Genomic DNA, 72089 nt, shown 5'->3' on the forward strand with positions numbered 1-72089 from the left:
AACCCAAAACCCAAACCCAACTCAGTTCTGCAGACAGTATCTATGAGCAAGGGTCACACATCAGCAGCTGTAAATATTCTGGTAACAGATTCTGGCAACAGACATATAACATTTCACTGTGCTCATGTCTTTTACACCGTCTTGAATTCAGGCTCTGGGGGTTGTCCTGCCTTGTTCTGTTTCACTAACACATCTTCTACCACATTGTAGCTGAAATGCAGCTGTCAGGTGTTCTCACAGTTTACATTTATTCTGTCAGCTCTCTAAAAAGGATCTGTGCACCTGATCCAACATCAAGAAATTTTCAGGTAAAGCTGGCTTGGAGGAAAAAAAAAAAGACATGAGTGAATCACTTTTCATCACAAAGCTTTGCTAATAAACATGGATTTTTCAAATCAGTGTTAATTTCAGAAAAAGTTTCTTTTAAAATACAAGCAGGTGACATTTAAACACATTAGAGTGAACCATTTCAAACTCCCAAAAGTGAAATATTTCAATTTTTGTTCTGAATTTGTTTCTGAGTGTTAGGATTATAGTATGAAAAGGGATACTTAACAGTGATTTCTACCTGCCCCTACCGTAATGTTTCAATCAATACCAAATAATTTCCATTTTTTCTCTGGAAAAAAAGACTCTCATAAAGACTTCATGTTGGTGGATTACTTCTAATGGGAATGCATACAAGCTTCCAAACACTAAAGTCTGTCACAGCATTGTAAAACTTTCTGCATTCACAGAAAGTGAGAAAACGAAACCTTTGCTGATATCTATGCCAGCAAAAGCCTATTCCTTGAGTACATTTGTCATTTCATGACTAAAACATGATTTAGGAATTATTGGTGCTAAATATCCATCAAGAAAACTCTGTTCTTTATGTGATATATGTCCTAAAGTTAATTCATGCTAAATGTTATAATATGTAATTCATTCTCTGTAAAATGTAAGTTTTATTTCTAATCGAGTATACAACGGGTTAACTGGGACTGAAACAGCACGGAAGGGGGCAAAAGGAATTCTTTTGCTAGAGATTGCACGGGAGGGACATGAGAAAACTATGCCAAGAATTACACGAAAAGGGACACGAGAAAACTTCTGCCGGGAATCGTTAGAGGAGAACACAAAAGGGTGGAAAAGGGAGATGGAGAACCCGGAGGACTGAATGATTACATCAGATCGATATCTTATCCGTCCCCGCCCGACATTAACATCTCTACACTGTCCCCGGACACAGCAATCACGACATTGTTCTCCAGCGCAAATCCATTCAACCCACCAGAACCTGAACATGAATATCTAATGAAGCTGCCTCGGAAGAGGGAGTCTTAGGGTCCTGATTTTCTCTCAGTGAACCAGTGTATAAAAATCGGCAGCCCCAGACCAAAATGTGAACAGAGGGGGTGACAGAATGACAGAGTGTGTTACCGTGTTCACCCGGCGCCGAAACCCTGAGGTTTGATGCTGTCCCTTTTAATTGTGGCTATCAGAGACTGTTATTTTGTCTCACAATAAAATTCTAAATTTTGATTTACTGAATTTGGTCTATCGTATTTATTACATTTAGAACCTCTCACTACTGCCATGCCCATGCATATACATTCAAGTATCCCTCTTATATAGCCCTTATTTTTTAATTTATTTTTTACACAGTTTTCAGAGGCAGCTTTCATTCCCTTTCTCCTCTCTTAGGTCAGTCATTGTACTATTTTTGCTCGATTCTCACTCCAATCACTTCTGCTCTGAGTGTTCATGTCCCATCTTGTCTCTTTAGATTTCACACTTCTGAGTGCATGGTCTATACCTCACTTTATATCAGATTTTAAGAGATTAAGATGCTGGTCTTCTCTAGGTAGCAATAACTTGGTCTGTGCTTTTGTGAAACATAAATTGCATATTCAAGATGTTTCAGCCAGATGACATAAAATCCAAACAAGGTGAATTAACTCAGGCTATGAGGTTAAGGCAATTATGAGAACTGTAAATAACAAAAGGAACATTCTATTAATAGCACCATCCAGAGGGAAAGACACAGTACCTGAAAAAAAGATTGCAGTTTTAGCAGCCAAATAGACACAGCAGCAAAACATCAGCCAAATAAGCAACAAGCAACTAATTTGTTAGACATGCTTAGCCCACCTAAAGGATGACTGATGACAAGAAGTAATGCCAACTGCTTACCCTGAATAGCAGGAAGAGGAAACCCTTGGAGCTCAACATTCTTAGGTTTTTCATTTTGCATTTATGGTTGTTAAAGTGACGCTTCAGACACAGACTTGAATGCAATAATAAACTTTTCTACTTGCTGTGCAGTGCATCAGATAAATTCTTCAAATATGTTGCTGCTCTATTGGTATCATCTTTGTTTTTCTTTTACTTTTTTAAGAGCTGAGGCTGAACCTCAAGCACTCAAGTTCCAGGTAGGGTGGACAAACACTGCTACAATGCTGTGGTTTGTCTTTGCACCAACCATTCTTTTTTAAACTGTCCCTCATTGGAGATAGGAAGCATTTTACAAGAAGAAGGGCTATTAAGAACTATTTAATAACAAAGTTCACTTTCAAAATGAAAACGTACATTTAAACTCTAATATTTCTAATAACTTCAGTTCATTCTAGGGAATTCATGCTTTCCTTCCTAGTCTCATAATTTCAGTATGTGGAAGTAAACAAAGTTAGCATAAACCTCTTTGAGCCTTTTCTATCCAGTGAACATTATAAATTAATTTTGCACTGATCAGAATGACAACCTGGAGCTTTATTATATCCCAGACAGTTTAGTTTCCCACCTGGAAGATAATTCACTTAGTAAGGTATAAAAGGACTTGTAGGAAAAAATAATAAAGTAATGCAGGCTAATCAATAAGAAAGTTTGAAGCACAAGGCTTCAGGATGTTAAATTTAACAGTCTAGCAATGATTTTCCCCAGTTTTAAAAACCTGGCACTAATTCAGTTTTAATCTCAAATTACCATGTCAGACTGGAAAATCAAATCACCCAAAGCAGCACTGCATCACAAATGCCCAAGTCAGACCTCATAACCAAAATTACAGCTTTTTTCCCCCCCATTTTGTATAATAGCAAAGATCCTAAATCAGGCAGGAACACACAGGTTAGCCCTTGTGACATCCAACAATTCGTAGGGTTACACTAATAAATCCGAAATTATAATTTAAGGCACTATTAAAGAAGAACAGGAATAGCAGCTGCCCATGATTCTGAATTGGTCAGTGGGATCAATTAAAAAAAAAAAAATAAAAAGAACCGCAAACAAATCAAAACAAACAAAGAAAAAAATACCAGAAACCAACTAATCCCCAACAAACCCAAGCAAACCAATTCAAATCAAACCAAACCAACAAAAAAAACCCCAACTGACCAACCAACAACAAAACAAACAAAACCCAAAAAACCAAAAAACACAAAAAACCCCACCCCCAAAACAACAAAATACCCAACAAAACCACCAAAATTTAAAACAAACAAAAACCCACCCCCACAAAACCAAACAACCAAAAGAACGACAAAACAAACTCCCAAACCCCTCAAACAGACAGCAAAAGAACCCCAAGCAGTTTTGTTTTCCCTTCCGCATGCTCTTACCCGTTCCCACCACTGCTCCGCGGCCCGCCCTGCTCCAGCACAGCAGCTCCGCACCCCTCACCCGGCCCGGCTTGGTCCCCTGAGGCTGCGGCCCTTCAGGGACACCTCTTTGGGCCACATCTGTCCCCAGGGGAAGGCCCCAGTGTCAGTGTCCCTCAGATGTCCCCGGTGTCAGCCAGCATCCCTCAGATGTCCCCATCCGCAGGTGGCACCTGTGGGTCACAGCCCCCGCTGAGGGCCAGAGGTCCCTCCTCGGACCTGCTGCAGCCTCCGCACAGCAACCACCCCAAATCAGGACTTTTCCCACATCTCCTCCCTGTGCCAGCTCCGGCTCCTCCTTGCATAGCCCTGGGCAGCTGCAGCATGCAGTCCTGGAAAGGTTTGGAGGGAGAGGGCGTGTTCCATGCTTTTCCAGGAGGACTGGAGAGGGCTGTAGCGACGCGGGGCAGCACATGGCCTCCCCGCCTCAGGGCCTGCCCTCCTTGCAGCAGGCCAGATACAGCCGTTCATACCTCAGACACTTCCACAGGATGAGGGTGATGTTGTCACATCCCTGACATCCCTATGGAACATCCCGGCAAGTGTTCAGGACCAGGCTGGATGGGGCTCTGAGTGAGCTGATCTAGGGGAAAATGTCACTGCCCATGGTAGGGGGTTGGAACCTGGTGCTCCTTAAGGTCCCTTCCAAACCATCCTATGATTCTATGATTTGAAACACTCAATAAAGTTATTGAATACATATAATTTACTATCAGACAGGGAACAAGAGAGTGAGGTTGCACTTGGGAGAGAAAAGGTAGTAGCTTTTTTTTTTTTTTTCCTCACTACCCAAATCTAGTTTAATTTGCAACAAATTAGAATCACAGAATCCTTTGGGTTGGAAAAGACTTTTAAGATCTTATGTCCAAGGTTAACCTATCAGGGCCTAGCCCATCACTATACAATGCTCACAAGTGCCATATTTACACATCTTTGAATGCCTCCAGGGACAATGACTGAGCCACTTCCCAGGGCAGAGCACTCAAATGCTGATAACTTTCTCAAAGTTGAGCTGTGTTTTGGCAATGACTGTAAGTAAAGTGATGCACCTCTGTTTATCTCAATTCCTGAGCTTTCTCATCTTGTTTTCTCCCCTATCCTGATGATTAGCTTCTGTATGAGAAGCTGGGTGGGAATTGGTCCTTAATCATGGTTAACTTATCACAAGTGTTTGTGATGTCTGCAACAAGAAATCCACAAAAAGAGAGAAAGATAAAAACAAAAAGAAATTAAATTAGTATTTTAAGGACACAAAGCACAGCTCTAGGCTGATGATTTGTTGCCCACTAAACAGAAAGAGAAAATGTTCCTTGTCTGAGTGAAGCAGCCAGCACATCTATTTTGTGCGATACTAAATATAACATTACAGATAATCTGTTCAATTTATAGCACCAAGATAGCTTTTCTTTCTTCTGTTGTCTGCACTATTAAAACGTATCACCATAATAAAATAATATCTGTAGGGGTGTTATGGTCTAACCTCAGCGGCAAGAAAGCCCCACGCAGCCACTCAATCACTCTCCCATGGTGGGATCGGGGACAGAATCAGAAAAGTGAGAAAACTCATGGGTTGAGATGAAGGCAGTTTAATAGATAAGCAAAAGTCATGCACACAAGCAAAGCAAAGCAAGGAATTCATTCCTTAATGGGCAGGCAGGTGTTCAGCTATCACTCTTAATGTGCCTCTTTTCCTTCTTTTTGCCCTGGCTTTATATGCTGAGCATGAGTCCCTGTGGTTTGGGATGTCACCTGTCCTGGCTGTGTCCCCTCCCAATGTCTTGTGTTTAGGAGTCTGTGCCCACCAAAAAGCCTTAACTAAGAGGACTCGTGTCCCCTCCTGCTTTGCAGATCCCTAGCAAGGAGTCACAAGTTGGCTGCTGGTATCCTGAGATCAAATACTGCCCAAAAGACATGTAGCGCTGAAGAAATATTTTTCTTGTCATCCAAATTATTGACACCCTATCAGCACTTGTCCTTAGCCAAGGAAGAACCTCACTCAATTATTTGTCCAGGTTTGGTATTGTCTAGGAATAAGGGCTGTCTGCCTAAGGACTGAGGCAGCTGGCTTGGTGGAAGCAAAAAGGACACTGATAATGAGCATATTCCTTAGCTATTTGTCCCTGGACCCCGTGCTTTTCTAACAATTGTCTCTGAGACACATGCTCTGGGCTGTGTCAGACCTTGATCTCTGCCGGAGCTGGCTTTGGAGAATGGCCAAAGCTGGTTTGGAAAAGTCTTTTTGGGACATATGTCTGTGCTGAATAGACAAATCCTGCCAAAATACTGCATCTCCTTGAACTCCTCTGATTTCAGGCAGGAGGGATGGAACTCTGATTGTTCTGACAAAGAAAGGCAGTTCTAATTTTATAAAAGCTTGGAATATCTTCCTTTTGAGGTTTAAGAGAAGTCACTCAGGCCCACTTCCTCATAGATGCCCTAATGAATCTACAGGGTGAGTTGGTTAGGATTGGCCAATCTTGGGTTATTTGCTTTCCAACCTAGTTCTGTGAAGAAGGCAAAGCAAAAGCAGAGCAAACCTCAGCTTCCCTCAAACCTATTGGTCCTCCGTGTAACAGTTTAGTATATTAGGATTTCCTGAAAGCTCTACACACGTTTTCATGTGTTATTTCTGAGGCTGCCTAAGAGGAAATGAAACTCCAAGCACATCAATCTGTGCTTTGTTCCTTGTATTTAGCAGTGTCAGAAGTGGGGTACCAAGCTGAGGCCAGGGCCACAAAGGTGAGGGAAGCACTCTCACCGGAAGTCAAGATATTTTAGAGGTCGTATGACTCAGCTATTTGTTGGATCTAAATTCCTATTCTTACAAAATAAATTCTGTTAGGAAGTCTGGCATGTCCCATCTGGATGTGCCCTTGTCACTAGAAAAAGCCCCCCAGATTCCCCCAGTCATGGGTGAAAACCATACACACCTGTGTCTGGGGCAGGAACAATTTTTCTTCCCTCTCCCGACAGTCATAATCACCCCATGGACATGGAAGCTGCTGATCCATATTTCAAGGAGTGCCAGCAAAAGAAGCTTTTGGGAAACCTGATGCAACTCTCCAGGTTCAGCAACAAAAGGCAAGTCTGGTATAATTTTTGTCACTAAAGCTTTCTTTAACCATTGCCATTTTTCTCTATTTAATTGCAATTTTTGTCATTGAACTACAGTAAGGTTACTAATTGCAATATTATAATCCAACCCCTTTCTGTGAAGAATCATCTGAATCTTTCCTCTCCATCTGACAACACATTTCTTCTTTGAACTTCTGCTTACTTGGAATATATTCTTTAGAATCTTGGTTCTTTCAACCCCTTTTGTTGTTGTTACTGTTGTTGTTGGTTATGTGGATTTTGGAGGGTGTTTTTCCTCTTTGAAATTGTTTCCCTTTATAGGATAGAATAAATCAAATAAAAGCAAAGTGAACTACAGATAGAAGTTGTAAGAACAAAGCATCCAAATAATCTTTCATTATAATTTTTTTTCCTTTTCACTAAACTAAGATCAGAAGAGGGCAGAAGGACCTGAAATACAAAGGATGTGACTCTATGTGGAAATTTCTATCACAGAGTTTGGAAAGACATTTAGAAACATTTTTAAAAGTTCTCCAAATGAGGTTTAGATCCAGAAGCATTATAGTATTTCAGTACTCACATTTCTAGGTAGATGTAAGTATCAAGGTGTTAGGAAATCTGCAAATTCTGTCCTTTTGCCTGCATTCAGAAAAATACTACAGCCAAACTTTTGATTTCAAGAATTTGTGTCAATACAAAAAGACGTTTAATTTTGTACTCACATGAAATATTGTAAAATATCAGTCTTTCTCCTCACCTTTATCTGTGAGAGTATAGTATAGCACAGAATGCTATTTTATTGTAAAGATGCTGTAAAACATGAAACTTTAGGCTCTAGTTTTAAAAACCACATATTTATAGAACAAGTTTTAGTGATTCAGTGTGGGCACTGATGTTGATCTTGTCTATCTTACTCGAGGCACCAAACCACATTGGGGTTTTAGTAGAGGAATATTTTCCTCCTGTGGCCTGGTGCAGAACCTAATCTAGACTCTTTTCATCATTAGTTGTTGATATTCTGTGCCTTCTGTTTCCAATTTCTATTACCTTTCCTGTGAGCTGTCCATGAATTTAGACAAGAAGTTACTTGAAGCAGAAATAGCCAGGGATAAAAATGAGCCATGGCTGAAATCTTTCTATGTAACAGAAATACAACTGGAAATAAATCATACTAACAAAAAATGCTAACCTATTTTTTTTTCCCTTCACTGTGGTCATCCCAGTGTCTTCCCAGAACATGAAATTCCAATATTAGTAGTAAGTACAATTCTATTTTGTGTTTTTCCTCTCATCACATATTATGTGGCAGGTTTTTTCTTTTTTTTTTCCCTTGGATAGAGGCAAAATTGCAGAGGCTGTGGCCTATGCAGTTGGACTGCTCTGGGTAGTATGATAGTATGGACAGAATTCTGTCAAACACTGACAATTTTTGAAATAATGAAAGAAGTAAACTTTGTGACAAATACAGATCCAATAAATAGAACTGAAGTTCCATTAAAATTTCATTAGACTATCCAGCCATATTCTTCACACTCCATTCCTTGTCTTCATGGGCTAAATCAGAGATTAATGCACATACATTTTTGACAGATTTTGATAACTTTGCTGCTTTTTAGAGATTAAATCTGACAAGCCAGCAGACCCATTCTATAGCTGGGGATAGAGAGGTGGCAATAACAGGAATTATTTCAGGCAGGGAAAGCTGCGTTTATATTGGAGAGCAGTTTTCAAATAAAGCAGAAATTAATGAAGTGCATTAAGAAATCCTTTGAAGTCTCAAAGCAGTGTCTCTTTTCTGTTTCAATAAAATCACGGTAAATTTCTGTGAAGAGCTTAATGACAGAACCATTTGCTGTTGTAGTGGCTGTAAAGAAAAATGACTTCATGAACATGAAGAAACAACAAGATGTTGCAACGCTAGCTGTTAATATAAAAGTCTGTTTTTCCCAGGCCAGGGAATGTAAGTCTTGTTTACTAACATTACAATTCATAAACTCTTGCACAACCTTATTACAAATAAATAATCACACTGAAGAACAATTCCATTAATTTCCTGAAATAAGGTTGCAAAGCTGAGTGCACATAAGCTAAGGAACATTAAAATTTATGTTGACTTTTGTTCCTATATTTTCCTTAGAGCCATTTTCCACTAAGTAAACTGAAAATAAAAACTGCATTATGTGGAGAAACAGTCATGCCCTTAGGAGAGGTCAGTAGGTAACTTTGCCTTCACTGTGTAGATCCATGTGCTTTTTTATTCTCTACCTGATATTCCCAGGATGAAATATGCTTTGATAGCATAGCTTTCAAATGATTAGTGGCAAGATGGGCTGTCTAGGCTGAAATTTTCCAAAGTGTTTTTAGCCTAGAGTGGACATTTAGCATGCAAAAACATCCATTTTCATGTTTTAGGCTTGCCAAATGAAGCTCTGTGTTGCCAAAATCAAGACCTTGGTTTTAGCAGATAACCTTGATCATAGTGTGGTTGTGATGGTGGAGGTCAGATTCTAGAAGTTATTCCTGGTCCTGGAGACCTCCCACTTCCCTAAACTGTGTTCAGCAGTCTTTAGAAGTGCAGCCGTTTGTCACATGCATTTTTTAAAAGTAAAAGGAAGGATTAATTACTGCCTAAACTCTGTTATATTCCTTTAAAAGACAGCCCTCATTTCATTAGACCCTTTAAAAGGTCTAATTGAAAGCACATAAAATTCAACAGAAAAGCTTGAAATTACTTTGTTGCAGATTTTTACAGAGAGAAAAGAGGCAGGTCCCTGTACAGTCTGGAGAGAACTCCTTAGCATACGTTAGAAATTAAGGGAGAAATTACTTTTTATTCCTGATAAAATACCTTCTGACCAAACCCACTCAGTCACATACTCCATTTACAAGCAAAGCTGGATGTCTCCTCTGCAATTTCCTAAAATCTCAATTTGAGTCTGCACTAGGGGAGGATAAAACTCACAGCAGTCCATTGCCTGAGGAGGTTGTTTTCTATTTCTTCATGCCCATAAGACACTGGTGTATCCCACAGAGGAGATGTGCAAGTTCTTCTCTCTCTGCCTACCTCAACATACTGTTTGAGAGAAGGGAATAGTTCTTGAGGAGCAGATTCTGTACATCCATTCGTGCTGGCTTTGCTGTCCTTGCTCCATTGAGGGAAGTTTATTTCTCCATTTGGCTTTTCACAGCTGGGCCATATTTCAGCCTAGATAAACTGATCCCCTACAAAGACAATATCTAGAGGTAGCAAAATTTTCTGCTGACTCTTGGCCCAGATGTTCAGCTTCCAGCTGCTTACGATTGCTGAATAGGTTTTGATTCATAAAGAGGCAGTATTGACAGTAATCCCTCACAAAGCCATTCCTTCATATCAGGCATTTGCAGCACATAAATCCTATTCTCTGAGGAAAATACATTATGTTTTCTCCTTTTATATACTCAGAAGCACTGCATAGAGTACATAATATCATTCCCTCATAAAGAAATTTCATAAAAACGAACACATAGCCATAACCTGCTTCCATCAAGGTGTGCAAATGCATCACACTTGCACCTCACTGGAGATGTTGTCAGAATGGGAATAACAGTAAAAATTGCAGTGACTTGTCCCTTTCTTGAATGTATGGATGGATTTCTTTTTTTCCCCCCTTTAGATTCCATGTGATCAGCATTGTCTCTACAGGAAGTTTGCTGTTTCTCAGCAGGACTTTAACAACAATTTATTAAGCTACTTCTGTAAATTCTGGTGGCTACTCAAATGGAACCTTTAGTCTTCTTTGTATATCAAGTCACTGAGCTTCTAAATCACTGACACTCATCTAATATTGGAATCAGACACCTACAGAAAGAGAAAATGCACAGGGAGTCAAAGATTCAAATAGAAAAATGAGGTATCACTGATTGAATTAGATTTTTGTTATGCATTTTAAAACAAAGCATAGATTGCAGATATTGTTAATGTAATGGTATCTCGACAGTGAAAAAACAGTTCATAAACCAGCTGGTAAACACTTGCATCGATGTGTATTTATAAAGGTACTTTATGGCCATAATCAATGTGCTAAAAGAAAACACAGTTTTGCCAGTTGATAAGCACAGGTGATGAGTGTGTGTCCTGTCTGCATGGAGAATGAACAAAGAAAGCAAGAAACAATTAAACTGGAATTTTTTTTTTTTTTATATATATATATATATATACACACACACACACATATACACACACACACACACACACACATACACTTTTCCACCAGGTAAAAAGTCAAGATGCTCATCCATTTTCATGGTCCAAGTAATTTTTGCCCTCTCTTTTAAGATGGCATGGGTTCATTCCTGTATAAAGATTGAACCTAAGCCTGTGTAAGTAAAAAGAGCAGATTTTAATTGTCTTCAGGTAAATTTGAAACAGTGCCACAAGTAAAATTATTTTAAACTGTTTGCAATATATAGAAATGAAAGAAACCTAAATGCATAGAAAAAAATGTACTTAAGCTTGGTTTAGTACTTTACTAGCCACTGCTGCTTTGTAACAGAACTCCTTCCTCTCTTTGGGCAGGATGCATCTTTAACACCAGTAACTCAGAGCATGAAATAACCAGAAAGAGCTAAGGACAGTGCAAGGGTTTGCAGACAGCCCCTATGCAACAAGGAACAGTTTAGTGAAGTGCACGTTCTGCTAAGAAGATTGATGTTCCCAAATAATAAAACTGTTGTGAACCTCTTTCTTATCCATCACTTGAAGTCTTCTAGAAATTTTATATGATAAACTACACATAAACAAAATCACTTGCCACAACTCTTTTATTTATTTTAAAGAAAAGAAGAGAAATACATTATTTATGAGCTCCAGCTATAGGGACATTTAAGCAGTTTCCTTTAGGTTGACTCAGCGGGGAATCTGATGCTGAGTCATACTCACTGAGTGACTGCCTGGGAACATTTGCAATAATGATCAGAAGGATTTATAACACCAAAGCTCAGCGAGACAGTCCTTAAAACATCACCTGTCTTTATGAAGGATATTGTATTTCATCACTGGGACTCCAAATATCCGTAACTTCAACAGATTTTTTTAAAAACTCATGTGGTCAAAAAATCTGTGTTCACATTATATGTTGCCTGAAATCTTTTGGATCACAATCAAACCATTTCCTCTTGGTTTATTTTTATAGTTTTGTTTTGTTGTTTTTCTGTGGTAGGTATTTTGTCTTTCATTTCCATATCTGTTTTTTTTTTTTTTTTTTTTTTTTTTTTTTTTTTTTTTTTTTTTAATTACTTGCCTATTCCAGTCTGCCCAGACAGAGCAGGGGGACCTCCTCTGCTCCTGTCAGTGCTAACCTTGTTCTCAATTTTGCCATTTCCCCTTTATGTGTATTGGGCTGGATGGCTTGGCTACCTTGTACTTACCTTATTCTTTATTTGGAACCTTTTTTATCATGTGGGTGTCTTCAAGTTTTATACCTTTAGTCAACACATTGCTCAGATGCTGGAACAATGTTACAAAAAAGTCACGTGCTGTTGGTGTGCTGTTAGATTATTTTCGTTTATATCTGGGTTCAAGGTCAGCTAACATTTTTTTTTAACCGGGCTAATGTTTTTTTAGTTTGATATTGTCATAGTCCTCTGCTTTGGCTACACCAGTCTTTTCTGTTTACAACAAATAAAATGTTTGTTAGATAACACAGGCAATCTGAAGGCAAACCTCCTCCAGAGACATACATTGTCCAAATTCTTTCAGTTTGGACATCCTCTTCTTTGTGTGAGTAATGAAGATAATGACTCAGCCAGATTTACCTAAAATAGCTTCTATAACTCCTCATAAAACCTGTGTCTCTATTTGTGGTGCATTTGCCTGCACTCTGTCTAATACCTGCTGTCACATTTTCTTCCTCTCTTGAGAGTCTTCAGATTAACAAATGGCACACTCATGTCTGTATTGGCTCCAGAGGTCAGACTGCAGAACAGCATCTCCACTAAGGAGAAAGGAAACAACATGGTGTAGTCTCTGATGCATCAGAATAACAACCAGGAAACACGGATTTTACTCCTGATTCTACCAATATCAGTTTGGATGGCTTTGAGAAAACAATTCTGTTTTCTGCCCTTTCAGTTTTCTTAGCTAAAAAGAAAAAAAAAAAAAAAAAAAAGTAAAAAAAAAAAGTTTGTTTTTTCAGTTATGTCTATGAAATTAAAGCATTGAAAATATTGTGTGAAAGCTAAATCTGGCAAACCATTCTGAGGTTTATTTGAATTTATTGGCTTTCCCTCGCAATCCAGTGTGAAAAAAGATCTGTGGAATGAAACAGAAAAAGGATTATGATTCAGTACTGTAGGACAGTTTCATTGCCAGTGTTGACTTTCCTGTTTTCTTTTAGTTTGGAGGAGAGGAAAATAAGCTCCCTTTGTGTGCTGTAATTTTTCATTTAAACCCAATTGCTAAATTATTCCATGCTGGCTTAAAATTTTGGACTAAAAATGTCCTGTAATTGTCATGTTAGCAAGAGATTAAAAAAAACAAAAACAAAAACAAAAAACAAAAAGGAAATAAATATATTCGGTAGACAAATATGCTTAAACTAAAATTGCATTTATTTATTTATTTATTTGGTTGGTTGGTTGGTTGGTTGGTTGGTTACTTATTGAAATAAGGAGCTTAAGAGAACCAAGGCCTATGTTGTAATTTTACCTAATTACATTTATCTTTCACTAGCTTTCAAATGATGCCCTGTATTTTGAATTTCAGTGCTTGTGGTAGATTCAGGAATCCATAAATATAATTTTCTGGCTGACATCATGCAAAAGACTCACAATAAATGCCCTGCATGGCCCTGATGAACGTCCGTGTAGTAAAGAGATCTTTGAGGGAAAAAAGGGTGTTTCTAGAGATAAATAATTTTTTATGGCATCTCTTAGCTGAGTGGGTGCAACTCACATCAACCTGGCCTAGTGGGAGGTGTCTGCCCAGGGCAAGGGGCTTGGAATGAGGTGGCCTTTAAGGCACCTTCCAACCCAATCCATTATATAATTCTTTGTTCCAGACAGCAGAGATTTGAAGAAGCCACAAAATGGAAGTAACGTCAACCCTTTGGTTTGGACTAAGTGTCCCTGGTAGCCTTTGCTGTCTGTACCATGCTTTGAACATGACAAACATTGTGTACCATCTAAAATGACTGGCTGTAGAGTAGTTTGCTATATTTAGGTCCTAGGACATCATGAATTAGGACTCACTGAATTCAGCTGAGTGGATTAGGTTGTCAGTGAAAGCAGATCTCTCAAGTAAGTATGGTAAATGCAAGGTCTTGGCAACATGTAAAGAGCAGCAACAAAATTTTGAGCTTCTGCAATGACTTGAGAGGTGATCTTGCATAAATCTGTCACTCTGTTCCAGTCTTCCATATCCCAGGTCTGTTCTCTGCTTTAGTTTCAATATTTTCTTATTCACACAGAAATACCATTCATTTTGACTGTATGGGATAAATTTATGATATTGTTTAACAGCTTTTCTGAAATCATGTCAGTCTTGGTGATTTGATTATATACAGCAAATGAGTATGTTCTTTTATTAGCTTCAGAACCATCAATATTAAATGGGTATTGTCATTACATACAGATGACCAAAATAAATGTGTAGTGACCATCTGGAAAGCTCATTTCACAATCTGAATTTTCTGTGTTGGAAAATCTCAACCCGTCTGCTCCATATATCTTACCTCAGCTAAGCATGAGACAGATTTTAACTGATAATAAATTTAATTTTGTCTTTAAATTGTGTTTCTCCACTATGACAGGTTATAAGAATACCTTGAGAGAAAGAACAAGATTCTGAAAAAAAAAAGGATCCACTCATAGACGGCTTTTTTAAGGAAAACCCATTTATTTTTACCAATCTATGTAAATTAAAGGGAAAAGCAAACAAGCAATAAGAGCTACCAAGATGTCTGCTGCTCTCTACAGATTATCTGAAAGAATGCGTCTGTGAAACATGACATTCGGTCATTTTCCACAGTCCTTAAATCTTTTAAGTCAAGCAATGGCTTAATTGTATAAACTTATGCTTGACTACACCAGTAGTGCTGTAATTTTAGATGGACTTGAGGTATCTTTGAGATTACAACATAGAGGAGCTATATGCCTCTCCATACTTCTTTTATTCTTAATACCATTGTTTGAATAATAAAAAATCTAAATCAAACATAATCTATGAGAATACCTGCTTTAATCTCTCAATGAATTTATTTTTTTAATATCCATGTGCTTTTTTATAGCGGACAATGTAACAAATTGGTAAGTAATCAAATCCTGCTTACTTACCTATCTTTCCTGATCTTAACTCTGAAAAGCCATAATATGTTCAAAAAGTGCTTTTTTCCAAGATGGAATCTGACATAATAAGTGAGAAATTTTCATGTTGTAATCTATTTACTTGCTGGTGAACAGTAAAGTTCTCACAAACTTCCTTAAAAAGTTTCTTACAAATGATGTCATCCTTACAGACCTCGATGCAAGAACTAACTCAAAGACCTCTTCTAGACAAGGTTTCCAATGAGAAATACATTTCCTTTCAGTAGTAATTTTATATTAATGCATGGTGGAAGTCTCCCTCTGTTCAGACTCTCTCCCACTGATAACAAAGGAATAATAAAGATAACTTGGGGAAAGTTATCTTAAATAATAAGGATAACTTGGGGAATTATCACTAAAAGTTCAGTGATCTTTAATTAGTTTCCTGAGTAAAAAGCTTCCAATGTACAGGTCAAACCTTACATGCTTCCTCATCAAACCTGTGAATATGAGACATATCCACAGAGGAGTTATAGAAACCTCCTGGATGCCCAGCTCCTCTGAAAACTTACACTTATCTTGGACAGTTGTTGCTTGTCCTCCACACTGTAATTGACTTGGCTAAAGGTAAAATCAGGAATTATTGTCCCCTTTGAGTTTTTCAGCATTTTCACTTCCAGCTGATATATACAAAAAGTTGAAATTCTCTGAAGTGCTGGAGGAAAAGATAAGTCATCTTGAGTTAGCTGATCTTCTCCCTAAGTTCACAAGATGCTGACCGTGCAGGAATCCCATTCTTCTGTGGTAATAAATTCTATTTCTCAAAAAGCCAGAGAAGAAAAATGCAGTAAGGAACATAAAGTAGAACCTAAATTGTGAAACACAGTTCTTTCTTTCACTGCTTCGGGTGTTCAGAACTAGCTCATGATGGTCAATTCCAACGTATTAATATTAATGGCTGTTTATTCAACATGTTAAATTTTATCTTGGATTACCAGAAACAAAACGCATGAAAGTAATCCGTATGGGAGATAGAATGTATCTTTCTCTTGGTGCAGTGACAGACAAGACAATCTGAGAAGAGAAAAAATTTAATTTTATGTCTTGTAATAATATTGGACACAGCTACCTGCAGCTTCTTTGTGTAGGGCCAGTGTTGTCTCTGTTGAAACTAAAAATGTTCTGAGGTTGGTTCCAGCAATTCATTAGACAACAGAGACTCCTGAAGTTTTAGTCATGACTTCTCCTGGCTTGAACAAACATCTTCAATAAAGATGCAGCAGATTAGAACCTACATTATACAGCACAGCTTATTTTGTGGGGAAGGAGTTTAAAATCACAGATATTAACCCATCATTTTCCGATGCTGAATTGATTGGAAACATGATTAAAAGCTGCAGAGTGCTTGCTGAGCAGAGAAGCATTACAGCACCCATGGAACATGGATTCCCGAAATGACACATTAATCTGCATAAACCCCCCAGATATGTGTGCTTGGCAGGATGAGACCAAGCTGTTCTGCTTAGGGCTTGACTGACTTTGATTTCCACAAATACTTAGAACCATCTCAGAGGCTTTGAAATGCCTTTCTGTGAGCTTGGCTAACGGAACTCTGTCCCCACCTTCAGCTGAATTGGGATTAATACTTTTTACTGCAGGTAATCACTTGCAAAGTGTATTCTACTTCCATTTTGAAGTAGGAGCAAATAGCATTGAATAATTCTAATTTTAGTGTGAAATATGCCCGTTCTGAACTATCCTGACAGCCACAGCAACTGAGGCAGAACTGCTTTTCTCTTTTTTTAGACTCGAGGATTCAAGAGGATTCTTGAGAACTGAAGGACAGGCAGTTGAGAGATACTCAAAAATCATTTATTGGTGAGTGTATAAACCCATGCTTATACCACCAAAAGAAGATCTGGAGGTTTTTAATTTGCTAAAGTGTAATTTATACATTAGTGTTAACTTTGAATGAATGTACTTTGAATAGAAGCTGTCCAATATATACAGATTATATTCTGGAAGTCAACTATTATTTAAATTACCTCCAATGTCTTGTAATAAAAGCCAACACCATTCATCCATCCATCCATCTCCTTCTATTTTCTTTATATACTTCGTACATGAATGCTGTTCCCTGCAGCCCAACAAGCTTGGCTGAAAGAGAGGGCTTAAACAAAAACCCCATGTCCAAATACTTGCTCAGAGGGTACTGCCCAAAGCTTGGGGTATAGAACATTGGGGCCAGTTTGTGAAGAAACTGAATTTATATCCAGTAAATCAGAAAGAATCTGAAGAGTTTACCTAAGGCCAAGTAATCACTCAATTCATGACAACAATTCTTGGAATTGTATTAGAAAATAATATTTGTTTTTTATCCTTTCCCGGAAAGTTATTATGTGGTTATAGAGAATAACCTGATGACAAAAGGTGATGACAAATCTGAACAGGGATCAATAGGTGAAAACCATTCATAATAGATAAAAGTAGAATGAATTAATTTTCCATGGAAGAGCTATGCTACTGGTGATTTCTCACTGATATGGACAAAGGTGGATTGGTCTAGTGTTGCCATCACTATATTTTTTCAGGGTTTTAAAGAGAAGCTTTATTCATAAAGAAATAATTGCTTTGTGTGCCCATGTCAGGAACAATAGATTTCTTCAAGAAACCAGTGAGAAGATTGGTACAGATGTTACGAATTGCACCTCCAAGCTCATCTAAGCCTGAGTGCACTGACACTACTGACAACTCTGCCTCCTCTTTGATAGAATGACTCTCACAATTCCAGGACAAATTCATTCATTTCCTCTGTTATCTCTGCCTCTCCTGTCATCACTTCTTCCTGAGTCCAAGGGGAAAGGTTTTCACTGGCAGGTGAGAGCTTCTTATTTAAACTCATCTCTGACTGTCATAGCTGCTGCTCAAGGATCTTCCTGCAGCAACCTTGGGTCCTCACAACTTTTCCTTAACACCCATTATTACACTCTTGAGTCACTCTTGAGTTATTCTGCCACCTGCATCACTTATGTGCATCTTCCTGTCTTCTCACATAAAATCTGTATTCCTGCCATGACTTCTGAGCCTTCCCCTGGTACTGCAGACAAGTAGGTCCCTTTGTTCAGCTTGTCCTGAGTTTCATGGAAACACTGCCAGCAGCTTGAGCTTTCTGCCTACGTGAGCTGGCAAGGCTGTTAAAGGCACTTCTGCACTGCTTTGTATCGGATTTTCTGAGTTCATTTCAAACATAAAATAAACTCTACCGATCACATGGTGCGGTAACCTGTGTCAGTTGCCTAGAAATTGGGACTTTTAGCTGAAGGTTATAATACCATGGGACATAATTTCCCTTTTATTGTTAGTAAAGTAGTAGATGTCTGCATGTCTGCATGTCTTATTCACCTACCTTTCAATCACCTGACTGAGGACTTGAGCACACTAGAAGTTTTGGAAGTTATAAATATCAGCAAACACCCAGTCATATTTCTTAAACTTTTTCACATTTGATGTTAAAAGATCTCCACAGAATCTGGTGGGATTATAATCCCCTCCCAGTGCTTAATAAAGTAAAATAATACCACAAATTATATCACCCCCAATTTAATTGGTTGGCATTTAAAAACCTGTCCAAAGTTCCAGATCTCTGACATGTTTTCTTGTCTCAGAGAACAAAACTGCTAATTCTTACCAGGAATATCTTTTCTTTACCTTCTGTGTTAAGGGAGCAGAGAACCCTTGTGGAAATGGGCACCTGGGAAGGAGTATTCACAATCTCTTACTAAATGTTTGAAGACATACAGAAGACTGGCAAAACCCCCTCACTTATGCCTTTAATCATTAGTAAACACAAAATCCAACACTTCTTTAACAGCATTAAATCAATTCCTTGAGTATCTTTCCACTTGTACCCCAGAAAAGCAATGTCATGGAAGTGATTTTCTTGTTACCTCAGCAGTTGCTGGAGATATTTAATGTGATCACATGAGAACACTCAGATATCGTCCTTAGCTCAGTTTTTGAAACAGCACTAACACAATCACGGGCATGACATCAAAAGATTCAAGGAAAAGCAGGATGAAATTAAATGTGGTGAGTCTAAAAACACTTAAGAGATAAAAGGAAGTCAAAGAAGCACCAATAATTAAAATATGAGTCCTAAATTACTCTCATACCCAATTATTTTCATGTATCAAATAACACTGTGCAAACTTGGGTGCAAAAGTCTGCATTGAGTTCTTGCAGAATAATTCATTAAAATGATCAGAACTTCTGCACAAGAATCAAAACTAATTTTTCAATAAAATAGCTTTGTTGAAAGCCCTGTGTTTTCATAAATATTTATTTTTCACTCCTCAGTGAGCACAGTATTCAAATGTGAGGAATTCACAAGATAAGTAAATAGATACATTTGAATATTCTGATCCATATGGGGATTCCACCTCCCCCAATTTAGTAGGCGTTCTCTAAGCACCTTCGTAACAGGCTGCTGGCAACAGTTAACAATTAATTGAATCACAACAGCCACAAAAGATGCTCAGTGTGATACTCACTCAAAGCAGGGATTTATGAATTTCTTGACTTGAGTTTTGGGGAGCCAGTCTAAGAAATACTAATTTTTTTGTTTTACACTCTTAATCATCTAAGTTTGCCCTGCTCTATTCCAAGGAAAAAGTAACTGTAGCCGAACTGTTTTTGAGATTTTATTACTCTGATGATGGACGTTGCTCATTTCTCTGGGAACACAAACACATGATGTAAGTTTATATTCCTGCCCTGATTTCCAGTGTCTCAAATCTATATCAGTATAAAATTCATAGTACTCACCTTAAAGTCTAATAAGTAAATTAATTACAAGTAAAACTTTTCTAGGTCCCAGAAAGAGCTGTGAAAAATTTGTTGCCCCTCCCCCATCCAAAGCAAGCTACTGAACAGAGTGAACCTGGAAGGAGAAATACAATACAGACTTTTCTTTACTGAGCCTTTTATTAGATGCTTTTCTCTAGCAGAGGCTTCTGTCGTTAATAATATGCTTTACTTCTGTCTGACTGTAGAGAACCATGGTACAAGTGATTAGTCATCTTTTGACATGTTAGAATTATAGACAGGTTCAAGTATATTCACCTTTAAAACCTGGCAGATTAGTATCACTACAGATCACGGAACTAGTTTCAGTACTGCACTGCTTCCCTCTTCACACACAAGATTCAAATATGTATTTAAGTTGATGTATTTTCACTTTTATTTAAAAATATGTATTTTCCTGGAAGAAACCAGCTTGGAACTTGTAGACCTAATGGCACTTACGGATCTATAGAAGCAAGGTCAGAGGATCTTGAACATGTGCTTTCTTTAGGAATAAGTATAGAAAAAAACAATTATAACACTGAAAGTTGCAATGGGAGAGACTGTGCTTGCCTCTCCCAGATTCCTCATATCAGCTATAGTAAACTGAGCCAAATAGGGGCAGAAGTAGAGGGTCATTTCATAGAATCACAGAATGGTTTGGGTTTGAAGGGACCTTAAAGATAATCTAGTTCCAACACCCCTCCATGGTCAGGGAACCTTTCACTAGACCTGGTTGCTCAAGGCCTCCCCCACACCTTTTTTTTTTTTTTTTTTTTTTTTTTTTTTTTTTTTTTTTTTTTTTTTTTTTTTTTTGCCTACCAGCATCTCTTGCAGGAATTTAGCAACATCAAACAACCTGACAGTAGAGCTGATCACAGTTCTGTGCCAACCCTGGGGAAGAGAACGTGGCACAGAGAATCTGGAACATCTAAACCACCAGCACCTAAGAGATATCTATAATTTTTTCTATTTGCTGTGCACTTCTATCCTATAAAAGCTGAATTAAATATAATTTAAGTACCTGAACAAGAGGAACCAATCTTCTAAACAATCAGGGCTTGCAACAAGCTGTTGATTCAGAAGTAAGCCCCCAGCCATAAGGCACATCTGAGATCAAATCAAACAAGCAGCGAAGCAGGGTCAGATTAGCACAGAATCGAGTGTAACATAGACACAGTAAAGCTCAAATAAACACTGGAACCAAGTGCTGAGCTTAAATTCAGTGCCTGCACAAAGGGCGTGTGGGTGTGTGGAGGTCCTGGCTGAGGCTGCACAGGGCCCTCAGAGCCTGTTGGTGTAGTCAGAGCTCAGGCAGCACTGCTTAAAGACATCTGTGTGACAGATTTCAGCCTCAAGGTAGGACCAGTGAGACAAGGCAGGCCTTTCAGGTTGTGTTATAGAGTGTTATTCAGGTAGGAATATGTGCCTCACCTTTCCTTTAGTTTTTCTAATAGCCCCCTTTTTTTAAAAGACTCTACCCTTCAGTACATTTGGCTTCTGAAATGCCAGCCCAGTTATCTGAGGGAAGATTGAAGCAGGATCATAATCATGCAAAGCTGGTTCTGAATTGTGAATAATCTTGTGAGAAACCATGAGGTTTTTTAGTAAAGTTTTGCAACAATAGCTCCGTGAATGACTATGGCAAGAGATGTGTAGAAACAGAGCCCTGGCTGGGTGCAACAGTTGATTTCTAAGTGTTTGATGTTCTTTCTATAAGATTTTAAATTATGCATCAGTGTGTGTAGCTCTTGTTTCTTTGCTTTCCTCTCTTTGCTTAAAATGGTGTTCCTTTCCTCAAGAGAGCCTGGTGACTATTCCTAAATTATAGGATTTTGTTGCCTTGAAATTGGTTATCTTGCCTTGATAGTTACTTAACACTTATGTTGCTTCATTTTTGAGTCTGTGGTCTGTGCATTTCAGTGTAACACCTCTGAAATTACTCAATCTTACACAAACAATAGCAAGAAATCTTATCAGAATGGGATTTGTCCTAAAACTTAATGTAGTTATGACTGACAGGTAGAACGAGGTGCTAGAATGGACATGCTTTAAATGCCTCGGTACTTCCTCGGACAGTTGTGACTTAAATACAAACACCATTTTAAAAACACTGTGGGAAAATATGTTGTATTGATTTAGCTAGGACTGCCATCAGCCGCTCTTATTTCTGCTTCAGTTTCACAGAGGAAATGCTCAGGAACCTCATTTGGTTGCTTCATCTGTCCTGAGTAAGTGTTTCTGTTTCTGGACATCGCCAAGGAAAATTGCAAGAAACAGAAAAGATGTGGGAAAAGATAGTTGCAAACAGATGGTGTTAGTGGAAAGGTGGGTGACATCTGTCTGGTTTTTATCCCCAGGGAGACACATACTGCTTTTATCACCTTTTACTTGCATTAGAAACGGCTCAGTGAAGATCCTTATCTCAAGATACTCATCTAAGAAACAGGAGGAGCATCTTATGTGCCAGATCTGAAAACAATCAAAAAGTGGAATTGGAGGGTGATCCCCCCGTGAGATGTGAATCCAGCTCCATCTGGATGTGACTATGTTGAATGTACACAGGTGTATCCTTTAGCAATATTTTCTTGGGATATATATTTAAATCTGGTTTAGTTGTATACAGTTTCCATGTGAAGTTGTGCATTTCTCCTCTAAAAATAGAGTATCCATACACTCTGATGATTTTTGTTGGTATGTGCTTATCTGATAAGAGCTTATCTATTCTGTTTGGGGCGCAATCCTCATAGCTTTTCAGGCCAGAACCTTAGAGGTTTGAGGAGAAATAGGAAGATGTATTGCTTAGCTAGGAAATAAGCTAGAAATGTATTTTTATTATTAAAAAAAAATAAAAATTGGTCTAGGGGTCCTTGCTGCCGATTTTTTGCCTTCTGTCACTCTTTCTGTCTGTCAAATAACCTATTATTTTCATGAAATATAGCATTAAATACATTTATTCTTTTAAAGAAGCTCTCAGGGCAAATTCTTACCCACTGTGATAGTGTAAATCTGTGTTAGTGGCACGGGCTGCTTCAGTCCTACACAGCTGGAATCCCATTAAAAGCAAGGAGCTTTGCAGTGGTGCTCTGAGGGATGACGGATTTTCAGTCCTTCACACAGGTATATGTGCTCACTAAGTGTGTCAGGGAGAGGTTGTAAGAGAATAAACCTGATTCTTCCTAGAGTATCCATGAGAGGTTTTACAGCTCTTGTCACAGTTACAGGATGCACTTTTTGCTCTTTTAAGTGGGTATGGCTCAGTGCCAGAGTGGCAGCTTCACCATTTCCCTCTGCTTAGGGAGCTTCCAGGGAAGCCCTCTGGAGGAAGGCTGGGACTGGCTTTTCCCAGTCAGAAACCAGGCTGGAGGAGGAGGAAGTTTGTGGAGTGCAGAGGTGGGCACAGAACAGCAGGAGATACATAACCTATAGCACAGCAGAGATCAGAAAATGCTGACAAAGGTGGAACTGACAAATAACCAGACCTTGTGTAGCAGAAAATATTTTTTTTGAGTGACCAGAGATGACTTTTGTTGCAGTTCTGGATCCCATTGAAAAGAGGCTGGCCTGAGATCAAGCTCAAATGAAAGAAGTTTGCACCTGCAAAGACAGAGTGCTCAGGTGGAATTAATAATTTTTATTTCTATTCTGCTGCTTCTTTAGTTTCTTCCACTTCAGAAAGTCCTATACTTGTTTTTACTCCCAAACTACTTTTTTTCATGATGGTTTTTATGTACTTCTTAAGATGAAATGTTCTAGTCAGTCTTGCATCCTCCTAGGATGCAAAGTCTTCTCCTCCTAGGATCCAATAGAATAGAGTAAGGTAGTGAGTGCCTGAGACAGAGTAATAAAAGTCTTGGGAGGGGTGAACTGGCTCAAAAATGGGTATAGCAATGTCTGTTCAGAGGTTCATACAGCCTGGGAAATAAGGAACTAGATCTCCTGATGTGGCTGCAGAACTGGATTCTTTAGGATGGAGCAGATGGTTGGCTTGCCTGGAGATCTGTGCTGATGGACAGACAACGGTTCTGCAGGAAAGGCAGGCAAGGAACACACAGAGCACAGCCTCACCCCCAGGAGAAAGAGCTCCTTGGGTGTGTGGAGCTGTTCTGGGCAACACTGATGGAGAGCTTTGGGTCAGGATTAGAGGAGAGGCCAGGCAGGGTAACTTTGTGCAGGGGATTTTAGAAACATGGTCAAGGGAAGTACGGGATGAAACCTATGGAACCAGAGATTCTGTCCTGCCAGTTACTGAAAGGGGAGAGTGGAGAGGTGCAAATAGCTCAGGAGGCCCCTGAAGAGAGTCAGAATTAGCCTTTTAACATGGATTGGAATAATGAGATCATTAAGAGTGCAAGAGACCTCCAAGATCAAGTCCTTCAAGACTCAGGTGTAGATGTCTGTGTGGCAAAGATAGGCAGTCCTGGTGTCTATGAATGCATAGACTAGGAGGCAGTAAGAGCATTATGATACCTCCATCTGGTCATAAAGGATTAATTTTTGTTCAGAAAGTTTCCTTCACTGAACCTTTGCATTATATATATATATATATATATATATATATATAAATATATAAACTTCTGCTATATTTTGTATAGATTCATTTGCTGCTGCTTATATTTATTTAAGCTGAAGTAAATAATACTGTAAGGGCTTGTAAATGTGTTAAAGACATTTAATCTGTCCTTTGGAATAAAGTGACTGGATCAGGATGAAGAACTAATATATCTTGCCTACTTTTCCTGATTATTTTATCAAATATACATAACTTAAGGAAAAAAATGAAACCACCAACATCCACTGCACTTTTGTGTGGTTATCCAATTCATGTTGCTTGTCTTTCTGAACCTTAAAAAAAAAACTCAATATGAACATCTGGCCCATGTACGAGGCCACTTGAGACAGTTCAGAAGGCAGTAGCTCCCTTTATTGATCTTTAAAAATCAACTAAATCCAGACTAGTAAAAGAGTTATGCAGATGTTCTTGATGTGACAATGTAGTCCAGCTGATTAGTAGTGCAACCAAGGACACCAAAAAGCTTTTAAGAGCTCAGCTTTGTACTGGTTAGAGATAAAATATCAACTTTTATATGCTACTAATCTTTAGCGTTGGAAAGAGATAATGCTCTCAGGAAATGCTCATATGTGACCTTTTTCTCATACTGCCATCATTCAAATACTGATACTTAAGTTATTAGCCTGAAATGCCTTTAGGAAAATACCCTTAGGCTGAAGGGAATAGCCCTCCCAGGGAATCTTACATATACATCTCCTGTACTAAAATCTTGTTTCTGACGATTATCAGCCAAAGAAGCAGAATACAGATTATTGTTTTAACCAAAAAAATGGTGATTTTAGAGTGCAGCAGAATTCTTGACCAGGAGTGTTAGCAGCTGTAGTTTACTTGTGTGTGCTCTGATTGCATGTTTTTCTTTAGTCTTGAAAAATGTAAGATACTATCCATGTTCTCTCCCAGTGTTTAGCAACTATAAGCATAATTCAGGTATCTTACTAACGGCATTTAAAATTTGCAGAATACTATGGGTCATTATTGGTATATTTTCCTGAAAGGAAAAGAATCATTCCCATTTCAACTTCTGCTCTTGGTGTTTGACTGTGAAAGCTCACATGACCATTGGCACAGCACTGCTTTCCAAAAATCAGTAAAATCTGTGATAATTCTTTTGAATGTTCATTGTTTGACTGTTCATCTCTGTCATCTTTTGGACATATCTAATGGTTAGTGTTGGAAACAAAATGTATTCTTACTGTTCTGTGCTAAAACAGAAAAGAAAGGAACAAGACAGTCACTGTTGCTGTTGGGGAGATTACTCAGATCACCTCTTCAAAATATTTTTGGGCTAAAAATCTGAGAGTAGGTGACAGTTCCTTCTTCCACAAAAGAAAGGTCTCACCATTTATGCTTGAACATCTTTGAGAACGCTGGAGATGCAGTAATCTGCCTGAATATAGGTTTCCACAGTGTCCCTAATATCAAAGGAAGAGGAGGGTGAAATACCCCACCTGAATATGTGAGAGACCAGAGCAACAAATGAAAAGTGATGCAGTGACTTGCAATCTTTATATGCACACATTTAAGAGATTTTTTCAGTTTTGTGAATGTATAGTGAACATCAGTGGCGATGAAGATTCAAGTCTAAGGATACTGCAGTGTTTATAGTCTTCTCTGACTTTTTTGGAGAAGTGAGTGGATCATAACTTAAAATGTCTGCTGTCTCCAACAGAATCCCAAGTATTAATATTCTATAATATTCTATGAGAATGGGACAAAGTTTTCATCCACTTCTTCTGCTCAAGATATTTTGTATTGCAGCTGTTGTGCTTGCAGAACCAGCAATATCATTAATCCGCAATGTAGTTTGTCTTCCTGACTACAAAAATACTGATATTTATCCTGCATTTTCATTTGTTTCAAAATTAGAGGGGATAGAAATCAACTGTAATCGCACCATAAGGTGTGTGTTAAAGTAAGATCCATAGATGTGCATTACTTTGTGATGTGTTTCACTTTCACAAAGTGGTATTTGAACATGCCAAAACTTAAATACTGCCCAAATTAGCGTAGCAATGCCACAGAGGTTTCAGCAGAATATCATTGCTTAATCTAAATAAAAGTGCCAGAATTAATGTTATTCTTATGAAATGTGGTGCCAGGAGACTTACAGTAAAAACTGACAATCCCCTGACTCTTCTAGATGAAGTAAAAAAAAAAAAAAAAATTATGGATGATGATTAAATGAAATACGTGCTTTTGGATTCAAAACAGTGTAATGTTATGTCAGTCATTAAAGTGAACTGCTGTTTTCCTTTCATTTTTATGACAGAATTGAAGAGAAAAGCACTTGAAAAATACTGATCTCATGGGATGAAAGAGTATAGTATGATCCTTTGCAAGTGGCAATTTGCAGAAGGAAGTGCTGAGTTCATGGATGTACAGTGGGATTTATTTCATTTGATTTTAGACATCCAGAATGAGATGTATGCTAGTAAGTGAGTTACTTCTATAGCCAATGGAGAGAAATAGACACTTCATGGGAAGAGATCCTGTGTGCTATTCTCTTCAGGAAAATATCCCTTATGTTAGGGAATTCAGAGAATGTGCCTGCTGCGCAGACAGGCACTCAAAAGCCTCTGATATGGGGCCTATTCTGATCTGGCAGGCTGATAGAACACAACCATAGAAAGATTTAAGTAAAAGAGACTTTTTGGTGAAGGACTGACAAAGTTAAATCAATTTGCCAAGGGTCTCATCCAGTTAAATTCTGAAAATCTTCAAGGACAGAGGTTCCACAACCCCTTGGGTTGATTTAATCCTTTACCACCATCACACCAAAGGCTTTTCTCCATTATGTCCTATCATAATTTCCCTTTTTGTAACTCTTCTGGTGCCTGACTTTAGGTTCTGGTCTCTCCTCAGTGCAGTCTTCATTATACTTGTCTTGTGCTGCTTCCAGCACAGAACATCTGTCATCAATGTAGGCTTCATTTCAAGAGGTGTCCAGGCTTCTTGTTTGGGGCCATCAATCAGGATGCATTTTCTGCATCTCTTTCCCACTGGTCCTTTGGGAGCTTGGTAGCTTTCCTGTTTCCACCACTGGGAACTGTGAAGTTCAACCCTCTTTGTGTATGTTTTTCCAAGTGGATATCCAGCTATGTGAGGACAAGCTTTGATGTGTCAAAAATGCCAGGGCATTTGGTTACTCTGCATTCCAACACAGCACAGCCCATTCTAGAAGTAGCATTAATCCACTTCTGTGTACCAGGCATTTGTGTTGGAGATGTTGTAACCTGTGTCAGTTGATGAGCAGATGTAGATTCCAAAAAAGCTGTGTATTCACACACCTTGGATGTGAATTTTCTTTCCGTGTATAGAATCCCTTTCCAAGGTTATTACTCCACAGAACTAATGATTTGGTGTTCTTGGTTTATTATTAAAAAAATGTTGATCTTATGGACAGACCTCGAATTCACCAAGAGTTGTGGTCAGATCTGTGGCTAAACCCTTGATTTCTTGCTGCATTCAGCAGCCTTTACCTTGATCACTCCAGATAAATTTTCCTCTCATCCAGGACAGCAGTGTTTCTCTGATGGTGTTAGTGAAAATGTGCTTGTATTGCCTAGAGTGGCTGAAGCAGCTGCTTGATTTTGTATTTAAAAGCCTTGTATATTTACTCTAGGAATCTTAATTTTCTGTTGATGGTAGATTGAAACTTTCTGTGCTGTGAAATTGTTATTATTCCCATGGCCAGAAGCACCAAAAAAATCACTTAGGAAGCCTGACATGGGCATTGAAGCAGCTCACAGGTTTGGAAATTTTATCACATCCTTGTGTTTTACAGAACCTGGGTAAATATTAATTGACAGTAAGAAGTTTATTCAAATAGATGGATATTTGTCCTAGTGTATGGAAGACTTGTGAAGATCAAATGTCTCTATTATATAGACTCCATTTTCTCCAGGTGGTTGATGTCTGACTCTTATCTGCATTTCACCCTATGTTTTTCTAACCGTTATTATTCTGAACTAGTGATCTTAATAAAAGAAAATGAAATAACCGTTACATATTTGATTGTAATTCAGTTGTGGTGACTTGGTCCTTAAAATCAGATGGTACTAAGAGTTTAGAAATGACATTTCCAGTTCGAGAAGAGCACCAGCTGTATAGCTTGGACATGGATTTCAAGCCACAAAATTTTTCAAGTCTGTGGGTTTAGTTTTCTTGTCTATCATCACTCTATATTTAGAGACGCCTCTCTAAAGCATGTTTTCTCTTTTGTAAATTGCATCCTATTTCTGTCCCCCTGCACCCCCCTCATTCTGTACAATTAACTGTATTTTAAACTGGCTGTGTGATGCATTCTGTTCTGAACAGGGACCGTCATTTATTACAGATATTTTCTGCAGTGTCTGTAAATTAGATAATTAGTCTCACCAAGCTTTCCAAAAGGAGTCAAGTCGACTTCTGCTCAGCAGTGTATGCATTCTGAGTGATTCAGCACTGTCCAAATAATTATCTCTCTTTAGAGTTCAGAGGCGGTAGAACAATAGCTAAAAGTCTCACAAGATAAGTAGGTTTTGGGTCCAACACTGAAAAGGGAAATTGGTAGTCCAGGATTCCAACACCTTGAAAAACTTTGGAGTGATGTATGGAGACCTGGCACACTTAAGCTCTTGGTAATCAGGATAACTTCTGTTTTTCAACAGAATTGTTGCTGGAAATCTCACACTCTGAATAAGCAGACATCATTCAGAACCAGCACATATTTCTAAATTTGGTGTTAGACTTCAGTGCAGGGTATCATCTGCTTCCTGTTTTCTGTTTTTCTATCAGCATCTCCATGCTTAATTCTACCTAATTGTCTTTCTAACTGAATTCCTCATAAAAATTCACCCATGTCATTCTTTTTTTTTTTTTTTTTTTTTTTTTTTTTTTTTTTTTTTCCCACTTCCTGTCAGGAAAGATTTTCTGTTTGCTTTTCATTTGTTTGTTCAATCTTTGTTTCTTTCTTTTTCTCTTTTTAATGGGCAGTATTACCATTACAGTAATTTCAGTGTAGAATAAGGACTCCGGCTCTCAGTTTAACCAGGACTTCAGATTTCATTTTCATTGCTTGTGGTTACAGAAGGTTTACTACAGCAAAGAATTCCATGCCTTTGTAACATCTCACTGAATTAAAAATATCAGATATGGTTATGTAGAAATAGGACTGCATTCTGGAAGTATTCATTAATTCCTTAAGCACTCTTCCTTTCCTCTCAGGATGTCTTTACCATGTTTGTCTCAGTTGGGAAATGATGCCTCAGCAAGAAATCGGATCTTATCATTGTTCAACAAGAGGACGGTTCCGAAATTCATGCCAAAATTTCTGATTGACCAGCGTTTTCAAGTTTTTGAAAAATAAAAGCAATAGAAGTTTCTGACTCTGCCACTCCATATCTCAGGAAATAACTTCAGCACTGTAAAAGGATAGGTATAGTCTGGCAAGCTTACATTTCTGAAAGAATCTGTGAAAAATTATTGTGGTGGAGGGGCTAAGCCAGTAAGGCTGCTATGTTCCAAACCAACACAGATGTCTGTTCTTGAAAGAAACCTCAACTCTTCTCTTGCCTTGCAATTGCACAATGCCGAGCTGGTAGCTGAAGGCAAACAAGTAATCATCTCAAATGATAAAGACATATTTCCAAGCTCATGCATAATAATATTAACCTTATTTTTCGGAAAACATTAAAGAGAATATACCAGAATAACGCATAAACACCACATTCACAAGATGCTTTCAGTCCCATCTGTAGTAAAAAAGCTTAAGCACAACATGTAGGTGTAATATTTTTATTGGTTTTCTGAACTATGACTGGATTGGACAGCTCTGCTTTAAATATGTGAATAAAGTGTATTATGAAGATTTAAATTTCATCCAAGTTAATCAAGACTGTTATAAATCAGAGGACTTTTAAAGAAATGTACTTGGCTTACAGAAAGCCCTCTGCTGCCCTGCTGAAAGGAAAGAATGTACCGTGATACCAACCATACCTATCTGACTAATTTGCGGCAGCAGAGCTTGGTTTGACTCAATTTATTCATGGTGCTAGTACAAAACTATTATCCCTAAAGCATAACACTTTCCTGAGTTCTCATGTTAGAACTTAGTGGATGGTCTAAATAGGGGCTGATTTATTGCTGAAAGGTTGATAGGAAGTTCAGATAAGCTTCTGAGTTGTCAAACAAGTGTTATTCTGCTTCTTGTGTGGGAACTTCCTTCCCACCAGGGCTGAACGGTCTGTGGGGACCACTGGTGGTCCAGATACAAAAGCTTTCCCTGGCCTCGGTCTTCTGAGAAAGTCAGAAAGTAACAAACCTTGACAACCCTTAATCTTTCTGCCAAATTATTTTCCCTCCCATACTAAATGCCATCTATTGTTTGCTACTTCACAGGTGATTTAAACTAACATGATTGCATGGAAAGCTTTACAAAGTCTTTTTTTATCCTGTAAGGATGTAATGCCATTTATGAGTCAAAGTAGGCTACTTTAACTGTCAGTGAGCCTGTGATTTATTTGGCAGGATTACTGGATTTTACTGATTTATCTGTTTATTTTGTTGCTGTCATACAGTGCCCTTTAGTTAGTGATGGACTAATACATTCAGTTTTGTTTGCTTGCTTTTTCCTCATTAGTAAACAGCTCCAGACACTCTTAATTTGCTTAAGCCATATGCTTTCCAGTGGCTTTGGCCGTTCATCCACGATGAGAGTTGTGATGCACAGTGAGCTGTGCACAGCTTACCTTGTGCTGTCTCAGGTGTATCAAGTGTAATGGAGACATTTTCTTTTTTCCTTCTTATTTCACAAATAGCACCATTAATTTCTGTGTGTACATTCCTGCTGCAAGTCTACCAACAGCTGAAGCAGAAGCTGCTTGCCAGCCATGTGGGAGTGAGGAAGCGTGTGAATTATTTTAACTCTTTATTGATCACTTCGAATTTTATGACAGCAGGTTTTTGTGTGTGTTTTTAAAGCAAAGAAACAAACCCCCCAGCTCTTCCAAAATTAAATGCACAGGAAATAGGAAGCTCCAGAGCCTTCTGGAAAAGCCGGGTGGATTCAGTAAGAATATTACAATAAACTTTTACAGACCTGTACATAAATTATAGAAATGGAAATACCAAGTTCCATAGATATAATTGTCAAAATCTCTATAGCATTTAAATGAAAATGAGGGTCTTTTTAAAATTGCTTTTAACCATCCTATAAATTGTTAAAAGGGGAATATTGTTCTCTGTTAAGCTCTTTAACGAGGCTCTGAGAGTTTCTAATATTCTAATCAGATTCCAAGAGGTGACCCCAGTTCTGCAGTCTTCCTCACATGATTAGATTCATTGACAGCAGTGGATTTGTTCCAAAAATGCAAATTCTATGCTTTACATCATGGGACATTATAGGAAAGTTATTTAATATAAATTATTATCTTACTTTAGAGTGCAAATCATTCCCAGTGCAGATTCTAATATTCCTAGGGCAGAATCTGCAGATGGGTTTGATGGGCTGCCAGGGTAGCCTGTCCATCTGAGTTCATGACAGGAATTACCAACACAGTTTGTTCACCCATGGAACAAAGAAGAGTCCCAGGAAGAATAATGCCACCCTGGGAACACCTCCATACATCCCTTTATTCTCAAAATTGCTGGTTGTATTCATAGGTGATCACCTGTGCAGGTGTGAATGATTGTTGGACTAAGGTTGTCTCTCCTGCTGAGAGGCGAAGGCAGGCACAGCCATAATTATTCCTGTTCATCATGATGGGATAAAAAGACTGGAGGCTGCTGGCTATCCAGGATCTAAAATAAAAGCATGAACTGAACAAAAAGAATAAAAAGAATAAAAATAAACCATACTTTTTTCACTACTAAATCCCAGCCTATGGCCCTTCCTACTACTGACTGTACAGTGAAGTTCCCCACTGCCATTTTACTTTAGGGGTCTTAATGAACAATTAAATTAAGACCTTTGATGTGATTTTCATTTTATTCTGTGCTTAATTTTGAATCTGAGTGATATACAGTGGTGATTTCCTTTGCTCAACCTGTGTCATGCACGTCAAATGCATTTCCTGGGACCAAGGTCTTCACTTCTTCTCATTCTTATGTTGTTCATGAAGATGGTTTTTATTCCCCCTCAAATTCAGATGTAAGCCCTTTTGCACTTCAGGACTGTGTTGCAGTTAGTTTCACCTCTTTTGGATAGAAGCTTATCACAGAGACAGGACTTGTGTTTTTCTTCCAGTCAGATGACTGTGCTGTAATACAATACACTGCACACGAGATTTTAAAGCACTTCCATACCAAGCCTGTCTCTGCTTTCTTTTTAGTGCCTGTCAAAATAGTACTCCTGCAAGCCTTCTGTTTTACAGAGAGTGAAAAAACCCCTAGAACAGCAAAACCCAGCAATCTCTGTATTCCAGCAAAAAGAAGATAAAGAGTTTTGAGATTGCAATAGAACTTCAGGCTCTGCAAATGAATTTGGCTTCATGGATGAAGAAAGGGAGGGGAAAAATGGAGAAGAAAAAGAACTGCTACTGAAATTTTTTCTCTGTCTCTTTTGGCTTCAATTACTTCTCCCTCTGCTGGCCTGATTGCTTTTAATGTGAAGTATATGTTTAACATAGAAATAGTGAAAACATAAGTTGTTTGCCTGAAATCAGTTCCATTTTAAAGGGAGATGTCATCTCTCCTCCCCCTTATCTTCATGTCTCCATATATGCTTTTGAACTCCAGGATAAATCAGATGGAAGAAATTATACACCAGAAAGAGATTTACCATAATGGTGATTCTAATCACCATAAACCTGGTGGGAACAGGTGTTTGTAAAACAAAAATATTTTGAAAGATTACTAAAGAATGGGCACATTTTGCAAAGCAATCCAGTTGTTTTTGTGGCCACCACTGTTGATCCTGTGCACGTTTTCAGGCTGTCCCAATTGTGAAAGAAAACATTAACTCAACACACTTAGGCAAACAGATTCCAATTTTTCATTTATTTATTTTTCATTTAGGGCTGTGTTGATTATCAAGGGATACACAGAGTTAGGGGGGAATTTCACAATTCCTAGGAAGGGTCGATTGAAATGACATTGTGCCTGGCCGTGGGGTCAAACATCTATCACTGCTACTATGAAGAAAATTACCTCTGTTCCACCCCAAACTGACAGAATTTGAGAGTTATCAGACAATAAATGGCTGATTCTCTTCCTCTTCCCACCCAATAGGGATATTTGGGATCTGGTATTTAAAAAGCCTAGACTTTACCAAAGATGTCACATTCACATGAAACACAACAACATAGAGAGATTTTAAAGATTTTTTTTTTTTTTTTCCTCATTGCTGCTCCATGTTTGTGTTTTGGTCCAAATTAAATTGTTTTGTAAACAACTGTTCTATAGCCCATCTAAACTGACTTTTCATTCTTTCAAATAACAAAATGTAAAATATTGAAGACTGCATCCTTGTTCCAGCTTGGATGCAGTTCTTTTTCTTCTCAGTAGCTGGTACAGTGCTGTATTTTGCATTAAGGCTGAGCTTGTTGTTGATAAAACAGTGATGTTTCAGTTGTTGCTAGTAAGTGTTTACTCTAAATCAGAGATGTGACCATTTGCTGGTGAACAGAAGGATGGAGAACCTCTTCTATGAGGACAAGCTGGGAGAATTAGGATTGCTCAGCCTGAAGAAGACAACACTCCAGGTCAAATTTATTGCAGCTTTTCAGTATTTTAAGGAGGTCTATAGGTGAAGGAGAGATTTTTTTATAAGAGTATGTAGAGGTAGGACAAAGGGCAATGGCTTCAGGTTGCCAAAGGGCAACCTGAAAGAAGGCAGAATTAGATTTAGAAATTGTTCCTGTGAGGATGACGAGGCCCTGGCACAGGGTGCCCAGAGAAGCTGTGGCTGCCCCTGTATCCCTGGAAATGTCCAAAGTCAGGCTGGGCAGGGCTTGGAGCGACCTGAGATAGTGGAAGGTGTCCTGCCCATGGCAGGGGATGCAACAAGATGATTTTTAGGGTCCCTCCCAACCAAACCAAACCAATCTGTGTTTCTGTGTCTCTGCTCATTGCAAGGGGGTGATGTCCTTTAAAATCTCCCTCCTGATCCAAATTATTCTACCATTCTTTAAATATATTTTACATTATTTAAATAATTAATAATTAAATCTTCACTTTATCAATTATTATATTAGTTTGTATTTTAGTCCACAAGTTTTACCTCTCAAATTCTGTTCCCCATCCCACTAGGCCAGGGGATTGAAGAAATAAGCAAGGGTTTGTGTGATACTTCATTGCCAGCTGGGATCAAACCACATCAGACTGTCAAACTGGTATTAATAAAAATCAGTTTAGTTGAAGAGGAAAAAAAAAATAAAATTGAAAGCCTCAGTTTTTAAAAGCAGTAAAAGCATTTTAAGTATATTTCTCTTCTTTTTCATGGTCTTAACAGTGAAAATATTTTGAATTCTGGTTGTTCACGACAGTCTTCTGTCATCACATGAGAAAGGAAGACGTTAGCCATATTGAAGTGCACAGAAGGGTTACTGCAGACCAGGAAATTGCCTCTTCTCCATGACCAGCTAAAAATCAAGAGGCTTAGAATTCTGTCTGGGGAGGTTTATGTCAAACTGAAAGGAAACTTTCCTAGTGGCTCATGGTGAGGATCATGAAATGATTAATAGATTTCCTGAAAGGAGGACATCATTTCCATCACTCTAAACACTGAAGACCAAGAAAGGTAAATATTGATTAGAAATGGCACATTTTTAACTGACTGGGGTTTGAGTCAAAGGTATTAATGACTTGATGCTTCTTTCACTTCTTTTTTTTTTTTTTTTTTTTACCTTTATTGTTTAATAACCTATAAGTGACCATGGATTAAATCAGGTAATTAATTTTTCTCGGGCCTAGTAAACTCCTTTACAAACAGGCATACCCTTTAAGAGGGAAAAAAAAAAAAAAAAAAAAAGCAATGAAAATAATTTTTAAATCAAAAAATGAACCTGAAACTTAAGGAATTAGATAAAACAATCATCTAAAGTTCTCACTTCTTCCCCGACACTGGAAGGATCCCAAATGACCAGCTTAGAGTTAGACATTGATGCTGACAAAGTCTAAACTCAGCTGAAATGCATCTCCTCCCCTGCCTAAATCCCCAAGGCCTGACTTCAATAAACAGGCTCAGTCTACCTAACACAAATCAGAAATTCAAAGCTCTTCCCAATATGAAATGCCAGACATTTTCTTTTCAAATAACAGAACTTGATTAGTGTGGCCATCTGTAAAAATGAATAGAAGACTTGGTTGTATTCTCACCTTCTCCTGGAAAAGGTCCAAACACAGATCAATCTTTTCTCAGAAGAGAACTTGCCAGAAAGCAGAGCAAATTACCTCCAGAGGGGGGGAACAAAAAAAAAAAAAAAAAAAAAAAAAAAAATCAATATTTATGAAGTTTGTACATTTCAGCAATGAAATCTGAATCCATTTTTTCTTCTTGAAAATGGATAGAAGAGAAAATTTCAGGATGTCATTCTTGAAAGGACAGAGGTAATTGCTGGCAGCCCTGATTTTCACACACAGATTCTGGAAGGGAAAGTGTCCTTCTTGCTGACAACTTTAAGTTGTTCCCCAGTTAAGAAGACGCATTTTTCAAGCTACTCTTTGGCACATGTTGCAGAAAGCCCAGCTGCCTAGGGTCAGCATTCTCAATTCCATCCACGGATAAGTTTCAGGCACATAAATATTTCATGAGATTTTTGAGATGTCTGAAAATCCTGCCTTATGTCTTTTAAGGTAGAAAACCCAACAAAATCCAAGTTAAACAAATCACAAAAGAAAAAAAAAAATAGAGTAAACTTCCTGAAACAACACTAACAACCTGTTGTCTTGCTCTACTGTTTGCTTTTAATCATGCCACATTTAGTCTAATTTTTGGGGTTAGATTTTCTCTAATTAGTTTAAAAAATGCATTCATAACAATTTGAGATCATAACTTAACTTTATTATCTCTATGGTGCCCTGAGTCACTTGGCAGAAAGGAGATTTATAAATAGCTATCTCATTACATTGACATGCTTTTTTAATTTTCCATTTTCCTTTTAGAAATGCAGTACTAAAACATGGCAAACAGTGAATTCTGAGGAGAATGGGAGGTGCATCTATTTAATTAGCTTCCCAGAAAGAAAGAAGTCTCCCTGAGATTTGGTTATTTTTGTTTTTAATTGTATCTAGAAGATTCAGTAGAAGTTTATCCGTGTTTGTAGCCATGTCTACATACATAGTTTTCTTTAAAGACACATGAACACTTTTCTCTTTAAGTCCTCAATGATATGCAGCAATAGTCAAATGACATCTGTGTTGATTTCATTGTCACTAATAAGAATTATTTGATTGAGAGAGTGCAACAAAATAAACCAGCCTCCTGTATGTCCATGAATTTTTGGGGGGGTGATTTTGACATCACACTGCACATAGCTCAAGCTAGGATGATATCTGTACCTAAGCTAATTAATTTGAGAGTAGTCTCACCTTGAAGTCATCACTGTAACCCTATTCCAGGCAATGACATTTGGTCTGTGTCCTGACTGGTATCAGGAATTACCGTGTTTCTTGACAGCATTAATAATCTGTAATTTAATTCCTTCAATTTATATCAAAAAGCAAACAATAATGCAGTTTGTGAACGCTAAGGTTTAATTAGTGGGAGCTGATATAAGTGAACATAATTTTTACTCTCACCTCTGGACTCAACCTAATCCGAGCTGTTTTCCTGACCTAATCATGGTCAGGAAAAAAAACACAGTGAGAAACTGGGGTGCTGCAGCCAACAGCCAGATTTGTCATTCAGTTGAGCTCTGCTTTGCATTCTACTCTTAATCAAAGCCAATTGTTTTGAAACAAAAAGAAATGTTGCACAAAGGTACTTTCAAACAAGGAATGTCTTTACTTGCAAAGTCCTAGGACACGCTGCAGGAGGGAAAAAGACATCCATATTAAAGCTTGGGTACATGATATGAGAGTCAAACTCTAGGTCTGACCTTTAACATACCTCACATTAGTGGAGGTATGTTTCTTCTTTTTTTTCTAGGCCAGGATAAACCACTGTGTGAAAACCAATGTTACCAGAGTCTGGATGTCACTAAAACACCAGAATTGTTCTCACTGCAGACCAAAATCCCACTAAACCAGAATCATTTGCCATAGTGGCTAAACCAGCTGCCTAGGAAAGAGTGATAGAACAGGACCAGTTCATACCAGAATTTCTGTGCATATCTTTCCAGACCCAGGTATTTGCATAGGTTCCACCACTGGCTTTGCATTTAGCCATTACCAATGGATTTCTCTTCCACAGACTGGTCTAGACACACCTTTGGTTCATCGAAACCTTTGCAATCCAACACATCCTTAGTTCACTAAAACACCTAAAAACATCCTTTGTATACTGTGAGCTAATTTCTCCTGCAAAATGAGTTTTGTTGTTAGTGTGGGGAAATTTGAGGTTTCACATGGAATTATTAATTTTGGGGAAAAAAAAAAAAAAGTCCTCTAAAAACATGAAAACCTGTAAAAAAAAGTTTGGATCTGTGTTCTGCATGTTTCATGTTATTACAGCCCTCTAGGTAAGGCAATGATAATAACCCAGGTTCTTGTTAATAAACCCTTAAAGCAAATTCAAGTCAAACAACTGCAAATGAAGGGTGTACGTGGATACATGTAGCATCCATTGCAGAATAATTTAGCTGCAAAGGAAAGTAGGCATACAGCCATTTTGGGTGTTATTATCTAGAGTAACACAGCAATATAAAAGTATAAAAATATCACTTAAGAAAAAGAAGGAAAGGACAAAAATGGGAGGATCTCACCATTCATATACCTCACAATGAGATTTGGTTGCTGAACAATCTTGGTCAAAGTGTTGGTCACAGACTGAATCCTTTGGGTGACAAGGACAAGATCCCATAAAAATCCCCAATAAATACCATCTATTGGGTTTATATTTATTCAGCTTCAGATAGGAACACCCCGGTACCTCCCCTGGGGCAAGGAGCTTCAGCTGAGTGATGGGATGCTGTGCATCAGGGGACACTTCTGGAGTCTTTGATGCCTTCTAATCCGATGCAGCTGCCCATTGCATGAGTGCAGCTGGGCCCGTCATGGCCCACTGTGGCCCCTCAGCAGAGTGAACACCTTCAGGCCACCTGTGAATGTCCCAGCACCTCCTGGGCAGGGCAGTCAGCACAGCTGGGTTCACTGACAAGGACAAGGAGCAGTTCCTGCCTCACAGGCTTCCCCTCTTTCCTTATCTCATCCATCACCAGCTGTAGCCTGAGCTGGGCTCTGTTCATCCTCGGGTACTCTGCACATCAGCAGCTTTCCCCTGATTGTTTGAGCCATCAGCATCCCAGTATCACTTCTGGATGTATTCTTCTCCTTAGACCTGGGACTGGACAATAATATTCCCTTTATCTTGTCCCCAGTTCCTGTCACAGCCCAATTCCCAGTTAGGAGCTGTATTTGGGGAGGGGTGGCTTCAGCAGTCACAGATGAGCAGCCCTTTCTTTGCAGTTTGCTACAGTGGGCAAAAATCCTCTGATGATTTTAGCATTGTTTAAGCCATTAATGATTTCAGTCTCTCACATGTCTTCTACAGGTGGGACAATGGACTTTTAATAAACCCATTTTTCACATTAGACATCTGTTGAGGATTCAACAGAGACACTTCTATTCCAACAAAAATGTCCTTTGCTAGCAAAAACAGCCTCTACCACTTTCTTCACTGCTGCAAGAGCCACATGTGATTCAGCAGATTTGGAGCCTGGTTACATCATTTACCATCTGCGTCTCTATCTCGCTGGCAAGGTCAATTTGTTTCTGCAAATAGATTTCCCTCAGCTACAAGGGGCAATCAGTTCATGAATTCCCAGAGGCTTGGTTCTTCTTGCTCTCCCTTCTCTCTGACACGATTCGAATTGGGAATGCTATTAAGCATTGTAAAATTAACCTTCTGCTGTGTATGGATAGAAGCACTCAATTTTTATCCATCTTTTACATCTTTTTGGGCTGAAGTCCTCATTGTAGTCATACTGTCTACATGGTATAAAGCCCACTTTTGAATGAGTTGCAATCTTTTTTTTTTTTACTTTTGAGCATTGACGGAAGGCCAAATTGGTCTTTTACACTGTTGATGGGCTGGACTTTCATAGACCACAGAGAAATATAATGTTTCCAACAGAAAATCCTTTCTTTTGTTTTATGTTAACATTGACATTTTAATTTTATATTTACCTTGACTTTTAAAACCTATTTTTTTTCTTGCCTACTAATATTGAAGGAGAACTGCCCAATTTCATTTCTCAGTGTATTTCTTTTCTGTGGATAACACTGGTAATTGAAAGAGTAATTAAAAAAAATAAAATTGTAGTTTATTGGTTTAATATTTGTTAAATTTTCCTTCATGTGAAGTGAAGCTCAAAAGATTTTTAGTAAAAAGTACTAATTCAGTATTGAAACTTAAAAAGATCAGTCCAGAACTGACATATTATTCCAAAATTATAGGTTATTTCCTTGAAAACTAGCTGTCTATACAAGTCAAAGCCATACCAAATTAAAAATAATATGGTTACGATTTTGTTAAACAGGAACAATTTATTTAAACAGACATCCAGGGTTTAAAATAAATAAAAGAGAAAACCCATGTGACATTAATTGAATTCAACCCCATTTGTTTGTTTCTTTTTAAATGTTTTTCAAACTGAAATAGCATAAAATCATTGATTTCATATATATTTGTATGAATCCCTCAAACTTTTTGTTCCACAGAAATGCTTGGAATACATCTCCTTAGCAAAGCTAATGTGGAAATAGTATATAAGATGTTAACAAAAGATCAAGAGCAATATGAAATAAGTACCTGGCATTTAATCTTTTCCCTTGTAACCTGATTTCCTGACATAACTCTGCCAACTTCAATGAAACTAAATCAAAATACAACAGCTGGCTCCAGGCAAGTGAATATAAAACCCTTTCAGAGTGGGGCAACAAGAATCCTCCCTTTTCAAAAAACATCAAACACCCCATAAAACAGAAGGGATAAATCTCCTGCTGCTTCAGTCCCATAACTCACAGCGACAGCTCGGGTCACGGAATAGCTCAGTTGCATTAATGCAGCAGTGATAAATCTTCAGGAGCAGCAAGAGCTGAGGGGCTCGGGATGAAGACAGAACACAGGGAGCTGTGCAAAGCTGGCTCAGGTCTGCCAGGGTCAGCACCAGCTGGGCTTAGCAAACCCCTTCCACTCCTGAGAGCACAGAATAGAGATATTCAAGTCAGGTCTGGAACCAGTAAAACCTTGTGCTGATGTGTGCTGATAAGCTTTGCCAGGCTCCAGCTAATTCCGTGTGTTTGCAGTGCCAGTGGGATAACCCAGGAGAGCTGATTGCACTTGGTTCTAAGATACTTTAACCCTCCTCTCTCTTGGCAGTGTGAAAAACAATCACAAAAACTAAGGACAATAGGAGATAATGTCTTTTATTGGGAGGTTGCATGTAGCTGCAATTACAAATTAAAATCAAATGAAGTCTGCAATAAAAATCCTGTGACAATGTAAAAGACTGGGACAAGCACATGGGAAGGTTAAGACAGGATAGTTACAGAAGTGCTTCTGTGATCCTTCACTCTGGAAACTGGGCTTCAGTCTCCTGATTATCTCTTGGGAAATCTCTTGAACACCTGTCTGATCTCATTAATAAACATTTTTATTTATTCACATATCCTGACTGCAAACAGAATCTTTTTAATGTTCATGGAAGGTGGATAGTGCCATGTCTGTACAGTCCTACAAAATGAGGCAGGAAGGGAACAGAAATTAATAAAGTCTTCCAGTAATATCGATTGTGTTAGTGTGCTTGTTCAAATAAACACTCAAAAAATCTTGAGACAAACTTGCATACAGTGAAAAGCCAACATGAAAAACCATCATGCAGGGCTTCTTCTTCTGAAAAGCCAATTTTCTGCACTTGATTAATTTACTGAAAATTCTCAGGACAGTAATATCCAGTGGGCAATATTTTCAGTGGGGTCCATGGAAGATAACTCTACAGCCATGTAAATCTGTGCAAATCAACTGTGTGAAGCCTCTTGACCATTATTATAAAGGGGCTTACTACTTCAGGGCTTAAAAATCTATCCCATTTTAAGAGGAAATTTTCAAAAGGGTATGCATTTATTTTAAATTATTATTTTTTACTTAACAGATTTACAAACACAAATCCAGTCCAGATTTGAAGTGAGAGGTCTGTGGGTTATGTGCAATCTACAGAATGACAACAAATATTGTCAAACTGTGATTGTTTTTCTCTTGTTTTTTCCTTGATTCTTATTTCAGTTGTGTTCCCTGACATGGGCAGGAGAATGGTCAGGGAAGCACTGAGAGTCGCTTCTGAAACAGCTTTTCTGAGAAGGCTGAAACACCAGGCAGGGTAACAAAACCCTGGAGAGGTAAAGGGGAACGTGGTCCAAAGGTCTGACAGCTCTTCCTGCTTTGGATGCATTCCTTCAACCTCTTTCAAGACGACTCTTTGCCCATCCTATCAGATCTCATTTAGTTATTAAATTTAATAGCATGCCCAGCCTCCTACCTTGCAGAGGAGTAGAAAGATAATTTATATCCCCCATCTTTTCCTCGTGTCATGACACAAGCATTCCAATAATTGGGGGTTCTCTATTCGTCATTGCTCCTGAGCCACTCACTTTGAACCTGAAGTTTTGTTTAAAATAACCCTAAAACAAAGTGCTATGGAGTTTGACTAATAAAACCCATCATAGTTTAAGCCACATCATGGACCACAGCATTTTGGAAAATACTCTCAGACACATGGTGTGGTTTTTGGGATTCTCCTGTGAAGGGCCAAGAGTTGGATTCAATGATCCTTGTGGGCCCCTTCCAACTCGGCATTTTTTTGGTTTTATGGTTCCTCTCCACTCTTAAGCTTGGTCTGCTTTTAAAGGATTCCAAAAGTGGAAGTGTACCTGGCTTTCTATCCTGTGCCTTATTGTGGTGGGGATGTATCCCAGTGCGGGATTAACACATGTGATATGGTTATACTGGTTATAATGTGGAGTGATATTATAAAAAAATAATATTACAAAACTGGAGGAGTGACAGCACTCAGGGGGTAAGATTTAAGATACTATCCTTCTGGCTTTATTCTTTGTAAAAGAATGTGATTTTCTAAGCAAGGCATATGTAAAATTTAAGCTACAGGGGCTTGTTATTTCTTCTTGAGGACTTCCAACATGTCTGGTTTTAGGGACTAGGAAGGTAGCCAAAATTTGCTGAGAAGAGAATATCCTAAGTAGACAAAATGCTTTTGACATTTATAATTTTAGTCTGAACTTTATTTCATTTCCTAAATTTAAGAGATTTGACAACAAAGTTCATCGAGTCTTTCTGCATAATGAAGGGAGATTGTCAATGTTAATGGCAGGCTATATGCAGGATTTCATGGTGGTTTTTTTCCCTGAAAAAATTCCACACTTATCTGAGATCCAAGGGCAGTGCTTTCTGGGCAGCTCCTAATACAGAGTCTTTGAATAACAAAGTTTACTTTTTTTTTTTTTTTTTTTTTTTGCCTCAGTTTCCTACATTTGCCAGGAAACCCTTCTGAAAGAATGAGAACATGATAATCTGGGTTTTTGATGGAGACACGCCTGAAACACACACCTCTGTCCTGACACCACTATGTTCTGTCAGAGCATTATCTGACACAATTCTGTACACAGTGATGTGTTTTGTAGTGTCATCACAGCTGTTTTAGAAGTTTTTAAAAACACATTGAAAAGAAATAAATGGACTGACTAGAGGCATTCTGATCCCTCATCAGTATGAAGGCTTCTAGTTCGTGTATCCAGAACTTTCTACTGCATCTCCTCAAGGCCAAGTTGTTCTAATTGAGTAACAGGACCAACGACCTCTTTAGGGAATGTCACATCAGTCCAGCATTTAAAAAAAAAAAAAAAAAAAAAAAAAAAAAAAAAAAGAGCCACAATGAGGTAAAACATAGATGAAATACAGAGATTAATCAAAAAACAAATATAGTCTCTTATCATAAGGCATTTAAGTGGTCCATTAGGTCCTATAACGGAAGGACAGAGATCTGACTTAAAATTAATTTCTGTTCACAACAAAATCTTGTCCAAAAACATTGCATTTTCCTAGTGTTGATGCTGCATTTCTCCTTATTATATTTCCACTGATCTGTAATACCCCTGAAATTACCTTTTCTCCATTCATCTTTCCTGCTTTGGAGTTCATTTGTATTTCCTTCCATTACTGACCCTGTCACTTTGCTTCCACTCCAGACTCCCATTGTTCTGTTCAAACTATTTATATTCCAGTCCTTGGTTACTCTTCAGTCCATGACTTATTTCTGAATTAGTTACGATCTCAGACACATTATTCAATCCACTCCTTTCTTTTCTCAGCATCTTATCTCTCTATCAGGATTCATCCTCCCACTTAGTTTTTCATCAGACACATAGGTCAAGGATGGATGATTTTTTATTCACAGCACACAACTCAAAAATATGAAATGACACTTTTTTACCTACTTCCAATTTTTTTTTTTTTTCATAATTGACACACATTTTGTCTCCAACAATCTTTCTTAAAAAGACACTATTATGTGTTCACAAATTTCTCTGGATAGTCATGAACTGGGCAGGAAATATTCTTACCAGTCAAGTGTACCTTGGCAGTTCTGCTTCCACCTGATCCAGAAATGCAGATGTATTTCATGGATATCTGCTGGATAGTTACTCCATTGGGTTTGCACCTCACAAACACACACTAGTTTGCTACGTGATCCTGAAAAATTTTGGCAATGGTTTTATTTCATCCATTCTCTTTTCTCTGTACTGAATGATGACAAGGTGGAATAAGCTGTATTGTTAGTCCTGATGGATGTGTGTAGGGGTGAAAATAATGTATTCTTCATATTTTATAGGAAGTACATTCCCAGGACCAACCTTGAAAGGTTAATGCACGCATCCAGCATCTGATCTTTAGTAAAGTGGGAAGAACAAAGCATGAAATACTGAGATTAATAAGCTTTGGAACAGTCCTTACACAGATGACACTAAGAATCATTTTAATGCTGCATTTTGTACCAACCTGAACATAATCAGATTTTGTTCTGTGCGTTTTCCTTTAACTGACCTTTGTGTCTATTTTCCATCACATTGTTTACTCTGGTTTATGCTGTCTGGCTTTATAAATGGATCTGTTGTGTGGTAAAGTCTCAAATGTGGGTGGTTTTTTTAAGAAATGTAGACAAATTATGCTCAATGCTTTCACCTCCAATGGGTTCAACAAAATCAATTCAGTTATATAAGTAATTCACTTTCCAACACTCAGCAGCCATCTAGGTTTGAATTTTAATAAAACTAACACACTGTGTATTGGCTGCTGCATGAGTAGTAGTATTATTATGTTGCACTTATATAATAATAATTCTATTTGCTAGGCAGGATACAAATTAAACACCCAGAATGTAATAATGAACAAAAACAAAAACAAAACCAGAAAATTAGTAATTAGAAGTCAAGATACTTTTCCAAGCACCATTACATCTGAAAATTAAGTGAATTGTGATGCTTTGTTTTATTTTTCTCTCTTCCCAGGCAGAGGTCCTGCCTCCTTAGGTAGGGAGCACCAATAAGTTTAGCTACTTGGTATTGACATGAGTTGTTGCACTGAATACATGATGATGTGTAACCAAGACTATCTCTAGACACACTCTGTACCATTTTCTGTACTACACTGCATATGGGAGAAAGTAAATCTGGGATTACCAGCCAGCTAGCAATGAAGCAGCCAAGTCTGGGGCCTTTTCCTGCCACTGTGCTGATACAGAACAGGTAATTCCAGTCCAACAGTCCCTCATTCAGATCCTTCAGGTACTAAATTTCAGCACTTGCTGGAAGCCTTTTCCAAAAAATTCAACAGCACAAATTGCTGGATGACTGGAGAAGATGAAGAAGAACTTTTTTTGTGCTAAGGAGGCATCTCTCTGCTGAAAACAGTAATTTATCACTGAAGGTGGAAGTATTGGCAGGACAATGAATGTGTGTGCTATCTGAACTAAGTATCTGTGTGAAGATATTTATATACTTATCCCATTTGCTAGTCTTAATGTAGTTATTGAAAAGGGTTTGTGAGATTTTGTTTTATTTCACAGGTTTTCACAGGGATGTCGAACTTGGAGACCTGGTTTAGTGGTGGCTTGGCGGTGCTGGGTTAATGTTTGGACTCAAAGATCTTGGAGGTCTTTCCCAACCTAAATAATTCTGTGATCTTTAAAGTGATTAAAGAGAACTTCCACAGAGTACTGTAAAGACCCTGGACCCAAGGCACTGTCAGATGGCACCATCTGCATCCTCCTGCTTTCTCTTGCCTTTGCTGCTGTGTTTATTATCCCAGATTAGTTATTCACAAAGACGTTGGGCACCCTGCCGTCAGGACAAATACTGATTTTCTCTCTCTGACAAAGCTTTACGAACAACAACCCCTCCTCACTTGAGAGTTCTAATTAAGAGTGTATTATTAAGAGGAAAGCCATCATAATTTTGCCCTGGTGCCAATGTTACATAATTAACATACCCTTACAGCAATGTCACACTGCTGTGAAATACCTTGACATGATACATCATTCCTCAGTTAAAGCTGTATCAAACTGTATCCCAAGAAATACTATAAAATAAACAGAACTCCTACAACATTCCTTCCCATCCTAACTTCGAACAGAGATTTTCCACACTGCTGCTTTGTTCCTGACATCAAAGTGTAAATTTTACTGTTTGAATTAATTTCTCTCACAAACCCTTGCCATACTTACAATGTATGTATTATTTCCCCTCTGCTAGTGTTCCTAGAGCCCTGATTCTGTTCCTGCTCTTCTTTCTTTGTCATGTATTGTGTGCAGAATGGGGCTCCTGTGAATTATCATAGTTTCAGTTGAATGAAGATGTAATAATGTGTTTCTTCTGAGAGTTTTGTCGAGGGCCTCTGCTAACACTGTGGGAAAGCATCAAAAACACAAATTGGAGATGAGTGCTCAATGACTCTGCAAAGCTCTCTCATCAAATGTGCTTTCCTCTTTATTAGTACTGTAAAGGCTTTAAGTGTGGAAAACTCATTTTGTGCATTGCCACAGAAAAGCTTGAAAATGGACTATGAAATATGCCAGTATTTTTTTCAGTTAAAATAGGAGAAAAATGCACTTTATAATTACAGAATCACAGAGTAATTTAGGTTGGGAAACATCTCCAACATCTTCAAGTCCAACCTTTGACCCATGGTTATGCAGACCAGTGCAAGGAGTGCCACATCCAGTCATTCCTTGAACAATCCCAGGGATGGGCACTCCGAACCCCCTGGGCAGTTCCAATGTCTGACCACCCTTTCAGTGAAGAAATTCCTCCTGATGTCCAACATGACCCTCCCCCTGGCACAGCCTGAGGCCATTTCAACTTGTCCTGTCACTGATTTCCTGTGTAAATTTATTTCTGTTCATTTTGGGAGCACCCAATTCAGGTTTCTTGAGGCTTGAATTCAAGGAACCTGAGCACTCACAAATTCATATGCCCTTGTAGCTCTTTGAAATATAAGTTTAAGAACTGTAATCATTACATTCCCAAATACAAGGGCTGCTACTATCAAATGACCATTAAATTCTTCAAATTTTATGCAAATTATGGAGCTAATAAAGATAGATTTTGTATTGTTTTGTGTCTGAACTGCCCAGTAAGCTTCAAATTTCAGCTAAATCTGACTTTTTCTGGTCATAGTGTCCCATGTGAAAGTACATACTCTGTTGTCTTATAAGGATTGAGCTGAACTTCATCCTTACCAGAGGAATCCATAGGGTGGTTCTACTCTATCCAACTTCTTAATTTGAAGGGCAGGAAAACAAAGGCAGGATTTATAGTATGTCAATTTATTTGCAGACTCTACACTGACCATTAGATTTGGGTGGAATTGGTCAACAGCCCCAAAAAATACTGAACAAATCAGGCAAACACCCAGAAAGGCACACCCAGAAGGTGTGCAATGTGCTTCATGGCTTACAAATCACTCTTCAAACCTGGAACTGCACCTCCAGCCAACGCCAATCTATTTATCAATATTTCTTCTGTGAAATTATGCTGATTTTTGTCCTTTGAGGTCTGAGATCTTTGATAATTTCTGTTAGAATTCCTGTTTTGTTGGATTTATTGTACCTTAACCAACATTTGGCTTTCCTTATATTCTGTAGGGCGGTAATGGAAAGGAAAAGCAGGAGATAAATTAATTGAAGTTTCTGCAGCTCTGTTATAGAATTTTAAGAAAGGGTTTGAGCTGATTTATTGGCTGTTGAGTAACAAAACAGAAAATATTCATCATCCTTCAGTCTAAGGTCACAAGATGTTCTCAAAGATCTAAAATCACAGTAACAATTGAGGACCTAAATTTACTGCAAATGAATTGTAACATCTAAGGATCAAGAGATAAAAGGGAAAAAAAAACAGAATGTAGAAGAGATACCAGAAAGTGGATAACACTTGTAATGTCAAATGAACAGGCTGTGATAAAGAATTTGATTCTTAGAGGCTATTTTAGGAACAATATTAATTATTTTTATTTTATTTTATTTTATTTTATTTTATTTTATTTATTTTATTTTATTGTCATGATGATGATCATTGATTGATTAATGACAGTTTCAAATTTCACTTGCTGGATGGTATTTGGAATAGAAACACTGGTTAATTAAACTTACAAAAGGTCACATTTAATACTATTAATTAGGACCTTAGAATCAGAGGGGTTTGGGCTGGAAGGGACTTTCAAGACCATCTTGTTCCAACTCCCTGCCATGGGCAGGGACACCTTAGACTGTCCAAGGTTGCTCCAAGCTCCATCCAACCTGGCCTGGGACACTTCCAGCGATCCAGGGGCAGCCACAGCTTCTCTGGGTCCCCTGTGCCAGGGCCTCCCCACCCTCACAGAGAAGAATTCCTAATAAAAAATTAGGAATAAACAAACCATTCTTATTAGAGAGAGATAAGGTAGACGAAATTAACTAAATGTTAGTGGTGATAGAGTGAGCTTAAAAGGAGAATATGCCATTATGTAAAACCAGGTATTAAACTTCAGTGGGGATGACTGATATGTCTTTTAAGTTAAATGAAAGAAAAACAGAGCTTTAAAAAATATAGGAAAGGAAAGATCTGCAGTATTGTTAGAATTTTATGTGAGGAAACAGAGGGAATGTAAAGAGGGCATTGGCAGTGCAAACGGAAATAATGAAGCAGTACTGAGGAAGAATATTAAAATAAACATAAAAGGTTCTTTAAATACAATTGAAGACAAAGATAGGAAACAAGATGTTACGAAACTGAAGGAGAAAACAAAGCACAGTGGTGTGAATAGCTAAAAATGAATAGGCAAGTGAACCACATCTTTGCTAGGAGCGTATCCTCAATACATTTATGCAGACATGGATTTCCACCTGCTTTCAGGAACAAAATGAAATTATTTGAGCAGCAGAATAAGAAAGGGACACACCTCATAAGCATCCTGTCTTTAAAAAGATCCCATTCAGAGGTGGAGAGTGAGTTCATACTACATTGTTTGGGGGATTTTTTTCAGATTTAGTCAGTGAGAGCTCTAAAAGGCCATTCCCTCTGGAAGTCAATACTTCATGAATATCCACAAGTAGAAAGTGGCACTAATGGAAGGAAACAGAAATGCAGTGCCTAAGCCATAAAGTTTATAGCTTTGGGGGCTAGATATGGTTTAATTGAAATCTGAGGATTCCTTGTCAATGTCAAAAAAGATGCTTTGCTTGATTCTCTTAAACTTCATTTTTCATTTTCTGCATTTTCTTTTGAAGCAGCTGCTGTTGACCACCAGCGGATATTCATCCTTCACTAGATTAATCATATTTCTTATTTTCTAAAGTGCTATGAGAACTAAAATCAGAACTTAACTCCTGAGATATAGAAGTTCTTTTACTGCAGGCAGCAGTTATGAACTTTTTGCTCCTTGATTTTGTGAGGCTAATAGACAAGATCCAGGGCATTGCTTCCTTCTTAATGTGCTGATTTCTGTGAATGATGGAAGAAGGGGGAGGAGGCATGACATTTGCAGTTTATAATTATACATACTTGGGTCCTTTCCTTCTCATAATAGTGAGTGATAAAACCAAAGCACGTTCTTTCCTCTTGGTGCCTATTCTGTACATAATGCGCCTGTATTATGTGATAATCAGCACATCTCCCACTTCATTATAATATATACAGCCAGGAGTTGCAGGAGTTCACATGCTCTGCTACATTCAATTTATTGCCCTGTGGAAGCCTCAGAAGTGCTGCAAAGCTTGGCCACTGGCACTCTTAGGAGCATATATTGCCATGAGGGGAGATGTGCTGACTACGCAGGAAAGGAAAAGCGCATTTAAAAGAAGCAAATACCATCGCAGAAGGCTGCAATGAAATAACTTTTAAGCATTTGATTAGGAGCCTCCAAAGCCAAAGAAGTTTAGAAGAAACAGCAGGGGCAGCTAATAACCTTAATTCAGTAGTATCCTGGCAAAGGTTGGCAATACACTTGATACTGAGGGAAGTACGGTGGAAGGTTGCTGAGTGAGCAAGCAGACTTAATGGAGATACATAAACTGCATAAACTGATGGGACTGAGGAGTGAGAGTCTGCCTGAGTTTTTAATATACAAACTCTATTCATGACAGTATTTAAGAAGAAATTATATATTCAAGAATTTTCTCTCTCAGCTTCGGTGGGAGAAAGGGACAGCTGGTCCAGCGGTATGCCAGGACAGGAATCAAAAAGAGGCTTGGTTTTAAACTGTTTTCAGAGAAATCAATGCCTTTATATTTTGCAAAACTTACAGCAATATAAGAAAAACTTAGGAAAATCAAGTATTTCAGAGGTCAGGGATCACTCAGAAACAGTGATTTGGCCCAATGCAGAAAAAACTAAGAAAATAAAATCTAGCTTTTATTTCTGCCTCTCCCACTACACTTCCATGTCACCACTGGTGTGTCACTTCATCTGACTGCTCTGCCTAACAGCACTTCTCAAAATGGGCTGAGAGTACTGCAGGAATATACTGGTTCTTATAATATATTTGCATTTATATAAATAATAATAATAAAAAGATCACATTTGCCAACAGATCTTGCGGCCAAGAATGTTTAGCTTTCAAGTAAATACATAAACAAAAAGATTACACAGACCTGAGTCAGAAGTGGAGGCTCCTGTAACAGGAACAATGAGCTTGTGCAGCACATTTGCAGAGAATGCAGGTAGGTCACAAACCCTAGTAAGCCAAAAGATTTTAGGAAAGCACATATAATGCTGCCCTGACATCTCACTGCAGAGGAAACAGGGCAGGAGACTGCCCAAGAAAACTCTGCATCCTGACACAGCAGGCTGTACAGAGTTTTCCTGATGAATGATTGGTGTGAACAAGAGAAGCTCTTTTCTATCCATGCCTCTTCTTTGATACTTCTATATTTTAATCCAGACACTTGAGCCTGAGAAAAGGGGATCTTCTTTTCACTGAGCTCTGCAGAAAACTCCTGACTTGGGAAAGGGCAGCACAAGTCCTGATTGCACCCTTGTGTCCCACCTCTAATGTACAGATACGGAGTGCAGACCACAGGAGGAAACGTAATTGTTGTCCCCTGGTCATTGTTCTGACACCAGTGGCACCAGGTCTGTCAGTGAAACCTGAAAAAGTTGCAAATACACAATCAGAGCCATAAACAAAGTCTCTGCCTGTCCATGCTGGGAAATGAACCAGGTGGTTTCCCGTCAGTGCAGGTTCCAAAGCTGAGCCCTAAGGCCCCTTGGACAAAGGCAGTTTTCAGTGCCTGTGGCAGCACCTGTAGCTGGGGTTACACATCACACCCACACCACTTCACATTCTTTTCTTCCTACTAGGCAATGATGTTCCTTCAAATGCTTCAGACCCTATGTAAAATTAAATGCTGGGCATTCTGTGCCAGCCTTGTGGGAGATGGAATCGTTTTTCCTGATATCAGTGCTTATCAGTCACAGGCATACTTTACCATTTTCATGTGGTGTCATTGGATACATCCCAAAAATTATGGCATTGTGGTGAGAAACAGAAATTTTATTTTCCATGCAATGATGCAAAAAAGCCCTGACCAACTAAAGGATAAAGGTTAGAAAAATAGCAATTAATGGAGAAACCTCCAGCACCATGAGGACAGAGAAGTATTATACTACATTTTGCTAAGCATGTAGGGGGAAAAAAAAAAAAAAAAAAAAAAAGTGATGTGATAAGATGACTCATTTTGGACAAAGATACTGCAAACAGTGGGGAATTTAATTGCCTTGCAATTAAAGGGCGAAGGCACAGATAGGGAAATAGCTCCTATTAGGCAGGAAGATGGCTCGACCAGCAATGAATCATTCCTAAAAACCAAAGACTTTTGAAATCCTCTGATCATTTGTAGATGTCTGCCAGAGAATTAATGTGTGAATGTGGGAAAATTCAGATAGGCTATAACAATGCCAGAATTCCCCTAAAGACTGGAGTGTCTACCATACCATGAGACAGATATTAATATAAAAAAATCCACCTGATTCCAAAGCAGAGTTATTTTACCATTGTAGCTCTATAAATAAGACTTAGAAATGTATTAAATTCCCCTTCTTTATCCCCCCCTTCACTTTGTTAGCCAAACAGAGGAATTCTCTACAAAGAGTACTAACAAAAAATATTGCCAAATGAAATGTGATACATTTGAGGCCATTTCCCTGGTAAATAACTTGGGAAGATATCCAAATAGAATCAGTGATTTGTTAGAGAGATAGCACACTCACAAAAAATACTACTTCTAGTAAAATATTTTTTGTTGTTGATAAGGTGAGGGAGGAAAACTGAAGCTAGGGGGATGAGAGTATCTGCTTACTACAGGAATAAATAAAACTCTCCTTGCCTTTCATGGAAAGCTGTTTCCCAGGTCATAGTGGGTATTGCCATGAGAAGAAATCCCAGTGAAAACATCATTTATAAAATCATACATTATCCCAACATCCTCTTAAAACAGATTAATAAATAAACTGTCTAATCTCGTGTTCCTTTCAACTGTATTTCATTATCCAGACTATTTTGTGTCATGAAAGTGGGTCTGTGATAATTGGAATTTCACTGTACCAACATCTGACCTTTATTAACATATATTAGTAAAGTGGATTCCTTGCCAGCGTCCTTTAGTACATCAGCAAATAGAAATAAATAAGTAAATAAATAAATAAATAATCAGTAGCTTAAGAAAAAGAGAGCCTGTGCTTGTGCTCCTCAAAATTTACTTTATAAAATGCAACATTGCTCAAAAAACCCACCGTGCCTGTACAGCAAACTCCTGGAGCCTGATTGTCAGGGAGCAGTGGGGAACAAGGGCAATTCTCTCTCTGTCACCCTAAAGGTTTTCTCGCCCCACCTTTTCACTCTGTCGTTATTGTGTTTATGACATAATATGGGCTCCCTCTGGTGACTAATTGAACACCTGCAAATTCCCAGAGCTTTTAATCAAAGGCTGAAGGCTGATGGATAGAATCATCTACTTGCATACAGGGGACTGTCACATCCCTCTGCATTTCAGTGTGTGCATAAATTCCATCACAAACTTATATAAGCAACAAATCTGAGAGAAAGACACCTATTCTGCCCAAAACTCCAGGCAGGCAGTTTTTATTCTAATATTTTCTAACCATTACAGACCATCCACTGCAGCTGAGCAGTGCAAGGCTGGAATTACAGGTTTCACATGAAGACTCTGATTTTTGCAAACCCATTTTCCTCATCCAGGGATGGAAGAGGGAGTTGTCAGGGCCATGTGCCTGCTCTCAGGGTGGAATTCTTGGGAGGATCTCGTGCAGGGCCTGACTTGGATTATCCTTGTGGGTCCCTTCCAACTCTGGATATTCTATGATTCTATGTAAAAAAGCACTGTAGGGTTCTGGAATGTTTCAATATGGTTTATTTCAGAAAAGAGTCAAGGTCAGTTTTTAAGATGCACAACAAATTCAAAAGAAAGCAAGGCCTGACTGAAGTTTCAGGGGTTTCTGAGGCAGAATTCCGAAGTTCATGGAAATCACCACTGCTGGTCCTCTCATTGCTCAGCATATTAATAGTGCAGACGGGGTATTTTTAGATATTCTTAGTTTCTGCAAACCCCTCCTAACCATGTTTTTGTTTTAACCACAGAAACACTGCTTCCTAACAGCTGTCACATAGTGAATGCAGGTAGCCTTGCACAAAAGTAAACAAAAAGTGTCACTTTAAATGAAGAGAGAGTAATAGGGTTTTATTTAATGTAACGCAATTTCACAGGCAAAAATCTCTCTACTTTAAGCCACCCTGAAGGTCTCTCACTATTTTTCCCATGTTGGAGGAGCACAGGGATTTCTGAGATGAAGACAGGACATGTCCTTTGGAGAAAGCCTTTTAAGGGATGAACATCCTGGCATACAAGATCACCAGCAGTTCTCTGTGTCTTTTGGCTGGATAATAGGGAAAAAAAAGGAGTAATAACTCATTTTAAGCATCCTTCCAGAGAGGTATCATTTTTTCCCATTGTATCAGCATTATTACAATCTTTTAAGGCATTGTTTAATGATGGTTATCCACTGTAATATGTCTCATTACACTTTTTCCTAGGGATTTCATACAACTTTTCAAAGGCACAGAACAGTTAACTTTATTTTGGGTTTCAGCCTAAGGACTATCAATATGTAGCTTCATTCTACAATATGGTTGGGGGTTTTTAATAGCATAAGAGTGTTTTTTTTCTACTTTTGCATTTGAAAATGCAATGGTACAGTAATTTCTACAAATATTATAACTCAGTCTCTCACGCTCCCAGGCTGTGTTCAAGGGTCAGGCTGAGAGAGCTGGGGTTGTTCAGCCTGGAGAAGAGAAGGCTTCAAGGAGACATCTGAGCACCTTTCAGTGCTGAAGTGGTGACAAGAAAGATGGAGAGGGACTTTGGACAAGGGCTTGGAGTGCCAGAAGTGGGAATGGATTCAAAATTACTGAGGGTGGGGTTAGATGGGCTATTGGGAGGAAATTCTTCCCTGTGAGGGTGGACAGGCCCTGGCACAGGGTGACCAGAGAGTTTGTAGACTTCGCATCTCTGGAAGTGTCCAAGGTCAGGCTGAACAGGGCTTGGAGCAACCTGGTCCAGTCTAAAGTGTTGCTGCCCACGGCAGGGGCTTGGAATTGTATGACCTACAATTCTGTGATTCCATCAGACTTTTTAAGTCTGTAGAAGTGAAAAATTACTGTAAATACCCCTGCTTGCAAAATGCAAGCCTTTAAACAAAGGGTCAGTCTTTGAAAAAAAATTTTTTTTTGCAATGAGCAAATGATGTACAAATATGACCATGAACAGTACAGTGGCATCAGAGAATCACAGATTGTTCTGGGGTTGGAAGGGACCAAAAAACCCATCTCATTCCACTAGATCAGGTTGCTCCCAGCCCTGTCCAACCTGGCCTTGTATGTTCTGATTGCTCCAGGAGCAGCCACCTTGTTCTTCTCCAATTTGCTCAGTAACAGGAATCAAGATTTTTGTTCTTCAAAATAGCAAAATCATTCAAATGATCCATTATGTTTTCTGACTTGCTTACATCTGACAGTCCATCTCAAGCAGCTGAAAAGATGTGTGTGCACAAAATACAGGAGGTTTTACAGAAATAATTGTTGTCTTTGCCATTTCAAGGGGGGGGGGGGGAAACACAAAAAAAACCCCACCACCACCAATAAACCCCCCCAAAAAGCAAACCAAACCCCCCTGTCTCATTCTGCAAGAAACAACAGCTAATCTTTTGGAAGATAACAGCTTGAACCTACTAAACAACTCTTTCCACTGCAGCACTATTACTGCATTAAAAGGTGCCAGCCATTTAAAAGCACAGGAAAAATTAGATTTAGTTGTGGGCTATGGACTCTCTTCTCTCCATTTTTCTTCTGATGGTAGAATAGATCCTTGGCAGTTTGTTCCATGTACATAATCTTCAGCTAAATGTGCATGTGTGAAATAGAATTTATTTAATGGATGAAAAATTACTATTTCATACCAAAATAATGAGTAATTAGGAGAATATAATCCTCTGTGGATTTTTTTTTTTTTTTTTTTTTTTTTTTTTTTTTTTTTTTTTTTTTTTTAGGTGGGTCGAAAGTTTTGCTTGTTTTCAGAGAAGGGAGGTGGATGTTGTTTATTTGGTACAAACTTTGTAAGAAAGCTTCATCAGTCAGGATCTTTCACAAAGACACTGAAGAACTTCAGCCAGCTGTAATTTTAAGGTTGTATGGCCTGATATTTGTATAATAATGCGATGGAGTGACTTGGAAGTGGTGGAGTCACCATATACGTAATAATGACATCCTGTGTGAGTTCCTTTCCTTTAAGAAACCACTGAGCCTGGAAGGAAATTTCCATTAGTAATTGGTAAGGCCAACATGTGAATAAATGTCAGACTCTTCCAGAACAAATGGCTTCATCCCCACATCCAAGTCTTCTTGGCATGATACTCACCCAGGGCCAGCACTGTTCAGATAATCAGTAACAAATCTTGCCAGACTGCTTTTTAAATTTTATGTTCCATTTTCTTCAAAAGCAGAAGCAAGAGCTTTTGAATAATAACATTTTTAGAGGCAAAATCCCAAGTTAAGAGCATTACTCCTGGTATGCAGTTCAATGTGGTTTTAAGAGAATAGAATTTTTTTTTTTTTTTTTTTTTTTGGTGATTAATTTGCATTGCTGGGTGCTTTGAGCTGTGAAAACAAGGTCACTTTGTGGTGGCTTGCTTGACTGATTCAGTCTTGGTGTAACAAATGATGGAACTGAAGGACAGAGTAACACTTTAAAGGTCAAATCAAAGAAACCATGGATGTTACCTTGAAAATTTGATAAAGCAGGGCAAATTCATGAGGCAACGGTGGGATTGGAAAACATGCAAGAATCAAGAATTGCCTCAGAAATTGCCTGTTCTTTCAATATGGGTTCTCCACTCTGTGTTAAACAGCAGGATAATGAAGGGGAAGCAGAATGATCACAATACTACTAAATCCTTGTCTTATTAAAGAAGAGAAAATGAGAAAGGAAAAATTAAATTAAATATGAAAATGATTTTCATAAGTTGCCATAGAATTATGTACTTCTCTCAAACACACACAGTCTTCATATTCAATTCCCTATTGGAATTAAGACTGATGTCTAATTAAAGCTAAAGGTGTCATATTCCAAGTGAGAAAAAATCAGTTTTGGGCCATCACAAATAATTCATATTCTATATGTTTTTGGATGGCTAAATATGTCCTGGGTTTGTTTGGTTTGTTTTGTTTGTTTGGTTTGTTTTAATCAGAGATAACCTAAACAGTGAAAAATAATTTTAAGAAAATGTATGCACATGGTAAGAAGCATGCACTTAAATATGAATCAAAGAAAGCAGATTAATTCACTTGCTGCACAGACATCTTGTAAAAACATCTCTTGAGATATGCAATATATTGAACACAAGAATGTAAATACTTCTCATTTAACCAAATTTAATATGTTTTTTTTTTTCCTGAGGAAATATATATGCAAAATCACTTTGATATTTAATGAGAAAAGCTGTCCCTATTTAAGACTATAATTTTTTTTTTTTTTCAGATTTCCATTAAAATCAGACAAAACTGAAATAATTTGGGAAGCTTTTCGAAGGGTAATCCTCATAGCTTTGCCTGGCTTGTCTTTGATACTGAAGTGTTAGTAATGGCAAAACCTGGGAAACTGGCAGTCTGTTCCTTGGCTGTTTCTATTTTGGTGCCATGTTGAGGAGCCTTTGTTCATTGTATCCTGGTCACTGCTTCTCTCCTTCAAAGAGCTGAGGGGATGAACAAACTAAGAAATTAGGAGAATAATACTGAATTTTGGAGATAGAACTTTTCTTCAGAGGCTGAGGAGAGGAAAAATACATTTCCTGCTTTCATCTTTTACTGGCATAAAGTCCTTTACAGATGCTGTTGGTGGCCTCATTAGTTAAAGAAATTTGTTAATAGAGGTGCCAATCTCTATTCCAGGAAGCCCTGGAACATCTTTCTTCTCTTATGAGCATGTTCTGAGATTTCTTAAAGTATAAAATATCCAGCAGGAGTTAAAGCTATATATATATATATATATACACACATATATATACATATATATATAAACATATATATTAGTTTTAGGGGAATGGCTTTAAGCTGAAGAAGGGTATATTTAGATTGCATTTAGAAAGAAAAAATTCCCTCTGAGGGTGGTGAGGTCCTGGCACAGGTTGCCCAGAGAAGCTGTGGCTGCCTCATTCCTGAAAGTGCGCAAGGCCAGGTTGGATGGGGCTTGGAGCAACTTGGGATGGTGGAAGGTGTCCCTGCCCATGGCAGGGAGTTGGAACTAAATTATCTTTAACGTCTCCTTAAATATTCTGTAATACTTTTAAAATTACTTCTGAGTAGCTTAGATACTGGTTTTTTGAAGTCTCGACCTTTTGCTTCCCAGTTTCTGGACTCATAATTTGTTTCTTTGGGATTTCTTTATAACTTTTATAATGAGCTCCCTAGAAGTCAATGCTTTGATAAGTATATTGAAATTGATGAATATTTTAATTATGATTACAACCTTACTGTATTGTGCCTAACCAAACAGCCATTTAAATAGCTGTGCCTCTAAAGAACCTTTTTTTATCTTAAACATTTTTCTCCAAATTCACACTTAAACTTCAAGCTCTGTATGAGAGGGATGTGCTGCTGAAAATGTTCCAAATGCCTCATCATTAGCTCCAAACTGAAGGAGATTTCCCCCCCTATTTGGAAAAGAAGATTGAGAAGAAATTCTTGTTTCAGGAGAGGGTGGCTGGATTGGATAGGCTGTGTGCCATTTCTAGACAATATTTTTCACAGAGATTGTGGGAAGTATTATCTCCGTACTTCATATCAGGGGAATGTCATGCTGTTTGGGAAGATCTCCATTTACTCTCTATCGGGGGAACGTCATGCTCTTTGGGAAGAAGAGAGAACCAGCTGGTTCTATGCCCTAAACCCAAAGCCCTCACTTCTGAGGGCACATAGATACTGCTTTTGGCTGGCATTGAGTTAATTTTCTTCATAGCATCCTGCCTGATGCTGTGGTTTGGATTTGTGACCAAAACAATGTGGGTATTCAGGGATATTTTCCCTGTTGCTGAGCAGTGCTCACACAGAGCCAAGGTCTTTTCTGCTCCCCACCACACCCCACCAGCGAGGAGTTGTGGATGCACAAGTGTTCAGGAGGGGACACAGCCACGACAACTGACCCCAACTTGCCAAAGGGATATCCCAAATCACCCGGCCTCGTGCTCAGCATGTTTTATTTGCTTGTATATTTGCTTATTTTACTTCCCAAACTGTGTTTCTCTCAGCCCCTGTGTTTTCTCACTCTTACCTTTCCAATTCCCTTTCCCATTCTGGTGGAGGCAGGGGTGTGAGAGCCTTATCTGCCTGGGTTAAACCACAACAGGTTACAAGAAATCAATTCTTCTGAACACTCCACACAACATCAAGATTATCAAAGCTCTGATCTAAATGAAGAGATGGATGTGGAGGCTGTGACTGCAGATTCGGGAGCTCACAGCTGAGGGCTGATACACTTTTGCATCCTTTTCCTCTTTGTCTGCAAGATCTACATCTTATCTTATACCTCCATGGTCAACACAGGTCTTTGTACAATCAGGAGTTTTCATTTTGTAAACTTGTGCCCATCCTTTATTAAAGGAAAACTGAGACCTCCTGGAGGCAAGTTTTATTAAACTGAACACTTTCTACATAAAGCTATTAAAAAACATGTATGAATTTTACTCCAAATACCAAATAGGAAAGTGCTAGAGATTTACTTTTCCTTTAATCTTAGTCAGGATGAGGCATGTTGGTAGCAGTCTTGTAGAATTAAGGCAGCTTTCTCCTGTGTCAATACAGTCTTGCACCCAAGCTACAGGAATTCCTGTGCTGCTCCCAAAAGAGCATTTAAATCAATTTTTTCTATACTGATATCAACTCAAATATATGTTCCATCTAAAGTAAGGCTGAGCTTAAAGGTCAAAACTCAGACATCTCTGTGCTCCTATAACACAGAAAAAAATTGTGAGAGATCTTCAGGGTGGCTTAAAATAGAGAAAATTCCTGTAGCCTCCAGGCTAGCTTTTTAATCACGGGAGTTAACAGTGAGTCACTGCTGGGTGTAAAAAAACAGGTGTTTAAATGCTTGCTGCATTTTGTGTCAGCTTTTAAACTATATCATGGTAGGGATTCATGATCTGGGATATGAGCATCTGCAAGAGAAGCAATACAATTAACAAAACAAACAAACAAACAAACAAAAACCCCACAAACAAACAAGCAAAACAAAACAAAACAAAACAAACCCCAAACAAATGAAAACATCCCCCCCCAAAAAACAAAAATAACCAAAAAACCCACAAAAACAACCAAACAAACCGACAAAACCTTCTTTTGTCTAATTTACTTCTGGATTATACATGGCTGTTTACTCTCTTAAGTTTTAGAAACTGTAGCCACGTAAAGCAAGTAGACCTGGTATTTTACTGTCTGCTATGAACTTGTTCATGTATTTCATGTCTGTGTAAACTTAGAGAGCTATTGGATATCTACAGGGCAACATTAAAAATGTCAGCAAAATAAATAATACTAGTAGGGATTGCTCTCTAATCACTAGTTGAGATGTCACATATCACGTGGGTTATTTTAAATTTCTGCTTTTATTTAATTAGTGTGTTTACTTGCTTTATTTTAGTGAATACTGTCTCATATCTCCACTTTTCCTCTGATTATGGAGCTGCCTCTTGATGTTATGTGTTCCTGCTTCATCTGTTTTGGTATGGCACTGAAGCTACACATTCAAAGAAAGAGTGGGACATTTAGTAAGGGAAGTTCTGAATAGAGGGGACAACTCTGACTCCTATTATACCCTTTCCTCTGGCAAAAGAAGAGCAATAACTTCAAAAAGAACAAAAACAACATTTCCCCCTTGGAAATATTTGGCTTCTACAGAGGAAGTGAAACGGATCATGTACTCACTCAGTAGTTTTTTGGTACCTTTCCTGATTTTAACCCAACAATTTTTTCCCTTCCTTCCAATTCCACACTGACATTAAATTGAGATTTCTTTTCTGCTTTCTAAGAAAGAATGCAGAATTTGGTATGCTTGTATTTTGACACAGTGGTTCACTCTTTCCTGGCTCATACTCTGCTGGAAGACAGCAGGAGAAGCTTTTGGGACAAGGGCACCTCGAGATGCAGGTCACCCAGTTGTCTTCAGGTTTAAGAATCATTTAACCTGTTTTGTCTTGCTTTAGTGGGAACGTTAACAAATGGATCACCTTGAGTCTTTATAGGTATTTAGGAGAAATAGGCACTTCTGACCTATTTTTAGTGTCTGTGGTAAGCTGCTATTATATGAATTATGTGGTTCCTCTCCATAGACACAGAGGATTTTTCTTCTGAGGCCTCAAGCATATCCTTTCACTTTTTCCATGTCTCACTTAATTTGAGAATCCTATGTTCCTTGTCCCTTGTTTTCTTCCCTTGCATAAATAGACTGTACTGTTTTCTGCTGTAGGGGCTGCTTTTCAATGTATTTTGCCTCTGTTTATAAAAAGGTTTCTCTGTAATGTAAGCAAAAGAGATGAAGAACCTTCCTTTCCATTGCAAGGTTAAAATACTTCTGAACTTCATAAAACTCTGCTGTTGACTGTGCAGAAGAATTACACAGTCCTTTAATGTCTGTGTTTTCTCAGATATCTCTCTGATATTATGAGGATGTCTCACAAAATGATCTAAAACTGAAAGATGTTAAAAGAAAAAACAGATGAGAGAATTATTTCTCTCTTTAAAGAGCTACACGTGTACCCAGATGTACAAAAATGTCAAACAGTGTGTTCCAGTGTGGAATATGCTTAAATATGTTATTATAATTATCTTTCTGTAGTGATGCCATTAGTTTAAAAAAAAAAAAAAAAATCAATGCCCTGAAGTAATTCTTTTAGAGAGAGTGCAATGTTCAGTTGGAAGTTTGTTCTCCTAGATGAGACCTTTACTCAACATCCATCATCCAAAGGGTATTTAAGGAAAGCAGATGTGTCTCTCCATCTGCTCTGCTTTTATTAGAAAGAATGAAAAGATACTTTTGTAAGTTCACAAAAGTAGACTACTTAAAAGGTGTGGTTATACACAGTATTTAAAATTACTCAATTCAAATTATCTTTATTTTTTGCTTTTTTCAGGTACAATAACTAATCTTGAAAAAAAACTATTTCAGTCCTCTTGAACACCTCTGGAGATTGAATAGTTCATTAATGGAAGTAGGTTTGTGTAAAAAATACACTTATACTAAACACACCTTACAAAAACCCAAATCCAATAAAAGGGGCAGTCTAACAACACGGACAGCCTACAGGTTGAATTTCTTTCATATTAGTCTGCAAAAACTCACCAAGTTTTTTAGTAAATTACATACCTGGTGGCATGGAAATGGCTAGAGTGGTATCTGATATTAAAAGAGAAAAACATTGCAACATTGTCAAAATAGTAAAATAAAAACCAGATCTTTTTCTTTGGAAGCTTCCAGGTTTCCCAGTGGTAATGGGCTCACCTGGAACTGTGTTTCTACAACTTTATGTTTTAAAAATTAGAATATTTAACAAATTATGTCCAATTAGAAGAACCGTTAATTTGGTAAACTATGTAATCTTTGTAAAGCACTATTTGCTGAGGAGAAGTTAAGATCCCTGTTCAAAGATGCACAACAAATTTCTGATGGAGTCAGGGAGAAGACTCCCTTGTCCTACATTTGAGCCACCAGCTATGACTTAGTGTTTTTTCCTGTGTACTGATCATGCCATTATTTGTTGGCTGCTTGCCAAGACAAGGCCACCTGATAAGCTAAACACACAGAAAGAAACCCAACACAACCAAAAAAACCCAAGATATTCTTGGAGATTTGCAACTCTCACTCAAAAGGAGGGCAGGCAAGATAATCAAGGGAGTGGTGCCACTTCCTCAAACCTGTGAGTTCCTGAAGCTTCTGAATATGCAGTTCTACAATTCCTCCTGTTGTTTCTCTGTCTGCTTTAAACCTCATAATCTGTGTCTTTGTTTCCACAAGTTTTTCTTTTTGCATGAGTACTGCCTTTTATTTGAAATCCATGTGGCTATGTGGGGGAGAATAAGCTCAGGATCTGGTCCTAAGAGTTGCTCCTTCACGTTGCCAAGTAACAAGAGAGGGAAGACAGTCTGTTATTCAGGGAGGCCAGGAAAGGTTGAAGTTCTTGTGTGAAAGGATGATAGGTGAGAATTTGCATGTGCATGTTTAAAGGAAAAATAGTTAGCAAAACTGGATGCTAAAGAAGTACAATAAACTGACCTAAGAGCATGAAATAGCTTCATTTGCTTCCCTCTTGAGGCTTGTAGCCCTTTGGTCAAATCAGAGATGACATTTGCTCTTAAACACATGCATAATCCCACTGAAATTCATGTCTTCAGCATCCACGTGTGTTGTTTTGTAACGCTGATTCACCTAAACTTCAGTGATGAGAAACAACAAGAGGAAATGATTGTCACAGAGAAGCAGTGAACTATCAAAAGACTTTCACCGTAACAAAAAAATTGAAAACAAGGTCTCTTGTGGTGTTGAAAATCCTGGGGGTCTGAGTCCAGACAATCAAACCCCTTTGATTTTCCTGGGGTCTCTGCCCCAACGGTGACTTGATAGAGGGAGCCTTGATCCAATTGCCCAGAAACAGAATTTTAATAAAGCAAAAATAACAAACAAGAAGGCATACACTATATTTGGATCAAATTGCAAAACACCACTAAAAAGGGCAAAAAGCAGAGTCCTGGCTCAGACGGGGGTATTTATACATCCTGGTATGGGGAGGAGTTAAGATGGTGCCTGAGGAAAGGGTCCAATAGGGGAGGACAATTAGGAATATTAAAATTTCTGCACCAAAAATCAACTTATGGTAACACAAAGAATGAGGAACTTTCTAACAACAATTTGCATACTTGAACTGAGGGAGCATGTGAGTAAGCCTCTTGCTTACTGTACTTAGAAAGGGGTTTTCCAGGGCATTAGTCCAGGATTTTCCTCTTCCCACTCTCTATATGGTGTTTTGGGAAGGAAACCACTCTCTATATGGTGTTTTGGGAGGAATTTTTTTCAGGGACAGGTGGTGATAGGACAAGGGGAAATTATTTTAAACTAAAAGAGGAGAGATTTAAATCAGAGGTTGGGAAGAAATTCTTTACTCAGAGGTTTCTGAGGCACTGAAACAGTTTTGCCCAGAGATGTAGATGCCCACCCCTGAGCAACCTGGTCTAGTGGAAGGTGTCCCTGCCCATGGCCGCAGGCTTGATACAAGATGATCTTTAAACTCCCTTCTAACCAATGCATTCTATGATCTTGTGAATTTCTATACTTTATTTGTCCCCCATCACCCAGGGGTTTTCCCTTTTCATTTCTAGAGCTTGGGCACTTTTTTTCCCAAATGCTTATTTCATACCACATGTTTTGACAATAATTTTGCATTTAATTAAGTCTTTATTGATTTGACACAAGCAAATAACTGCATTTTATTCTGGAAATCAGCTTAAAAATATATTTCATCTACTAAACACAGACAGTACACTTGCAAGTGCAACCGGCATGTAATAAACTCTACTATCATTTTTCTACCTCTTCAAACACAGTATTAATCACATATTGATATTTGCAGTCAGAGATTCTAATTGATAAGCTGCACATAAAATCTTTGCAGTACAATGAACTAAACAACAGCTACACTTAGATGCATTTTAAATAGGATATTGCATTAAGAGCATTCTTTGATGTGGAAATTATTTTTCATTTTAAATTCATCCTCTTAACCTCTTCTGAACAGCATTATGTTTTATTGAAATAGGAGCATTATTGTAGTACAGACATGCAGAGAGTCCAGGAACCTTCCCAGAATTACTGTGCTTCAGGTACATGGCTGCAAACTTTCCTGAAACACTTATCTGGGCACATGGATGGCACACAATCATTATATCACTTAAAACCTATCTATGATCTGGTTCTCTGCAAAGTTATAAAATACCATTTATTTAGTCCATGCTGAATTCTGCAAGTTCTGTTTTAACTTTCAGATTTGCTAAAATATAACATATTCATGTTATTGTTTTCTGTTCATATTGTTTGCAAATATTTTCCTTCTTTTCCAATTGTATTAATTCATTCCAACAGCAAACCCACCAACATTTCACGGCAATCTAGACAGGATGCCTGCACAGTACAATAAAAGGAAAATGACAGTAGGGAAATTGCTTTACTTGCAGAAGGAAAGGCTTCTGGATTCCAAGTTATTAACCTAACATCACTTATCACTGTGAAAAAAGTGGAAGAAGAATTTCTGCCTCCTCCACATTCTTCTTGTCCCACCCTCATTTGCAGAATGATTCTTCCCATTCAGACTCTGTACCTGAATGCTTCTGCTAATAGAATAATCAGTTTCATAGACACTGTTGATTAAGTTAAATACTCATAAATATTTATAACACTTTGCATAATATCCAGAGATAAAAAAAGGAGAAAATTAATGGTAAACTCCTTTCTATGAGGTTGGGTTGGGTTTTTTTGCCCATTATCCATCTGGTGATGAGGAGGTTTAGAAGAAGTTGTCATAGTAACAGGGCAACATAACTTTTAGAAACTGCAACTACTACATTATAATAATGGAGTAATTTTCACAGCCTTAGATTTTTTGTATTCTGGGTTGTGCTTGAACTAAATCTCATGCTGGCAAGATGTAAGGTGTATTGTGGGTTCGTTGGTTTGTTTTGTTTCACTGGGTTGGTTGGGGTTTTCTTCCCCAAGGTTTTTAAGGGGTTCACAGATAGAATGAAAACATTTAATTCATATCCCTGAAATAGGAATTACTGCTCCACAAACAACTCCCACCTTGAGTACTGTGTATGTCACCAAGGTACCAAGGCTCCCTCCCCATTCCATGCTCAACACCAGTGTTCCTGAGTAGGAAACCACCTACACAGTGGGAAACACCAAGGAAAAGGATGTGTTTGAGCTCCCAGCCTTCCTGGGGACATAGATCCACATGTGCAAGGCTGAATTCATCCCTGAGAATGGCAGGTATTTAGAAGAGGGAGTAAAGTTAAAAGCTAAACCAGTCCAGGGTCCTTGGAGAGTCAAGAAAGGGCTTACAGAAAATAAATTCTGGCTGTGTATGTGCTGAATCACCTGCAGAACCTGTTTCTCATCAGTGCTTATACTGCTGGGAAGCAGAACTCTGGAGGGAACCTGACTGGGACATTTCAGGGAGCTCCTGCGTTAGAGGGAAGAATTCCAGGGTGCATTGGCTTCCTCTGAGAGCAGCTGTAAACCAGGAAAGAAAAGTTTTCCTTTTTTTTTTTTTTTTATTTTTTTTATTTGCTTGCTTAATCAGAAGACTGTTGGGGAGGGCATAAAAATTGCCAACAGAAATGGCTGCATGGACAACTGTTTTGGGAATTCAGCTAGAAGGAGAAATCCTAAGTCCTTCCTGCTTGGAATATCTCTGGATCTTGGGTGTGAAACAAAAGCACAGTCCCAGCTGCAGTTCTGCTCCCTCTTAGCTGTGTCCAGGCTGCTGCTGACACTGGGTTTCCTTTTAGTTGTTGGTGTTGCGACTTTATCTGCAGTGTCACCCAGTTGCCACCTGCTATCCTGAACATTCCCCGTTCAAGTTCAACATCCCTCCTAGCATGAAAAAAAATGAGCAGAGTTTTGTTCCAAGAACATTTCATACTTATCCGTTAAAATGAGTAAAATACCAGGAGTCAGAGCTTGGAACTGGGTAGATCCTGGTATTTAAGGGTTTGTGAGCTGGATAGAGGGAGAGAGGGAAGCTGAAATCACTTAGTGATTCTCTCCTTGTCTTTAATATTCTCAGCCTGTCCATGAGTTGAATCCTGTTATCCCAGTATTCTTGTGTTCTTCTAGGCCTCTTTAAGTGATGTGTTCTTAAATTCCATGCAGCATCCGTGACGCACAGTTACCTCACAGGGTTGAATACAAACTCTTAAGCAAGAAATCTGTATACAAACTATTAAATAAAAGAAATAAACCCCAGTCATTCTGGGCTAAAGAGATGACAGAAAACTACTATATCACAAACACAACTATAGACTGTGTCTAAGTTTTATTGTTGTTTTCAATATAAAATAAAACTGCTGAGCATTAATAGGATCCCTGTGGATTAAACTTCTCAGAGACTTTTTAAGAACTTGATTCTAAAGAATTTAGATCTGGAGTGAATGTTAGTCTCTAGGGAGGGCAAGCAATAAAATGATAGACTCCTTTTTAAAAATTGTTTGTCCACAGTGCATATACCCAGATGCCTTTTTCATTTTTTAATATCTTTTCCCTCTCCTCTTTGCAGCCTGGTTTGTATTCACTGTGCAAGGCAACAGAGATGAAAATCATTCCTCATATATGCACCGAGTGAAATGAGAAGTTTGAAGGTACAGAAGTCAACACATCCAACACGTTGCACAAATACTAAACAGGGGTAGCACAAACCGGGCACCTCCTGAGGGGTGCCTTCGAGTGCCTCAAATATATACTGCATGTAGCAGTACTTGCACAGGGAATACTGGACCTCTCCTGAATAAGCCACAGAATCCAAATGCAGCAGGAAGCTGCAAATGCAACAGGAGCCTGGATTCAGGCACTCCAAAGCTGGAACTCCTGAGCTATTTAGTTCAATTTGCTGCCCTGATCAGGACATATCTGTGCATTCTTTAAATGATAAACACAGATGAGCTTACTGTGACCAGGGAGGTCATAGTAAGGCCATAATTAGCTCATTAAGCAAATTGTTCCGCTATCTGATCAGGCTTTTAGTTCAGCATTTCCATTAGCTCTTTTAATATCTAAATGGAAAGGATAAAATTATCAGCTGATATAAATCAGGGAAGTGCTGCCTGCAGTCAACAAACTATGGAGAATTACAAATAAATTAGGGTCTGGCCTGTTAGCTGCATCCTTTTCTTACATTTCTGCCCTCCCTGTGTGTTTATTTTATTGTAAATTTTTAGGATTCAGTCTGTCATGAAGGAAAAATGTTGAGGAAGGATGTATTCATGCTGTGGTTAAGTAAAGCACACTTTACTACGGTGGGAGAGAAACATAATTAGACGAGAAAAAGACAACAATACCAAAGCAAGGCTGGGAAGAACTGAATTTATATGTTGGTTTGTGTTCCATGCTGAGATCACAGAATGGTTTGGATTGGAAGGAACCTAAAAGGCCATCTCATTCCAAATCCCCCCAACTTTTCACTAGACCAGGCTGCTCCAAGCCCCATCCAACTTGGCCTTGGCCACTTCCAGGATGGAGGAAACATCAACAGCTTCTCTGGGCAACCCTCACAGTAAATAATTTCTTACTAAGACCTAATCTAATTCAAAGGCCTTAATTTCTACCTCTACTTTATGCTACTCAAGAGGCAGGACCCTGCCTTGATTCCAACAGTGTGACTCAAAACCATCTTATTTTTTTATATATCAGATAATAACTAGAGCTTGATTTGGAGATAATTTACAGACTCCCTCTGATTCTGATGAATGCCAATGCCCCCAGAGGATTTATGCTGCAGCTGGTGTGCACCATTTTCTCAGCCACTTAAGACAGTGAGCCAGGAAACGTGGGATGTCATCTACTAGGGCATTTAGACAGTGAGAAGATTGAAATACTTGTATGGATCAGGACTTTATTACACTGTAGACTTAATCCCAAATAGCATAATTCACAAAACCTAGGAAAATTACATTTTTGTCCACTTTATAGCTATGAAGTGGAAGACAGAGGGAAATATAGGAATGGTTCTAGTGAATGAAACCAAAGGCTCATTCATTCCACTGCCTTGTTTCTCACAGTTAGCAGTAAGATTAATTCAAGGCTGAGACACTTAGAATTCAACGTCTAAACCCAAGGAGAGTCAATTCATAGGTCCTAGGTGACCTGCATGGTCATGTCACAGGACCTATTGGGCCGCTGTGCCCTCCTGAAGGATCAACAGAAGGCAGCCAGTACTCATAGGACATCTCAGACAGCACTAACCTGTGTTCAGATGATTGAATTACACCCTCCAGAGTTTGGGGAGTTGTTTATGTCATCCACTGAAGTGCCTGCGATGTGGGAGCTGAATTCCCCTCCACATTTCAGTGATGACTGCACTGCTGCTGCACATGGTGGAAGTGCACACACAAATGTCAGCATTTACATCTTAGTGTTTTCCTTTGTAAACCCAGTCCCATTCTGGAGAATATTTTAAAAGAAAGAAGACTTATATCCAGGGATGTTCCAAACAAAATACCCCCTCAGTGAGGGCTCAGATTTTGGCAATCTGGAGGCTTGAGTTTTCTGAAACAGATGTTGAATCCAAATATTCATGCCTAATAGGTCCTGGAGGACCTTCTTCCCTGGTATTTTTGCTATTCTTTTTCAAACATTAATCTATATTTTTGGCCTCTGCACCATTCTGTGGCAATTATTTCTACATTTTTAGCATTAATTTATTTAAAACCTGCTGTTTGTTAATGCCTTTGGGCACTCATCTGTGTAAATGAATTAGTATTTCCCTATTCATTTTCCTTCATGTTGTTCCTAGTTTTATAAACTTCTGCTGAAGCCTTTTTTTTTTTTTTTTTTTTTTTTTTTTTTTTTTTTTTTTTTTAAGACTGAGGCATCCTAAATTATTATCCTGAAAAGCAGAATATACCTCCAGCCATTTTATTGCCTTTTCTGTTTCTTGCTTAGACCACCCTGGTTAAACAAATAATTTGCCCATGGTGAATATGGATGACATGTAAAACATGCTTAAGTCATTGCCTGAACTCCTGAGAGGTCTGTGTTTCATGTAGGGGATCTTTGCCAGCTCAGTCAAGAGTTTAGGGGCCAGATGCCTCCAAGTCCATCACTGTAGATGAGTCCCCTTTTACTCCTGGCCCCAAACAATTTAGACCATGGAGAAGATGGAGCAGACTTCCTTAAATTCTCACTGCTTTCCTGACAGTGTGGCCAGAGCTGCGTTATTTTCTTAAAATATTTGAAAGCAAGAAGAAACAAAACCCAAACCAAATCCCAAAAAACCAACCAAACAAAAAAAAGCAGAGTGCTAAAGGTGCATGGGCTTCTGGAGAAGCTCTTCAAATAGATTAAAAAAGGGTTAAGGAAAATGTCCCACTGGCTCTGTTGGCCAGAAGCGCTTAGTGAGCCAGAGAATGTCGGATCACGTGTACCCATGGCACAAAAGTAAGAAGCAAATAATCAATTGTGTGCTTTATCAGCATGGTATTCAATTAAATTTCAATTAAGAAGGAAAATAATGCAGCAGTCATTATCTAAGCTATGGCCAGGTCCTTACACCAAATGTCAAGATACCCTTGTCAATTTGCAAACAGTTCAGATAAGGATTAAAATTCTCCAGATTGCACAGGAGGCCACTGTGAGCATTCCTAATGGTCTCTATGTCCTAGTCTGGGAAACACTTCCAGTTTCTTGTTTTCCAAAGTTAATGCCTCTCTTTTGAAAGATAATTCAATAAAACATTTTAAAATAGAAATTTAGAAAGAAAAAAAGTAAGAATGAGACATTATCAGGAATATGTGATTGCTAAACCTGAATAATTCTGGTTTTAGCATGCAAAAAATCACATTATTTCTCAATGGACATTGTTTTGAGAGATAAGATGCCTATTTGAGGTCAAGTGCCTCCAATCCAACATCCACACTTTATTTACCACTTCAACAACCAAGCTCTAAAGAAGCAGTTTTATCTCTTATTTCTTGGTTTGCCTGCCTTTGCCTGTATAAGGCATAAGAAAAAGACACATAGCTGAGTGAGATGTTATTTTGTTTATTTCAGGATTAGAAATAAGAAATTCCTGAATTTCAGGCTCAGATAACAGACCTGCACCTCTCAAGGTAGAATACTGTTTAAAAAAGGATCGTTTTGACTAATGTTGTCTTTCTTAGTGACCATAGTAGTCCCACCGGGGCAACAGAAGATGAAAACTGATTTCCACTTATGATAAACAGAATGTAGCATCGTGGAGATATTATCTGCTATATTGTGAAAAAGATAAGAGATATTCCAGTCACTAGAGAAATAGAGAACGGGAATGTAACAGATTTTTATCCCAGCTCCATGGATGGAGTCTGTTTGGCTTTCCATCATGTAACACAGCTTCTGGCCCTTGGCAGATTTTGACCTCTCACTTCCCTCCGTTTGAGTACCCCAGCTTGTGGCAGCCTTTGGAGTGCACAGATGTGAGCTTTCATTGCCCGTGCTTCTTCCTCAATTGTAATGTATTTTAAAATTCACCTTGACTTACTTTTACAAACTCCTCCTGTAACAAAAATATAGAAAGAAAGTGTGAGTCAAGTGTGCTTTTTCCATGAGTAGCAGCATGCTGTTACTCCTGTATTGAGAGCTGTACCCATATACACTAAAAAAAATTGCTGTTACTTGTGTTTTTCTTGACTAGGATGCTTTTTGAGTAATTCCCCTGCTGAGAGCTGGAAGGATACCAAGGTAACTTGGATTTTTGTGTTAGGTTTCTTCCTTGCATGTCCTTTGTACTCAGACTAGACATGCATTTCTCTTTTTCTTGTTCTTGCTTTTCATGGCTGTCACTACCTTTTCACTTGCTAAGGGACATCTCTCTCCCCAGCTGGGTTTTTTTTTTTTTTTCTTTCATCACTTTCCTCGTGTGATTACAATTCAATGATGCCTTTGGCATATTGTCCTGCGTCAGCAGACCAGGATATATTAGAGGCTGTTAAATAGACAGAATTTAAGCTCAGGATTAAAGTGTGTTTTGATTATGTGCCATTTCTCTCTTCCAAGTGGATAATGATTTATTGATTTATGGGTTTTATTCACTACAAAATCAGACCCTTTTTTGTAACTGCCGGTAAAAGCAGCAGGCTACCTACTGAGCTCTGGATGCCTCACTGCCAAAGTCAAACCTCTCCACATTTTATTCAGGAAAAGAAGGGGTGCTGTGTCTCATTGAAGATACAGAAGTAAATCTAGAAAGATACACATCTCTCAGGGATAGCTTCTTCCATAGTTTTGGGGAGCACTATTACTTTAAACCAAGCACAGAGGCCAGAGCAGTTACTGTATCACATGGTGGAGCAGGAATCCCACTTGAAGGAAGGAGGATTTTCCCTACAGAACACAGACATTGCTACTGCCAGTGCAGGCAGACTCTTTACAGAGCTGCCTTTCCACTGCTCTACAGCTGGGGATATATCTGTTTTTAATTATTATTTTGCTCTAGCCTATCTCACAATGCAGAATGCAAACTGGTGTTGACTTAACACCACCGGGGAGGCAAATCAAGCTAAAAGAATAGAATATAAGTACAATCAAACCTATAGTTCAAATCTATATATTGTAATAATTTTTTGGGCAGAATAATAAAAAAAAAAAGTTCCACCTTTTTCTAATTTGGTATGATATTTTATTTTGGAATTTATTCAGTGGAACAAC

Source organism: Hirundo rustica, chromosome 5 (genome assembly GCF_015227805.2).
Source record: "Hirundo rustica isolate bHirRus1 chromosome 5, bHirRus1.pri.v3, whole genome shotgun sequence".
Lineage (NCBI taxonomy): Eukaryota > Metazoa > Chordata > Aves > Passeriformes > Hirundinidae > Hirundo > Hirundo rustica.